Source organism: Phaenicophaeus curvirostris, chromosome Z (assembly GCF_032191515.1).
Source record: "Phaenicophaeus curvirostris isolate KB17595 chromosome Z, BPBGC_Pcur_1.0, whole genome shotgun sequence".
Taxonomy (NCBI): domain Eukaryota; kingdom Metazoa; phylum Chordata; class Aves; order Cuculiformes; family Cuculidae; genus Phaenicophaeus; species Phaenicophaeus curvirostris.
Genome location: NC_091431.1, coordinates 22412022 through 22472969, shown reverse-complemented (window position 1 = coordinate 22472969; position 60948 = coordinate 22412022). Strand labels below are relative to the sequence as shown.

General features: G+C 37.9%; 1 protein-coding gene across 4 annotated transcripts; it reads right to left on the bottom strand.

Moving 5' to 3' along the window:
- Positions 1-966: 966 nt before the first annotated feature.
- Positions 967-60145, bottom strand: SLC12A2 (solute carrier family 12 member 2). 4 transcript variants are annotated; one of them, XM_069880318.1, is made up of 28 exons: positions 59695-59932; positions 40876-40995; positions 40524-40599; positions 39814-39909; positions 37922-38061; positions 36275-36385; positions 33133-33241; positions 32588-32715; positions 32416-32500; positions 27829-27977; positions 23803-23910; positions 22691-22814; positions 21314-21415; positions 19938-20093; positions 19190-19289; positions 16813-16924; positions 14634-14774; positions 14138-14244; positions 13474-13553; positions 11989-12129; positions 11171-11218; positions 9521-9643; positions 9243-9354; positions 8705-8791; positions 6383-6518; positions 4787-4854; positions 3705-3872; positions 967-1758 (listed from the first exon to the last, which is right to left on the bottom strand). In XM_069880318.1, exons 1-27 carry the CDS (start codon positions 59797-59799, stop codon positions 3737-3739), a joined length of 3000 nt encoding a protein of 999 aa, XP_069736419.1. In that variant the 5' UTR covers positions 59800-59932; the 3' UTR covers positions 967-1758; positions 3705-3736. The 4 variants fall into 4 exon arrangements, with proteins under 4 accessions (XP_069736419.1, XP_069736421.1, XP_069736420.1 ...); XM_069880320.1 differs by having other exon boundaries at positions 967-3872; positions 59695-60145; XM_069880319.1 differs by having other exon boundaries at positions 967-3872; positions 11989-12126.
- Positions 60146-60948: the final 803 nt, after the last annotated feature.

Genomic DNA, 60948 nt, shown 5'->3' with positions numbered 1-60948 from the left:
CCCTGTTACACTGTGACATGCAGACGAACATGGCTATGCAGCCTGTTATTGCAGCTCAGTGCTCTTGGCCTGTGCAGGGAAGGCAGATGAGCTGGCAGGGTACAGGGTAGAAAGCAGATTCCTGAAGCTACGAAGCTAACCTCTTCTGCAAGAGATAGAACAGATCAAGGGCAACACCAGCAAAGAAACTCTTCTCAGGTTCCCTTTTCTGCATGCAATTTTGAGCCTACTGCCACCAGTAAGTATAGGTAAGCAAGCAGCCAGCCATTCCTTGCCTTATGCCAGGTCACGCTCTGGTTGTGCCGTAAGGTTTGCTGTATACTGCCCAAAGGACAGAGTGCCATTTCTTTGATGTTGTGTGACGGACCCCTGTGCATATGAGGCACCTTATATTTAAAGAGAAAGATCTTCCCTGCTACTTCTTGGAGAATGTGCGTGTTACTGCTTCAACATTTGCTCTTGCTGTTTAAAAAGTTAACAAAGTGGTGATTTCCACCAGCTACTTTACCAACATGTTTCCTCATATCCCAGTGGATTGCTGTTTAAAGGGAGAAAAAGAGCTCACAATCCTTCACTGTATTCAGAAGCATTGTAACAGGAAAAACAATTCAGATACTGATGTTCCAGCTTAAAGCACCATATACTGCAGATTGATCTGCATTGTCTAAGTTACAACAAATTTTACAGAGTGAAACAAGATTTATTTTAATTATGCAACCACCACTGTTAGTAGCCCAGTAGTGGCAAACATACCCCTGAAGAACAAGACACTTGTCCCCTTAAAACCAGCCACTTCAATGGCTTCAAATCTATTCAAGGTACTATGCAAATTCAATAAATGTAAGTATCAGATGGGGGCAATAAGCATATTCACATATCAGAAACTATTTTCAGCATTAATCCATTCAACTACGAACATTATTCCTTATCACCCAGCAACTAAAAGGGCTTTTTAAGACAAGACAGTTGTATTGAATTCACTTCCTTTTATTGCAGCGACATCCCCCAGTACAAAGTATTTACTGTAATAATTACGTTAAAACATTAGAAAAGCATTTGTGTGTGACAGTTACAGTACAGTATCAAATCTTACATTTTCAAACCAAGTGGGTCATTACCCACTAACGCTCAAATCTTTAAATTATTTTCAGTTGTTTTTAAATATGTAATGTCAGAAAAAGCATATAAAAAGAATATGTAAAATGAAACCTAAATACAAATATAGATGAACAAATAAATAATTGATTTCATCCACTTTTTGTCTTTCTAAACCCATACAAAGAAACCTAATCTACAGAAGGTATGAATTGCCATGTGTAAGTGATTTCATTTTTCAAGTAATTGATTGGAACATACCTAAGTTTGGCGTCATAATCAAAGCAGAAGTTGGAGTGACTGCCACTAAATTATATCTGTTGCAAACAATTACCATTAACTTTTTGAAAGTTTAGCGTAGCAAATGATCTTGAAACTTGATCTCATGCCTAGTGTTAGTGGACTTCTGAGAGGGCATGTGAAAAGCATTCTATGTTATTTCACAAACATTACCTTAACTATCCCCATATGCATATTTAGATATATTTTATATAATTTTATACACATATATGCATGTATACACACACTTCATTTGGTTTCTGTGTTACAGATCACAAGCAATGGTTTCCTGAATGGGCAAAAAACCTTTTAAGTAAGTGTACCTGTGCACATTTTTTACTTTGTTTTAAGATAGCAGCACTAAGTCCATGCCTTACTGTCCATCTGCAAAACGAAAAGAAACATGGCAATGATTCCATATGCACAATGGGACATCCTTAATCCCTAAAACCCACTGTAACATCTGTACTATATAAGTTGATAAATTTGATCCCTGCCCCCTTACCTGAAGGAAACAGCACTTTTACTGCAAACTGGCTTGTCTTGCAATGTTTATCATAACAAGCTGGGTTTATGCTGGCATCAATTACCTTACACTTAGCAGCAAAACATTCTTTTTTTTTTTTTAAAGTAAAATGATTCAATACTCAAATCCAATTGACAGAAACAGCAAAAAGATTTCTTGCAGTTTACCAGGAACTTGACAACAGTGTATGCTGCACTGTGTAGAACATTTTTCTCTTTAATCACAATGACTTGAGGTTCCATCTTGCCACACAATGATTATGCTTTGTCCTTCAAAAGGAACAGTTACATTTCAATTTGAGCTTGTATAGAGCATAAAAAGACATCTCTTCTGTGCACCCTTACATGAAAGTCACTCAACCACTGGTAAACTGATCCAGTAGCACATCCAATGCTAATATCAAAAGCTTGTGAAATGTTTTTAGTCAATCCTTTCTATCCAAAATATATTAGGAATTTAAAAAACAGTTCACATTACTAACCTTTATACAAAGGCTCAAGTGAAATTTCTTGTGTAGGTGTTCATAGTAGATTAAATTATGAAGTCTTCAAAATATACAATGAAAGGGCATAAAAGATTGGCAGTTTCTTTATTGAACATAAAAAAATGTATAAAGTAGGATGTATGGAATACACCTAAATTCCTAAATGATCAAACCTGAGTATTATACAACACGACTAAATGTATTTTCTGACAACTGAATGAATTGACCTAAAAACATCTCCGCAAGTAGCTAGTGGTCCTTTTAACCATTTGTCAAAAAATGCAAGAGAACTGTAGCTTTTACTTTACCTACTGGATAGCAAGATTCCACATAGTGTTTACTGTTTTCTGTTAGATAGCATCACATTGCTTATATTATCCCCATTAAAGCCTTAAGTTGAGTTTTGTTTCAAAGTAAGTTGAAAGTGACACCTAAACATAACAGGCCAAGAACTAGGACAGGTCTTCTGCTTTTCTTCTAATTTGTTGTACGATAAAAAGCCTCTGCCAGTAAGATAAGATCAGTTTCCTACTAGCGCTACAGGGCAAAGACTGACCAGTATTCTTCACCAAGGTAGCTAAAAATGCTAGCTGTGCAACTCAAACTAGTGCTAAAGTATTATACATTGTCAAACTTGAGAAAAGGATCCTCTCCGCTAGTAGAATTAGTTCATTATAACTGTTACAAAATAAAGTTGCACAAAGCGTCAACAATACCATCAGAAATGTTTTAGTTCAACAGACCTGCCCCAATTCTCACCTTCACATCTAACAGATATAATAATAAAAAAACCAAAACCTTTCTGACAATAGAAAACATACAGTACTAAAAACTAATAGCTCAATGGAAGACTGAAAAGCAGCATTCATTTTTATTGTAATATGGAAGAGACTAGAAACTAACGAAAGTCTGGTCTAAACTCTTAGTTGAAGGCAGATTTTGACATTCTATATAAATTTATAAAATAGGATGTATTGATGAGATTTGGTTAATTTCAGAAGGCACCTCAAGGCTAAAAGGCTTTTATAAATCTATAATCCTTTCATTGATCAAAAATAAAACATTTTATTGCTGCTATTCAAATAGCAAAAAAAGAAAGCTTGTCTCATTCTTCAGACTAGCAAGGAATCCTTCTCCATTAAGCAAGATTAAATTACAGAAAATATAGAATAAAACAGAAGATGTCACAACTTTAGAAATACAGTGACTTTCCTTGTGTGCTTTCAAGTCAGTGAAATAGTGAAAGAAGAGTCACTTTTTGCCTTTGTGATGTTAATAAACTATAGACCATCAGTCACTCCTCTCTGGGCACTCAAGTACCATTCATCGTAGCTGTCCCATGCGCAGTACTCTTAGGAATAGAAGGTAAGAACGCTCTGATGATTCCCACGAACAAGTAGAATCGGCGGCAGATCTTTAGAAAGAGCTTCCAGCCAGGCCATGTACAGTGCACTAGAAACTGCACCTTTTCGTGCAACTGGCAAACTCCTACAAATGATAAGAAAAAAAAAAAGCTTTCAACAATTAGAAAACCCTGGTGGAGTACTAGTCATATAAGTATGAAAACATGATTCTGCAAAGATATATATATATATATTAAGTAAAATTTCCTAACCTTTCAGTTTGGTTTTTTTGTCCTCAGCACTCAGCTAATGAGTTGAGAGTTTGTATCTTAAGCACCACAGACCTTTACACCTATCTTCCCCCTCACTTTTGGCTACTTAACAGCATTTTGTATTCAGGTAGCTTCATGGAGAGTTCTCCCCAGTTCAAGACACTTTCGGGAATGACTTTAAATTACATCTTTTTCTTACAATGTCAGGTTGATGCAGTCTAGTATTCCTTCTCACAATCCTTCCAAAACATGCCATCCTCTTGTTTTGAAAAAAAACAACTGTGTATTTGCTCTAGACACACTTCACTTGTAACACTACTTCATGGAGCTCTGAAGTGGGCTCCTGAAGAAAAAAACAGGAGGAGGAAATCTACGACCTGTATTCTGTCTGTTTACCCTGAAACTAATTCCATGGAAATTCAGCAGTGGGATGATCATCTAATTTCATCTAAGGAGACTTCACAGGAAAAGAACTGAAAGGAAAGAGATTGGAACAGCTGGGATGCAGGAGTGGAAGAAATACTGGAATCCAGTGCCACACTATAAAATTGGAGGTACTCACCTAAAGCAGCATATCAAAGCACAGAACTACACAGGTCACCTTTCATTCATCAGTATAGCAGCTCCATACTTGTAATAAATACTTCAGCACTGAAACCTCCTCGACTATTTCTCTATTTTAGTGCCAAGACACAGGTTTTTTTTTCCTAGCCTGTATTTACATATATTTAGATTTCAAATCACAGTTCTAAATCTATTACGGCAAAAGTACAAATCACGTACTTACATGACAATTACATTAGCTGTACTTGAATGTTCTTTCAGCAACTCATTTAACCTAATCTGGCGATAAGTCTGTAATCAAAACAAAACTTGTTAGGAAGATTTTTTTATAAAACTACAAGTTTATTTATTCAAGAAAAATAAAAAAACCAGTTATTAAGTTATTATCAACTGGTGTGAGTCATTTATAGAATGCAGGTACTTCCACCTCAGTTTTCCAAACACCTACGGTTGTAAGGTTGGGAGAGAAAAAAGCAGTAATCTTTAAATGTGCAGATAAATAAGTACTATGAAAGCTAAATTTAAGCTCATTCTTCTAATTCCTCCACAGCTCCAGGAAGCAAAAGCCCTTATGCTCTCTTCAAGGTTCTTTAAACTATGCCCTAAAAGCTTATAGTGAGCAAGTCTTAACAGAAGTGATGTCTCATCTTCATTCGGTAAGCCTGTCTCCACAATGCCCCTCCCTTTTTATTCCCTACACTATCTTAACATTTGCGGTAGCTTTCTCAGTAATTTTCAGTTCTTTTACATCAACTAACATTTCTGCAACATTTTAAGTTAACCACCTCTTATAGTTCTGTTGTTCAGAGATGAGCTAAAGTCTGATTAGCCTGAAGGCTAGTGCCTGCAGAAATAATTAAGGTCTCAGCAGGCAGAATAACAGAATGCTTCATTATCTCACTGAGTTTTGGTGGTATTTGTACACATGAGGAAAAGCAAGGCATCATGCAGCATATTAACTATAAAGTAACTGTGATTTACAAAATCTTCCCTCTCCCAGCTGTTACTTAAGAGCAAAAGTTAAAAAATATATATATAAATATATCCAACATTCATATCTTAGACAAATGCACAATCCTTTCTCAGTTGTAACAGATCTCAGCAGCAGCTATCAGTCAATCTGTACTCACCCATTAAATAAATTCCTGTTTGTTTTTTTTTTTTTAACTCTTAACAATGCAGAATGACCTAATATTCCCTCTTCTCCACTGCAAATCCTCACAGAAGTTGTAAAAACCCAAACAGGATAAAGAAGATAAAGGTGAAATATACTGAGGACCATCTTGACGAACTTTATCACTGAGACTTTAGTCAGTCTTACTCTAGATACTTGTATGTATCTTCATCCTGTTAAAGCATACCACCTGAGCCTCCTCCACAGGAATGCCAGGGAAGGAATACCTGTGCTGTCTCTATAGTGCAGAACTGCTTGGAAAAAAATGTCAACCCTTTAATTACTCTTCAGAAGCACAATTAGATATGGTGGGGTTTTTTTTAGAAAAGAAGGAAGAAAATTTTAGGTTGGTTCCCCAAAAGTGAACAAACAGCTGAATTTAGACTACATTATTCTAAAGTAACTGCTGAAATAATGTAGAAAATCAGTTCAAGACCCTCTGCACTCTTCTGAATGCAGAAATATTTCTTTCTTTTTTTTGGTGAACTACCTAAATGGTTTTAGATACTGCTTTCCATAAGGTTTCATAAAAATACATACAGAAGAGAGACAATAACAAGAACGAACTCACTGATATCACGAACACAAATGCCACAGGAGAAAAAAGTTTACCAACATCTAACATAACATTCAAGAATACAGAACCTTTGTTTTGTAAAGCTCAAGTTCATTATCTGTTATCCTCCATGGTTCATCTTCCTTCATTTTATCTGCAACTTCCTGTTCTTTATCATCTTCATGAAGTCGGAAGGGCTCTATCATTTCTTCAAAAGCTGCAATACTGGAATGATTAATAAGTCATTGTATTAGAACAGATACAAGCACATCAGCAATGACTATTATAGTATCAGAAAGTAAGCTTTATTACATGTAAAAATAAACCAATTTAATTTTTTTCACAGTCAGTTGCAGTCAGAATATCGAATTAGCTATTTGCATTTACAGACATTATAATTCATTGATTAGTGACACGTATAGTTTTCATTGCTCATCATGCACCTAGAATACAAAGTTTTATACCCAGTTTAAGAAAAAAAAACAAACAAATTTTGTTAGGTTTTCTCTAACTGCTTGGAAGCTGAAGAGTGCCACCTTACAGAATATAATGTAACTAACAGTCACTTCTTCAGAATTAGATTTGAAAGAGAACAAGTTTATATGTCACATTAAAAAGAACAGCTATCAAGTCTCATACTACCACCATTGCAATTTTGACTTTACTGCTTTATTTTGCTTCTCTTTAATCGTTCCAGTATAACCTGAGAGCCATATTAAATTAAAAATAACCACAGCGATTTTGTTTGGGCTTCCTGCTGCACTTAGAATCATAAAATAGTTTGGGTTCGAAGGGACTTTAAAGATCACTTAGTTCCAACCACCCTGCCATGGGCAGGGACATAACCACTGGAATCATAGTGTAGTTGGCCTCAAAGATCATCTAGCACTTGTAAGACTATACTTTGAATTTAATTTAACTTTAGCAAGAACCTCAAATGAAAACAAAGAGACCAAGAAGCATTCATTTCTACTATTACCTTACTATCACCTTACTCCCTCTACCCACACTAGGATACAAAATAGCAAACAAAGGCTGCCACAAGTTATGAGAGTAACTTGTCTTTGAATAACCCCAGCATGCAAGATGTGAAAAAAATTGTTAGGATAACATCCTGAAATGTATGCTTTACATCTAATGAAATACCTGCATTTTGATGTTATTTGAATGGGCTTTTTATAAAGATAACATATTATTGGCAATTTTCCATGATTGTGAATCACAGAGTAGAAAGTTTAACAAACACTAAGGAATATCTCTTTGATATACAGCAACACTATCATGTGTAACATGTAAGCTTCCACCATATACTTAAACACCCCTCCATACTCATTTTCTAACTGAGGTGTTCCTATTCCTCTAGAAAACACCCACATTACTCCAAAAAAACATTTTCTTCCTGCCTTTGGAGGCCTTTACTGAAATAAGGTGATACAACAGCTTCATCTTCATCAAAAGGGAAAACACAGAAATGATATGCTAATTTTCGGCTCAAGAAGAAGGAGAAGTATTAAAAATGTTCTATTACACAGCACAACAACTGTTAAAAATAATCAGTCTTCCTCCACTTAGTTTACAGCTCTTGTTAATGCCAAGTGGTATCTTAGAAAGTTTTTCAACACATTGTAGGAAATGTAACCACAGAGACAGAAAAAATGCTTTCATAAGAAGTAACTCATGGACCCCTTCTATAAAATAAAAATAATTCTGTGTAATTCTACAATCTCAACTTTTTATGCATAAATACATGTTATCTTTAAGTTTACACATTTTAAAACAGCAGGCTTCCAAGAGCAAAGACCTCCAGAAGTATCATAGTACCAGAAGTAGTCTACCATTCCTTGATATATTCTATGTATTTAAGAAAAGGTCATTAAAAAGCAGGGTATAAATAATACATGTTAGCATTCACATAGTTGTAAAACAGTATTTCCTAATTTGTATGACACGTCAGATTATTTACATACATGCATATCCATGGTATTTTTGCAACTTCAACATACTAAAGAAGACTTGACGAGAAATAAGGATAATATTTTTAGATCTTATATTCTGTTATACATTTGCACTGAAAACCACCTACAATTAGGTTTTTTTAAACTTCAAAATGAGAAATATCACATCTATGATCACCCTTGTGTAAATTATAAAGTCCAAGTAATTTTAAAAAAAAGAAGAAAAAATTAGAATTGGCTATTTGAAAAGGGATAGAGAGACTTTAAAAATACAAAATTCTTTTTTTGTGGTTGTGGAACTTGCTGCTTACTTTACTTCTTTCATTTTCATGAAACACTGGATGTCATAGGAACTACTCAGTCAAAATTGTTATGTAGAAAAGAATGAACTATTCCAGATTCATGAAAGACATCAAGAATTCAAATAACAAACAAATTGGGTCTTTTGAAACTTACTTTTCTTTCTTTGGCTTAGTATTAATATCTCCAAGAACCATAATGTCTGAGAAGTCTATCCGAAATTTGCTGAGCAAAGTAGCCATCCTGTAATCAAAAAAACAAGCCTTTATGTGTGATCAGATTTGTAATTATTTCACAGTGTAAACAGATAGGTGTTTGATAATAAAACCAGTAGTTCAAGGAAGAAGAAAAAGCAGCTTAAAAGTGACAGGAGAAAAAAAATCAAATTGATCCTGCATACTGCTATAAATCAACAACATGCTTCAGAAATAAAAAACTTTTTAAACCTATAAAACTAAGAGAAGTCCTCTCCCTCAAAGACAACCTCAGAAAATGTTTGAAAAGGAAAACGGAATGTTAGTGTCAGATAATCCAAAACAATCTGAGGGAAACAGAGCTTGTTTTGGAGAAAGGGCATACAATATGCTTACATCTCAATCAAATAAACGAAAGAAGGCTACTAGGAAAAGTAAGTTATATACTGTGTAATGTGCTCTATCAGCATTTGGAATTAAATATTTAAAGGTAAACTTACGCTCTTCGGTCATGATCAATCCTGTTTATTTTTCCACCAATGAACACTCTGATCTTACAGTCTTTCCACTTCTTCTTGGTTGTAAGAAGATACGGAATCAACAGTGTCAAGCCTGCATTTTGTTCAGAATGGGGGAGTGATTCAGAAAACACAGCATCATGTTAGAGTTTAACAGTACAAACTTGTAATCTATATATGAACTGAGACACACTTACTAATTCAAAATAATTTCAATAATTTTTTTTCAACATTTGTTTTTGAAGTATAAAGCACATTACCTCCATCATCAAAGAGCCACCAGACATCAATATTGCTTTTGCCTTGTTTCTTCTGAAACTGAGTACTTGCATCAAGAAGTCTTTGGTCAGCCAAGTTTAAAGGAGCAGATGGGCTCTTTGAATCTGGAACAAAGTATTAGATATGAGAAAATTTCATTTCTTAAGTTTTTCGCTTAATCACTCTGAAATTCATCAAATGCAACTTGTTGATATTTTTGTGATATCTCTAAATAAGATTGTTTCTTTGTCCCAAATTCAATTCTAAATTTTGATAGAATGGATATAAGATGAACTATGTTTAGGGAGTCTGCCAACTCTTAACTTCAGCAGTTAAAGATTTTAATTTCAAAGTAATTTAGCAGACATGTGACAAATAAAGGAACTGTAAGACCTTTGTACAGTCATTTGCCGGGACAATTTAATTAACCTTGCATATGTACTTCAGAGCATTAGATCATGTACTGTTGCTATGTCTTGTATATAACAAAATTTCAGTAAAAACATGCAGATGCTAATCTATAAGTAAATACCACGTCCTAAGTGCTTTTCTTCTTTTCCTAAAATTCATTTTTTTCTTTAAGCATGTGGTGAAAATAAAAGCTAGTTCTGTGTATTGGAATTCTGTCTTTGCAACAAGTACTGTCTTGCATGTGCAAAGCTCTGAAGCACAACAGACCATTTTGCATAACAAAAGTTACTGGATGTAACCGAGAACAAGACAAGAATGACATTTTCAATTAGATTCATACCAGCAAATATAGGTTTTTAAAACTTAAAAAAACCCCTAGCCCCTTTCCCTTAATTAAAGCCTCAGTGTGAACAAGAGTCAGAAGTTGGATAGTCATCTCAGTCCTTACATTAGGAATTTTAAAATTCAGAGTACATCTGTGACTGATTTACACTAATATACTACTTTATTGCATACTGGGACTTCTTCCAAACTGCCATCTTGTGCTTCAAGATGTAATCTCCCTTTCCATTATTAAAACACAACAGCTATTAAAATTATGGAAAAAATATCAAAGAAAAGCTACATTAATCTCAGTTACGGCAAAAATAATTGCTTAACTAAAAAAAAAGTCCGAAATAAACCAGGAAATGAAAACTGCTCAATTACTCTCCCAAAATGCTGCTTATTTGAATGACTACTTCACATTATTTTAGATGTTAGTATCACCGAGTGGCTATATTATGCATTAATTCACACGCTACTGAGCAATTCAAAATGACAGAGTGACAACTATGGCTTTAAAAGGTCTACTGAATAGACTGACAAAGCATTTGCACTACAGCACTACATATTTCCCTTACTGCTAAATCTAGCAAGAATCCAGATAGATACCTGAGAACTAAGAAAGATCTTTAATACATTCAGAATGTTACTTAAGAGCAAAAGTTAAAATATATATATATAAATATATCCAACATTCATATCTTAGACAAATGCACAATCCTTTCTCAGTAGCAGCTTGTTATTTTTCCATAGCCTAATCTTTAATGATGAAGCATATTTCAAAGCCTAAGAAAAAAATTAACATTGCATGGTTGGTATTTTCCTCTCTCATATACGTGTAGAAAAGAGAAGAAAAGGAAAAGTAAAATTAACAATGTGAAAGAATGATTTAACACAAAAAGATGGAAAATGCCTGCCTTTTTTCAACAGTGGTTGTGCGGGAGTCTTTCCATCCTCGTCCTCCTCTGGAAGATTTTTAAAGATACAAAATAAAAAGGTTAATTTCCTTTATGTTGCTAATGAAAATGTTACTAGTGTATATAAAAAAATCAGAAAATAAAGACGTAGAATGAAATGGATTTTCATACAAAGAAAAGCACATAAATGCAGTCTACCAGACCCTAACATTTATTTGTATTCTAAAAAACCAAAATTAATTGCATTGCTTATTTAACTATTAAGTCGCTCCAAGCTTTTACTTTAAAAAGAAGAGAAAAGCTGGTTATTGTGAAAGTTACCTGAATGTTTTGTGTCTGTTAAGATGCATATAATATTCTAGATGAGGTGAAAAATGTTCGTAAATTTAGCAGCCCTGAAGTCCCTTTATATATATATATAAAAATATTTTATATTTACATATTTTACATACAGATATTATTTTTATATTTATATAACTATATATTTTATATCTATATATATGTCTGTGTGGGTGTGCATTTGGCATGATTCTCTAGCGATTTTTAATGCTTGTTAAACTCATTAACAAAGAAAATCCACTGTCTACCACCTGTTTTATTGAGGTGACTAGACGTGAAAGGTTTATTTACATATTTGTAAGCTCTAAACCAAAGTACTTAAGTGGCTAGACATGTTATGCCAGAAAAGCATGACACACTTGTGTTCCACAGACACAAAAATCCCTTAAATAATTCCTTAGTAAGTGGAGAGGAACTGAAGAGAGAATGAGAGAGAGGAAGAGTGAGAAATCACATTTCATTGTTAACTAGCAAGTTACCTTTATGTAAAGCAGGAGTTCTTTCACTAGATGATGGAGCAAAAGCTATAGAAGTGTCTGTCTCAGCCTTCTTGCTATAATCCACTTTTACTATGACATCCTTGGCACATGGAGATTTTTCTTGGGATGACAGTAACTCTTCTTTGAGAAAGCAAGGAAACACATTATAAAGCATTTAATTGGTGCAAATTGTATCAACAGAGGGATGTGACTATACTGAGATGGTTCAGGGTTTGTTAAACTTTTCTGTAACTGTTATGCTGTGGCAAAGGGTGGACAAGCTGGAAGGCAGAAAACAAGAACAAGATCTTGTATGAACTGCTTCAGAGTACAAAGAAGCTACTTCTCTGAGCAGACATGAAATTTCCTGCTACTTCCTTCTCAGATTTTGGGTGTTATTCTTTTACCATAAGGTAAACATAAACCAAAACTAGCTAATATGAAGAAGAACAACCTCTAGGAAAAAAAATTACTTGGCAAAACATTTTCCATTTCCTTCTAACTCCAAGAGGAAGATGTGCTTTAGACAAGGCCCAGACCAAGTATGTCTCACAGACAAGTTTTGTTTTTTCCAGATTTGGCTTCAATGGAGCCATCTGGCAGCTGTCAGAGTTAAAACAAACTCCCAGTCTCCAGTCTATACTAGGATTCTTTTGACACCTTGGTGATATATTTCCCAGTCTTCTCAGTAGTGTCGTTCTCACACCTCCTGTCACTCCTTGCCCTTTCTCATACTCCTCTGACCTCTTGCACACAGTGACAGGCTCTCTGCCTCTCTCCAAATCCTTAGATTTTCATGTTTCCAGTGAACGAATAAGCCTTCCCCTCTTTCAGCAGCATGTAACCCTACAGAGCTTGTGTCAAAAGCATTCTTCCTCACTGTAGCAACACTGTATGCAGCAAGCTACAAACAAATTAAGACATCAATCCAGTAGACAGTCGCCAATAAAGCTCACAGGCTTCCTTCATATTCTGCTTAAGATTTAATTAAAATTACATCATTCAGCTTTAAGCAAGTCTTCCACACTGATAACAGAAAACTTTTCCAAACTTGAGACAGACTACTACTGACGTTTCTAAACCTGTGCGTGCATACATAGGGGTTGGCAACCCACACCAGATCCATAACATTCTTCAAGTGTGCAACATTTGTTATTATTTTCATTATTTCAAGTCTTGGTTCCCAAATAATGCATACCAATTTGGAATCCTCTTTAATTTGTTTCAGTAAAACAGGAAATCCTTCTGAAGCGATTATATACAGCTTACAAACTGAAACATAGAAAAGCCAATCTGTTGCTGAACATGGGCTACTCTTATTTTACATTTCAGACTTGCTAATTTCAGTGATTTTTGTTCTGAGAAGAGTGGTGTTTTGATTTCTTGCATTTTTCTAATAACTCAACTTAATTTAGTATTTGAAGAAAGCAGTATTAAAAGGGAATTGAAACAGCTATTCATCAGATAAAACAAAATAAAACTTACCTTGGCCCTGAAGGTGAGAAACATCCAGGCCTTCCTTTAGGCGGATGACAACAACACCATATTGAACATCAAATGCATCACTGCACAAAAGGAAAAGAAATAAAATAATTTACAACTTTTTCTTTCCCAAAGCATCTACTTTCTACACCCTCTTTGAACAAACTATAGTGATTAGGCACTGCCATTTAACCTTGAAATCATAAATTTCAATTCAAATACCAAACTATTAACTGCATCAGTAAACTCAGCATCACATACAGAAAAGCAACACATAGGAAGGATATCTACTACCTGAGCTCCTGCCCTCCTCTAGGTAAACAATGATTAAATAAAAGCAACATGAACAGCTCAGTCAAGTACTGCACAAATGGTGACAGGATAGGCTGAGAAATCTATATTTTCACCTCCCCCTGTCAATAAAAGGATTGGTTATGAAGACATCTCCTTGATCTGAGAAATAAAAATTTCTGATGTCTTTCCAAAATGTTTGGGTATTAAAAAATCCCTCATCAGAAAAAAAACAAGGTAATGAAGACTGTGGGATCCACAATATAGAAAATCTCTGTCTACCTAAGGAGACATCATGCAACTAAAATCTTCTTTCCGTATTGTCACACGTACTGAAATGGAACATAAAAGCTACACCTCCACATCTTCTACTTACTGGAATAAATTGATATAGGTTTCAACGTCCCTCATGTCTCCTTGTTTCCAGTTTTTCTTAAATCCAACAACAAGGGTGTTAGGTCTCATTCTACCCAGACCAGCAGCCTAAGAACAACAAAAAATTTTTCAAAATACAAGTTATTGAAACAACTAAAGCTTCTATTATTTTCTTAAGCAGAAAATCAAGTTTTTTCATCAAAGTTTTAAAAAATTTTTCACAGAAAGGGTCATTGGGCACTGGAACAGGCTGCCCAGGGAGGCGGTTGAATCACCTTCCCTGGAGGTGCTTAAGGCATGGATGGATGAGGTGCTAAGGGGTATGGTTTAGCGTTTGATAGGAATGGTTGGACTCAATGATCCGGTGGGTCTCTTCCAACCTGGTTATTCTATGATTCTATCAAAATGAAAATACTTCAAAGCATGAAAACATTTCCAATTTCTATGCCCATCTCCACGACTTTCATAAAAAAAAAAAATATTTGAGAGAGGTGTACCTGCATTAAGTATTGTCCTCCATCCCTCAAGTCCTCTGCATGCACAGGTGCATAGAAAGCCTTCATCTTGTTTTTAATTAGCCATCGCTGATATTTAGCCAAGTCAGTTGACAGTTCCTTCATGGCTTGCCTCCGAGGACCCTTTCAAAATAAGGAAATAAAAAGAGGAGAGGAAACAAGAATTATGAGTAGTGAGTTTTTTAAAATCACACTCTCAGAATCCAGCTCAAACTTGAAGAACCTCAAAATAAGCTTCTACACAAAGAAAACAAACAAAATAACAGGCATTATCAGTTCAGTCAAAATTCCTGGAGGTATTTAAAAGATATGATGATGTGGCAAGTAGGGACATGGTTTAGTCGTGGGCTTATAAGTGTTAGGGTTATGTGTGTACTTGATCTTACAGGTCTTCTGCAACCTGAACGATCCTTTGATTCTGTGACCAGATTCCCATTTTTAGGAAGAGGGCTGCTCAAACTTCAGCAATCTTATTCTTGAAGAGCACAGCCCACTTCTCCAGCAGGTGGCACAAGCTTGTTCTCCAAAGGGTAACATACTTCTAAAACAAAAGGGCTTTGTAATCAAACATACAGAGATATATGATGACTTAGTATTAGGTTTTATGGGAATACTTGTTTCAAGCTTTACAAGTGTGCCTCTATGTGTACATAATCCTAATCATAAAGCCTTTGTCACAGTAGTGTAACTTCTGCAGTTCTACGTTCCATTCAAAGTCATCTCCTATTCAAATACTTGTGTTCCTCAAACAGCAAAATGCAGAATATAGGTGAAGTGTAATCAAGAACACAGCAGTTATTGCAAAACAATAGTCTGCAAAAAGATACAGATTCTGATCAATCATCACAGTTAGTGAGGAATAAGATTGTGTCATTCTTCTTGTAGGAAAGCAATTTTTAACAGAGAGAGGATATGCTCCTGGAAAATCTCTAATCAGAATTGCTCACCTACAAGAAGGATAACACTATCTTACTCTTTTCAGTACAGTCCTACTTTAAAAGACAGTAATTCCATCTGTAATATCTTGAGACATCATTGCTCTCTACAACTACCTGAAAGGAAGTTGTGGAGAGGAGGGTGCTGGCCTCTTCTCCCAAGTGACAGGGGACAGGACAAGAGGGAATGGCCTCAAGCTCCACCAGGGGAGGTTTAGGCTGGACATTAGGAAAAAATTCTTCACAGAAAGGGTCATTGGGAACTGGAACAGACTGCCCAGGGAGGTGGTTGAGTCACCTTCCCTGGAGGTGTTTAAGGCACGGGTGACGAGGTGCTAAGGGGAACGGTTTAGTGTTTGATAGGAACGGTTGGACTCGATGATCCGGTGGGTCTCTTCCAACCTGGTTATTCTATGATTCTATGATCTTACCTATCTAGCATTACTAAGTTTCTGCCCTTTTCACTCACTGAAATTTTAGGTTTGTATAGACAAGAATTAAAAGAATTAATATTTCTGAAGACACAATTGGCTAATATTTGCTTTAAAATGTTATGTTTTGTGGAAGGAGTTAACTTGATTTGCTCTTTTCTCTTTGTAGGCAACTGAAGTTTTGGTACAGATTGTAGAACAACAGCCACCTTCTATCACAGTTAAGACAACTCATGACGAGTGATTTTGAAGAGTAGTTACTTGAATCTTGCTTCTTCCCCCCTCCTCTGCCCAGTCCTTTGCAGATCTGCTGTAAAATATACAACTTTAAAAAAATAAAAATAAATAAATAAAAAAAAACCCGCTGAGGTCATGTCTTGCAGATCATTTTGACCAACTGCTCTGTCCAAAGCATGAGAGAATACCTAAGACTATATGACACAATGACAAAAAGAGACCCAGTCAGTAATTCAATGTTCACTTTACTCTGCAAAGCTTCCTCAGCACAACCAAAGATATTAACTTTGCAAAGTTTTCCCTGTAATGTATCTAACTGGAATAGTGAAGACACACAGATAAGTGGATCCTACCAGTAAATCTGTCTTTTTGGGCTTCTCATGTCTAATGATGCTTTCATTTGAAAAACAAAACCCAAAACCAAATCAAACCAAAAGAAAACTCCTAACCCTAAATCCATCCAAAAATACAAACACCCAACCACACACTAAATCAAACAGGTTAAAAAACAAAACCAAAACCTAAGGTAACTTTAAATTAAAGACAGAACAGACTTACCATATGTACATGGCCACAGATCATCAAGCCCACATTCTTGGTGAAAGCATGGACAAGGTGAAGCAAAGCTGGACGTGCATTTGGAGGACCAGTCATAATTAAGCACTGAGGTCTAGAATTATGAATAGATAAGTAGAAGAAAAAAAAAAAGGCTGGAATTAATTTCATTTGGAGTTACAGGGTTTTTTTAACTAACAGAAAGAAGTTTCTCCACAATGGCCATAAAAACATAATCACTACTGGAGAGGTAGTAACCTCAATTACTTTTACAAGACTATGTGAAATTAAGTAATTTTTTCCACAAGTGCCAGTAGACCTATGATTAATTGGTTCCAAACTTAGTAATCCCCACTAAATCTGAAAATTTACACATTTAAAAAGATCAGAAGTATATTTTAGACATGATGAGGTCAGAGGGATGAATTTCTTCCCCCATTTGTTAGTAACATCCCTTTGCATTTTCTAGGTTAGATTCTTCTATGCCCAACAGAAAAACTGGAAGTATATGCTTTTTTAAAAACTACTTTCATTCAGAAGACAGACCCAAACAATTCCAAGTTATACTGAACAACTTTCTAGACAATTATAAAAGATGAAGTGCCCAGACTTTAGATGCATTTCAGGAGGTAGTTTTTTATATCATCAGAACCACGTAAAGTCATCTGTCTTGATCTCTATAGCAGCTCCAGTTCATTTTCCATATTAAAATCACAGAGTAAAATGACAGAATTGTTTAATTTGGAAAAGACCTTTAAGATCATCAAGTCCAATCATTAACCTAACACTGCCAAGTCCACCACTAAACCATATCCCTAAGTGCCACATTTTCATGTCTTCTAAATAGCAGGGATGCAGTTTATTCTGGCGGTTGACAACCCTTTTAGTGAAGACATTTTTGCTAATATCCAATCTAAGCTTCCCCTGGTGCAACTAGAGGCAATTTCCCCTTTTTCTATCTGGGAATGAAGACTGACACACACCTTGCTACAGCCTCCTTTAGGGTAGTTGTAAAGAGCAATAAGGTCTCCCCTCAGCTTCCTTTTCTCCACACTGAACAAGCCCAGTTGCCTCAGCTGCTCCTCTTAAGTCTAGATACCAGACTCACCACCAGCTTCAGTGCTCTTACACAGACATGATCCAACGCCTCAATGTCTTTCTTGTAGTGAGGGCCCAAATTGAACACAGTATCTGACATGTGGCCTAACCAGTGTCAATTACCCAGGGACGATCACTTCCCTAGTCCTGCTGGCCACGCTGTTTCTGATAAAAGTCAGGACGCTATTTGGCCTTCTAGGCCATCTACACACACTGCTGGCTCACATTATTGTTGACCAAGACCCCCAGGTCCTTTACTGCTGCACAACTTTCTAGGCATGCTTTCCCAAGCCTGCGGAATTACATGGGCTTGTTGGGGCCCGGCTGCAGGACCCAACACTTAGCCTTGTTGAATCTCATACAACTGGTCTCACTGCATCAATCCAGCCTGTCCAAAGCCCTCTGTAGAGCCCTCCTACACCCAAGTACAACACCACTCCTGCCCAACCTGGTGCCATCTGCAAACCTGCATTATAAATAAATAAATATCGACCTGCTTTAGTTTTGAATGTATCTCTGGAACGCCACACATTTTTTGCTATAAATTGGCAACCAGTACCAGGCAAAAAACCAGTTCTCCTAAAGCCACGGTGCTTAAAACTGGCTTAAATCAAGATCTGTATCTCCTTAGGATAACAATGAAAGAAGTTGAAAACTCAGAAATCTATATACCAGGATCCCAAACAAAAGAGCTGAAGAACTTCCACTGCAAAGCTTTTTGTTAAAAATTTTTGAAGCATCTTTCTTCTACAAGATTTACTCCAGAAAAGTGGCATAAGTAGTACAGAAAACTGCCTCCCTTGACTAGGACCTTCCTGGGTACCCATGCTGGCAGACAATAAATGCCGGTTTGCCACTACTGAAGTGCAATGAGAGAATACGTCTATTGTGAAATAGCTGACACTGAGGACATCCACAGCATATACATCTTGGGGATTTTATGTTACATCAGTTTTATGCCAAGCATATAGACTGAATGCTGTTCAGAGCACATTTTCCAATTCAGTTTCAAAGAGGAAAGAAATTCACAGTTCATGATGCAAACCATGAGGCATCTAAAAATAAGCAGGCAGCACCCACAGAGCTGCTTCTAAAGTGCACTCTAAATCAGAAATAAAATGCTAAAGTAGATATGTCCAAAGTACGTCTACGGTGGTGAAATTCAAAGTTGTTATAACGCACAGAAGATGGACAGGCATTTAGTGGAAATGAGGGAAAACATCATGACAATACCCTACTGAATACATCAAGGAAATTTCCTGTCTTTAATATTAACTGTTACCTAAAGTTTTTCACATGATCTTCCACTCCTGAGAGACGAATAGAATGCTGTAGTGCATTCAAGTAAGTCAAAGCCTGTGTTGAGGATCCCCAGTTCACATCTGTTGGAAGATTTGAAGTTCCAATACTTTATTTAAATCTGTTCATTGTAAAACTACATTATCACAAATCACTGTTGAATACCAACTAAAACCACAGAAGATTTAAGCTACATCTTGGTAGATCCTGCACAATCTTAGTCAACATACCCTACAGCTAAATAGGCAATTCTATTTAAAGTTAGTATTTCTGTAGAAGTTCTAGTAAGAGAGTTAGAGTTTGACATTCTACAATTACAGGAAAAAAGAACTGAGGTTTTTTTCCCCCAACACTTCAAAGATTGTGACAACTTCAGAGTCAAAAAAAATAAGACTTCAAGAAAATATGCTGCACTTAGATATTTTATATTTCAGCAAAGGAAAAAGTAATCTCAAAACATTGTCTGAACAAAGTTAAATACTTTCAGTGAAAAATGCTAGCATAAGCAGTTCTTTTTAGATTATTATTTTTATAAGGAAACAAAAGAAAAGATGCCAGTATCCTCTCTATCTGTCCCCATACACATCTTTCCATAGCTACAATGAATTTATTTTCCAAGTACTTTATAATCTTCATAGCCCAGGATGTAGGGTTTTTGAAACAGAAGTTTGAACTAGTCAGCAAAACAGGAATAATTTCTACACCGCAACCTAAAAAAGCCAGATACATACCTGGTTTCTTGTAAGTGACATAAATGTAGAGTCCAAGTACTATGACATACGTTAGAAGCGCTGCCCACCAATTAATGACAAACATCACAATGCAGCACAGAACAGCACCAACAAGAGAAATCCACATATTATAGTATTTGAAAGCTGGGCGCCAACCTAGTCAAAAAATAATTTGTAGGACAGAAAAGAGAAATTCATTTAGTCACTACCCCAAAAGAAGGAAGGCACTATTCCTCTTCTGCTTCCCTAGTCTTCTGTGTCACATTTCATGTGAATGTGTGACAGTTTAAGTCACGCACAAAATAAAGTCTTGGGAAATTTATGCTTTAAATTTTTGACATCTTTCAAATGAATCTGCGTCTTACATAGATTTATAAGATATTTAAGTTCCTAATTTTAGCCCTCTAAAAGCATATCTCCAAAGGGAAGTTTGAAGATGTTTGTGCCAGTATGCCCACTGAATTAGGCCACAGACACCTTTGGCAATAGCTTGCCTGACAACTGATTTTTACTTTCAAAGGTAGCATAACATGAATCATCAGCTCATGATTCACTCTCTCACATATTACTAACTGTTTCTAGTTGCGTATTTTCACATGGCCGGGAAGTTTTACCACATGAAAAGGAAAGTGACAGATACATTTAAGTACAACTTGAACATGTCAAAATAGTACACCGTCACTGTTTAAAATCCTTATTTGTCACAAACTCATCCAAAGTCAGGTCAATTCATACGCACAGCCCCGGTAACATACTCAAGATTAACAAATGTATTAGACAAATAATTGTTGTGTAGACAGTTACGCACATAGTGTGGTAAAAGAATTGGATATACCAGTCCAGCAGCTTAAGAAGCTTTTAGGGGCATTATTTCACTACAAATGTTTACCAGACTGGGTATGACATGCACCTATTCAGCAACTAATGGGTTTTGGCTTTTTCCTAACATCTAACTAGCCTCCCATACAAAAGGCTAAAAAAAATATGCAACACCACCTGCAATTCTAGTTTCTTCTGAACTGGAAGATGAAACATTAACAAAGAAATCCAAAGAAGAAAAAATAGTAGTTCTTGAATGCCAGATATCGAATTAGCAAGAAAATTTTATTCAAGAGTTTCTGAATAAACACTGAACTATCTCGTGTTCCCTCAGCAAAGATGACAAAATTAGTACCTGTCAAGCTCTACTGTCTCACTTAGCCCTCAAAATTTCAGAAGATCCAAGTATATACCATATTACACTTGTAACTCAGATGCACCATAAGAGTCAAATAGATATTCAGTAACTAGACTAGTTTATCATAATAACTTTTACATCGCACTTATGCATAAAGAAGTTGCAGACTGAACACTCACCCCTAAAATGTCATTCCTACCTGGAGATTTTGCAAGAGAAGCATGGAATACAGAGAAGTTAATCAAGGCATACGAGGCCAAGAAGAAATTAGAAATAATTGGAGCAATGACGTTCAGTTCAGCTGTAAAATCAAAACCAAAACAAACTGTTACAAAAGATATCATCCAATTTCTTTGTAGATTCCAGAGTAAAAGAATTTACAAACAACCTTATTTTCTGATGTACTCTAAGAAATAGTTTGTCCTTTCTATTCAACAAACAGAGCTGTTACCATAATTGTCTCTTATTTACTAAGTGTAACTTTCAGTTTCAAAAATTTAAACATTTTTCCACACTAACAAGTGTTCCAGGACCACCACTTTTGAAGTACTACATACTTTCTCAAAATAATTTACACAACAGTACACTCCCTTTAGTGAAAGACGTGGAGGAACCTGATACCAAACAGCACAATGTGCCGTGTTAATCTGTCATTTTCTACTTCTTGCAATACAGCTTCTAGTCAATATGCCGCAGTAGGGACATCACAGCTACACCTGGGCCTTAAGCAGATTTAGGGAAAGGATGAAAAGGGAAAGTGGGAAAAGAAGTTTAAAAGCATTGGTTTAGCACTCATGGATGGACACATCACAATTAGCTTGCCATCTATATAGAACACGTTAATCTGCTGAGACTACCTTTACCTTTTGCAACAGCAGCATCAATATTCATCTTTACTGTTTTTAACTTACCAGAAAAACGCTTTTTTCAAAAAGTACTGTTCATGCACTTTTTCCATTTACTGAAGTTGTTTGTAATTATTAAAAATCTAAAATAAACTTTCATATCTGTTAGACTGAGTCCAGAGGAGGGCCACAAAGATGATCAGAGGGCTGGAGCACCTCCCATATAGGAGAGGCTGGGAGAGTTCAGCTAGTTTAGCCTAGAGAAAAGAAGGCCGTGGGGAGACTTTACAGCAGCCTTCCAGTACTTAAAGAGGGCCTACAAGAAAGTTGAGGAGGAACTCTTTTATCAGGGAGTATAGCGATAGGATGAGGGATAACAGTTTTAAGCTGAAAGAGATGAGATATTTACAAAGAAATTTTTTTACTGTGAGGGTGGTGAGGCACTAGAATAGGTTACCCAGAGAAGTCATGGAAGCCCCACCCTGGGAGGTGTTTAAGGTTGGATATCAGTCTGGATGAGGCTCTGGATAAGGCTTTGAGCAACCTGATCTAGTGGTAGGTGTCCCTGCTCAGGGCCTGGGGGCTGGAACATCTAGCAGACAGGAGAAAGTAATCCTCAAAATAAACAGCTTTAAAATGCTTCCTTAGAATTAAACTGCGCATTAGACCTCTTCTGACACTGTCACCAGGTCATGATATGAAATATAATGCTTTGTAAAAGACAAACTAACCTATTAATATGAATCCAAGAGCAATTAAAAACGTCAGAAGATACCCTCTCAGTGGTTCATTGTTCTTCCCATAGCCTTTAGCAAACATCTGAAATCCTGGATAAATGTTGTCTTTGCATAAAGCCTAAGAAATAATAAAATTCAAGAGTCAGCATGCATTTTGTTCAAAATGTATCCTTACTAATGCTGTTTTCCAATACATTTTATCATCCTGAAAGGTTTATAGCCACCATGTACTAATACTATTTTTGATTGTCTTTGAATCTTGACATTTTGCATTTCAAATATTCTACCTTTCAGTAATAGCTACTTATAAAAACAAGCTTTGCTTTTTTCAAGTAATTGACTATTGTACTTTACTTGTGTCTTAGAATCACAGAGTCTCTAGAGACAATGTTTTCTCATAAAGTAGAAAGTTTGTCCAATATATACACTATTTCTCTGCATCAATACTTGTGCCTCTATTTTGCAACAAAATCCTTCCGACTGTTACAGAATCACAGAATTATCTGGTAGGAAAAGAGTCTCTCCCTCCGCAGAGCCTTCTTTAGTTCAAGCAGATCAACCTTCCCACCCAACTTGGTGTCATCTGCAAATTTACTGAGGGTACATTCAATCGCCTCATTCATGTGACTAATGAAGATATTAAACAGAACTGGTCCCAACACTGAGCCCTGAGGAACACCACTTGTGAGTGGCTGCCAACTGGATTCACCACACCATTCACCACCACTCTCTGGACCCAGCCATCCAGCCAGTTTTTCACCCAGTAAAGATTACACTCATCAAGCCATGAGCTGCCAGCTTCTCCAGGAAAATGCTGTGGTAAATGGTGCCAAAGGCTTTACTAAAGTCTAGGTAGACAACATCAACAGGCTTTCCCTCATCTACTCAGTGGGTCGTCATATTAGAGAAGGAGACAGGCAGTTAGCTTTAGTAAGAGTAACATGCTGTTTTCCCATTCCAAACAACAGGCAAACATTAGATCAATGTACTGACATCAACTGTAAGAATCATGATGACAGTATGCCAAGGGTTCGCTCCCAAAAATTCTGACTCAAACATTAATTCAATTTGTTTTTAAAAGATTACGGCTTTGCTTCCATACTTACCTGGAAGATCTTAGGTGCACTCACAAGAGACGCTAATGCAGAAGAGAGAGTGGCTGAAAAAATACCTGCAGAAATCAGTGGTGCAAATCCTGATACCATGCTCATCACCTGAAAGCAAATATCATTTTTTTAAAAACAATACAAAAAAGTATACTCTATGAATGGATAATAACATAAACAACAAACAGTAAAATACTATGTAACCTCCACTTAAAAGCTGTTTGAATATCACATATGCATATCAATGAATGAGACATGGACAAATCTGGGGATATAAATGAATCCAAATTTCAAAACAAGGTGGCTTTTGATACAATTTATAGTCCAATCATGTAATTCTCAAGTCAAAACAATTAATAATGAAAGTTTCTATGGGTTTATAAGAGGATTAGAAATAAGTCATGGAAGAAAAATACATTGGAATTTGTGACTTTATTTTGACACTGTTGCTTCAAGACCTTCACTTTACTACACTTGCATCAACTTCTTGCTATTTAGTTCTTACTGTCTACTCAGATTCTACATTATCTTTCTAGGTTCTGTTCATTGTCTCCATTTATTTACATTATCTTTTTTTCAACATTACATCTGTTTTACAAATTTGAGAAGAATCTGGGCAACATGCATGCAGATAATGTTTGTCCATTTTAAAATCTAGAAGGTTACAATTTAGATTACTAACGTAAGAGACATTAGGAAGCTTTTTCTAAGCTAGGGGAGCAAAAGAGGAACCAGTTCCAGCAGAACCAGTACACTGTGGTGTAAAATATGTCTCCTCCCTGCTTCCCCAACACACAAGGCCTGACACAAAAACGAGACTGATCCTTTATCTTGGGAACCAGTGGTGGGAGGGGAGAGACAAAGAGATGGTTACAAAATATATTCTAACCGGTCACAGTGAGACAAGGCTCAACTTGATCGCTTCACTCAGTACAAGCGTACTAGTGTTCAAATACAGAAGCTCTCTCTGTTGGAAAACATCAGTGGCTGCCAGTCCACAACAGTTTCTATGGAAAGCAGTTTTTAGCTATTAACATCACTGTGCTGGAGCCTGGCTACCTGTGATTTCTGTCTCTTCCCAAAGATCAAGTCCATGCTCAAATGAACTCACTTCTCATTGGTAGATGTGAAAGCAAAAATCACCAGGATCCTCAACAACCTTACATAAAATGATCTGCAGAATTGCTTTGAACGTTGGCAACACCTTATGCAGCTGTGTGTCAACTCAGAAGGGAACTATTTTGGAGGTGATAGTTGTAGTTGATTTTCTTAATTTGTTAGATAAAAATAGTTACAGGCATAGTCTCTTTTTTTTTTATCAGATTTGGTATACTTCATAATCCAAACCTCATGACCACAAAATCAAGGAGTCCACACATGCAGCTAGAAACATTTATCCCTGAAACACTGAAACTTTTATCCTTGAAAGAACACACAGATTCAGAAGGACAGCTATCCAGTAAGAATTGCTGTTATCACTGGTGTGTGGTGAGACAGTTACATAGTTATTGCTGATAAGGAAGTCATTAGGTTTGCTTGGCAGTTTCTTAAATTTCAAACATTTGGGATAATGGAATACCATATTTTGACTACAATTTCAGTCCTTCGGTAAAGCCATTGTAAAGCAGAAAAAATCACCACAGGAAAATGAACAGCAGCTTCCTTAAAGTTAGATTTTCATAATGAATATGGACAAAGCGTTGTTCAATTCCCCTATCTCTTAACCTTTTTAAATGTTCTATGGCTGCCTTCCTTTATAGGAGGAATACTTTAGCAAAACTTTTACACTGTTTCTGGAAAGGAGTTTCATGCTACTTTCAACTTTTATCCAAAGTTGACCAAATTCTGCATTGCAATTACCCAAAGCAATAACTCATTCTAGGGAAGTTCCAGGCTGAGGCTACAAAGCCTGAAACAATTTTCTGAAGTTATACTTCTGCCAGGTGACAGCCTGGGCACAGATATACCACTGACATTGAGCAGAGAAATGTCTGAAGCCTGAGAGGACCTGCAATTCATTTGCGAAGATGGTCTTTCCATGCAAGTCTGTTAAGACTGTATCACCAACTGTTCTCATTTTAAATTTCATAGCATCATCTAAGCTTTCCACAGGTAAAACATACTACAAGTCACCCATTTGCTGCCCAAACACATTTAAAACCTGAACTGTCTAAGCATTAACTTCAAATCAATTCTTTGCCAAAATAACTGAAGGCAGCATAAAAGTTGAATAAGTTGGTACTTTCAACCTCAGAACCTGCATGCTTACAAACTGTAAGAAAAATACAACTACCTTCACTCACTTTAGTGATTAATTTATATTTGGGAAGTATTTCTTCTCAGCTATGAAATCTAAAAAAAGAAATTAATAGTTTTATGAAGAGCATGAGAGGTACACAAGCTTGGAACTCCTCCCCTCCCCCGACCGTGACTTCGATTTTTTTTAAAAAAAATCTCTCCTTAAAGCTACTATTCAGAGCTACTAAGTTGAGGGTACTTCAGTTAGAAAATGGACAACAGTTTATCTACAGGTAGAGAGTCTCCCACGTAAACAATTTGCTTCTGACATCCTCTGAGAAGACAGAAACAGAATTCTCAGAGGTGCACAGCAAAAGCTGCGAGGATGAAAGAAAAAACCAATAGCAAGGTCAGGTTCAACTGGGTACTGTAAAGAACAGATTCTACAGAGAAGGCAGCTAAGTACTGCAGCAGATTGTCCAAATATTCTGTGCAGTCTCCATGACGAAGTTTTCAGAACCCAAACAAAAGAGAGGTGGTAAAGGCCAATGAATTCTGTACACAGCCCCTGGCCTTGAAAGTGACTTTTCTTATTCAGAAGCCGCTAGTTTTTCCACAAAGAGAAGCAGGAACAATATGGGAGACACACGTACTCTTTAGACGAAATGGTAATTAATGACTAACTTCTTGGAAGTACAAGGAACATTTATGATAAGCAATTTTACTGAATTTACAACTTAAGTAAAAATACATAATCAGAGGAAACCTATTCTCAGCTCTACACTTGATTACACATTTCTTATAGTCTTTAAAAAATGAGGAAGGTCATCACATTTTGAACAAGAGCAATTCTGAAGTGTTTTTAAATACAGACATTTTCCAAACCAGAACAAAGTATCGCCACACAAATACTCAAATTATTCCTCTACAAAGACGTATATTACTCTCAATGTTCTGCACTGCAACATTATTTCAGCATGTACAAAACCAGGTCTTCCACTAAGCTTTGCAGGTAGACTGTCAGCCTAACATGTAAGGAGTACTTCTAAGAGGCACATCTACCACACGTACTTCTGATCAAATCCAACAAGCCAGACACCTTTTCACAGTGACTTTCAGCTTAATCTCTAGCCAACTTTTTTTATACCTATTAGAAAAATTTAGGACAAAGATGGACTACCACAATTCAAGTTTAAGTCAACAGGCAACAGGTAAGTTTTCCTTGGTTTCCCTCAAACCTTTACCAACTGACATTCCAATTACCTGTGAAGTATAACTTGAAGACTAAGATTTCTAGAGGATTTTTAGAAACATCAGGTTTTATTAAAATTCACAACATTCTTACCATTAAAGAGGATACTGTGACAAATAACTAAAGCATTCTTCAAGTGTCAGCACTTTCTAAGCTTATAAAGTTAAAAGAACCAACTACTGAACGATGCTCCCTATGATTACTATGCATTGCTACTGAACAACGAGTACTTCTGTGCACATCACTGAATGATGACATTCAGGTATCTAGAAAGGAAGGTGCAATCCCACCACCTAACCCAAACAGTTTACTCAGAAGAAGAGTAAATATTTGTACTACCTATGTATAAACACCTAAAGCTTTTAACATGGTTATATTTTTCCTCTAGATCTTACCTAGAGGGTACTACTTAATTATCCCACACAAACCTTATATTTATAGCGACAAGCATTTTTAGCCTATGATTTTTCCTAATATGCAATACGAAAAAAGAACAAACTTAAAAGCCAGAAGAGGTTTAGGAAAAAGTTTTATACCTGGAAATTGTTCATCAGTCCATACTGACACCCTGCCTCACAGGATGAGAAATCATAGTTTAATTTGCAAGCTGCTGTAGTGCAATTTGTCAGCTCGGTGACAATCGTGTTATTAACATTCCCTGTGGCATCTCGAACAACACAGGAACCTACAGTAAACACAACCAGAAAACAATTCATTAGCAGACTGAACCTGAACTTAAGGACATGAGCTAAGCTCAATACCGTTTTTATGTAAGCATATTCTCACAGAGCAAAATTAAAATATAGCATTTACATTTTTAATGCATTTCAATATTAAACACATCTTCAATACAAAGAACAAATAAAAGCAAGCAAACTCATTGCTTTTGTCTGAGATCTTCAGTTTTTTAAAGAACCTGCATCTAATAAGAAAAGTAAAGGTTTACACAGAGGAAAACAATGTCAATAGAAGTGCAAATGTTTAACAGTACAATTTTAGCTCAACATACAATTTCACTGAATGCTTTTATACACAGTGCTCTAACTGGTTAGTATTATGCAATATCACTTGATTTTACAGTTTCTCTTTCTGTCAGTTTTCCTAGAGTAATGCATTTTTGTAGTGGATGTACAGATGCATGTTGACAGGTGTGCACAGTGTTGCAGTTACTACTTTTCCAGTCAATATAACCTAGACATTCTAAAGAAATTACGTAGTTTGTCATGAAACTGTTGTAAGAAATTTCCCAATGCTTAAACAACCCATCTCCTATGTGACAGTGGTATTTTAAGTTGGTTTGTTGTTCACAAAGACACACAGTCACATTCCCACAACGTCTTCTATAATTAAGTTTGATTACTTAAAACTGTTGTCTTCAATTTGTCTGTGACTATTTGTAATTTCACTGCTCAAGAAAACACAGAAAACAAAGCATTTCAGCTCTTAAGCACCAACAAAAACTAAAAATACTAAAAGGCCACTAGTCTTCTACTTAAAGGTTTGGTTTTGCACTTTATGAGACAAAAAAAACCAAACTAGAGCAGAATAAGTATTACTTAACATTCTGTGCTTTAATATTTGAGGAAGCCATGCTATTTGGACACTAGCAAATATTTCCACAAACAGGAATTAAATCAGGAGAAGATAAGAGGGAAGCCTACAAAGCAATAGTCAACAGAATTCCCTTAATTTGATCTTTTAGGAACCTGAATGACAAGGTGGTCCTGGAAACAGAACCATGCAACTATTGAGGACCTAAATAACTTAGCTGCAAAATAAGAAGGAGGGCACAGTTGTGCTGCAAGCTTAAGTTGGAAGTGTCTCAAATAACAATCCTTGTTATCTATTTAATTTGCCTCTTTCACTGGGAGTATGAATTTCTAGATATTTATACCGTGTTTAGACTGCTTTTGAGCCATTAGAATGTGATTAACAGTTCACAATAACACCTGGTCCTGGTAGATGGACATTACTTAATCCTTCCACTGCTTAGATTTACTTTTGATTTACTTATTAGGTCCAGTTGGTTAAATTTCAGTAAGAGCTGTAACGATCACCTGTTATGTGCTTTTCCTGGGGGCTGGAGAACAGGCCTTATGAGGAATGGCTGAGAGAGCTGGGGTTGTTTAGCCTGGAGAAGAGGAGGCTGAGCAGAGACCTCATTGCTCTCTACAACTACCTGAAAGGAGGTTGTGGAGAGGAGGGTGCTGGCCTCTTCTCCCAGGTGACAGGGGACAGGACAAGAGGGAATGGCCTCAAGCTCTGCCAGGGGGGGTTTAGGCTGGACATCAGGAAAAAAAATTTCACAGAAAGGGTCATTGGGCACTGGAACAGGCTGCCCAGGGAGGTGGTTGATTCACCTTCCCTGGAGGTGTTTAAAGGACGGGTGGATGAGGCGCTGAGGAGCATGGTTTAGTGTTTGATAAGAATGGTTGGATTCGATGATCCGGTGGGTCTTTTCCAACCTGGTGATTCTATGACTCTATATGGAGGGGCTGGGGTTTTTTTTGTTGTTGCTGTTGATTTTAAATAGGATTAAAAGAGCTATACAAGGAAGGGTCTCTTCTCTTCAACTATGCAAGTAATTGCACCAATCATTCAAGCACTATATAGTGCACGTGACAATATACTTAGTTGAACTATTTGTAGATAACACTTTTTTGGTAACAGAGTGCAGTGGCAGATATATAAGGTTGAGCAACCCACTAAACAGTTACAGTGCACTATCATGACCCTCTTGCACATTCCCTTTCTCATAGCTCAGGTCCAACTACTTGGCATGAGTCTCACACATGGAGTCAAAGTACAACAGAAAAGGCACTATGAGCAAACTTAGCGTGAGCCTTACTATGACAGAATGCAGAACAGAAGCAAGCTGGGCAGGCTCCATTCTCAGCAGAAAACACTTAGGTATAAGTAAGAGTCCAAATATTTTATTTCATCCTCATTCAGAAAAGTTTTATTTGTTTACAAGATTCTGGCTACATTCTCCTCAAGAACCTCTAGCCCTTCTTCCCTGTAAAAAAGGGGTTTCACCTTTACATAGGTGTTTTAGGGAAGTTCCTGCTGAAGTTTTGCTGCATATTAAGCCTAAGAAGGCTAACAGACCATCTGTATCAAGTTATCTCCTAAGTATATGCAACCAGCAAGCATTTCAGAGATACTACTTCGAGTCCTTCAGGCTGCAGTGCTTAACTTCTCTAGTATTACAAGCAGCTACAGTTAGGGTATCAGTAATTAGTTTTACAACCCTGTGTACAGAATGCATGTCTGAACCCTACTTAAAACTCTGTTTTTTATTAGAGCTTCTTTTGTTTTTAAAGCAATTGTTCTGCAATACGTATTTCAATAATTTTGATATAAAATTTACTTATGCAAACTTCATTCTATCACCTGCACATGTGCCTTAGTCCCTTGCTAAATACAAAACTGCACACTTCGTCCTCACAGCTACTGTCTTCTTGAAATACGCTGCCTAGCTTTAGCAACAGGACTAGCAATTTTCATCTTCTAAACCTTCTCTATTCACTCTCTTAATCTTCTTTCTTACTACAGAGCATCCAGATACTGAGCTAAATTCAGAACACCATCTTCCCCTTCAGACTACTCAGTGACATTTACTAGCCCCTTCAAAATTTTAACGATTTGCTTATAACTATGCTGGAAACCTGCAGTGCGGAATAGTGTGTGGACAAAGGAATATAAGTATTTTTTCAATTCCTGATCCAGTGCCTAAAAAAACCCTAAAATTTACTCATGTCATAATCTCCAAATTCTGCAATAGCACTGGCCTTTTCTAACTAGCATAATTCTAAGTTTAAGTTATAGCAGGCAACTAAGGCGTAAAACTTGTGATGCATCAAACAATTTCACGTTCAGTTAGTTTTGCAAACTATCCCTTTCACAATACAAAACATGAGGTTTTTCACGTTGGAAAGATGATCAAAGTATTCCATTAGTAAATGAGCATTAATGAGCAATTTGCTGTCATGTGGGTTCATGGTCTAAAGTATTCAAATTTGGCAGCAGAGGTCTACGCGGTCAATTTAATTAGGAAATAAGTGTAGGTGATTATGCTGCATAAAACACAATCACTACAGAGCAACTATTTGGCAGAGCAACAGTACAACGTTAGCCAACAGAGGCAGACTAGCTAGACTGGTATCTTTGAAAAGGAAGTATCATTAGTGGTAGGATCAATAGCACTCTCATTTATAAGAGAACTTCATTCAAAAGGCAGCACAGCTAAAATAAGAAGTTTTTCATATAAGACAAATTAGTTTCTGGCAGCAGTAATCAGTTATGTGACACAAATAAAAACATTTCTAACTATGGGCAAGAAGTATGTGAGATGTGATTACAATCTTATGTTCTTAAAGCTACTAGAATAGAATTATTTCATGAGTATGAAAAACCTGGTTGGGCATTGGTGCTCTAGAGTAAAACTAATATAGAGCATCTAACCAGTTGCAAGGCAACTTCTACAGAGAATTTCAAACCACTGTAGGGTGAGGAAGACTGGGAAGAGAGGTTATACAAGACTCGGATGAGTCTATGACTGCTTTTCCTCTTTCCATGTAAAAATAAAAATACAGACTGTTTCTGAACATGCCAATACTTCTGAAAGTGAGCTGGCCAGGTGAAGGTACTACTCAATCTCTACTGAGGAATTCCCGCTCATGTATCCTCATCAAAGAGTTGTTTCATCATCCCACAATTAATTTCAGTTAAGTATCTGACTATCATCATATTCAAATCAATACAGGTGTTCATTCAGTGAGTATCTTCTGAAAACACATTTTTCTAATCCAGGGATTATCCCACTGCTAAACTGTAAATCTTTTAACATAAATAACTGCAATAAATGCGGAAACATCCATATGAAGTCTTTTGACATCTTTAGCCTGAAGCAGTCACTAATCTTAGAAAACTATCACTCATTTTAGGAGGTTAGAAAACTATCTGAAAATCAAACCTCCAATGATAAAAATCAGAAACATCTGGCTATTACTTCACATGCATGGAAGTCAATTATATAATGACTTTACATAACAAATTACACAAAACATATCAAAACACACCCTCAGAATAAAAGGATAAAGTTAAAAACATTCTCTATTTACCTACAGATACTGCAATTCCTACGTAAACCAATGTAGTAATTAGGATGGCCAAGAGCGTTCCTTTAGGTATGGCTGACTGAGGATCCTGAAAGAAAAATGTCAGTAGACAGTGATGACAGAGGGAAATGTACACTCAGTGTTTGTGAACAGTATTTGTTAATTCACTACTCACCGCAAGATCACCTGAGATATTTGCCCCAGCAAGAATGCCAGTTGCAGCAGGGAAGAAAATAGCAAACACAGAAAAGAAAGTTTCTTCATGTCGGAAATCCGGTCCAAAATTCTCCATAAATATTTCAGCTGTAGAAAAAGATTTAAGTCTATCAATATTCACATGGAAGCTATAGCATTAGCCCACTTCATCCACTAGTGGCTCCATAAAAAAGCTGGAAGTCACACCTGGACGACCACCTCAGGACTTAAATTTTTAGTGCCTAAGTTTAATTCATCGTTTTGACTCAAAATAAAAGTCAACACAGTAAACTTACGCAGGCTCTAAAACCAGAAAAATTACTTACAGTATTAACCAGCTTTTAAAAATTTAATAGAATCAATATTAATCAGGAAGGAACAAGTTTTGGCCCAGTAGCTTTAAGGAACAAGACTGCAGAAGTTACAAAGAATCAGGAAAAGGGTCTCTACAGTTAAATAGCACTATCAGCCATTTCAGATTAAGACAGTATGTCTCCTCTTCAAAGCGATATTGTTCCAACATACCTTTATAACCAAAGAAACCTTTAGGCTTCTTGCTATCCAAAGGAATAAATGTTCCTATGACAAAGTCTCCAATAGCAACTATGAGGATCACCAGTAAGACTATCTGTGCCTGAAACATAATGATTGCGGTCAGTCAGAAGAATTTGCTCATTTTCACCATTTCAAGATTCAATATTGTGTTCTAAAATGTAAATATTTTTTTGATTTGAAATTCAGCTTAGTCTTCTCAGTTTATTTTCCACATATAAATAATGCAAACTGAAGAGAATGTGGACCAGGATTTTTAAGAAAGAAATAGGAATTACTTCTAAGTTTAACATCCATTCAAAAGAATTTGTTCTCAAAATTATACACTTAAAGACAAAAAAGGGATTTTTTATTCTATATGCCATGGATTTGAGTAGATTGAAGAAACTCACAAGAAAAGAGCTAAATGCATACAAATGCTAGGAGTATTCTCTTATTAACCACGATCATAATACTTTACTTTTACTTTAGTACGTGATACTTACTTTATTACTTTATTTTATTGCACCATGAATCAAATGCTATTTTATGACGTATTAGAAAACTTTATTACGTTCTCACATTCTCAAGCCTTATTCACGACACTGAATTGCAGCCTACCACAACTATTTGTTAATATCTAGTTTTCTTGATACTTTTTCCATTACAAACTACATTTCTAGCCACTGTTAAATAAAACCACTGTAAGCTTCACACTAGGAACAAGAAGTACTTTAAAACATCCAACATCTCGAAAGTGTGAGTAAAGATAAATCTAGGCATTGAAGACATGATTCTGGTTTCACATTTAAATAAACAGTCCCACTGCCCTGTTATCCTTTGTTATTTGATTCCTTTATAAAGGCATATAGCAGTGGCTTGGGGGAAGCTACCTGTAGTTTGACTTTTTTTTCAGGACTAGAATCAGAACTTGCTATGCAGCAGCACTATGGCATTGCTGACTGTCACAAACCAAAGTTTTCAGTTCACACAGCCTCACAAGAAAAAACAGTAGTAGAGCAATAAACAATGCATGACAGCCAAGAGCAGAGTTAAAAGAAATCAGTTTGTGCATCGTATTTATTTATATGTCTCCTTTGCTAAGCCTAGAAAATAGGTGAGAGATGTACAGACGCCACTAGGTGCTCACATTAGACTTCAACGAGCCCAGAGAATTCAACACAAAGTTACAACAGAGCACCTGCCACAGGTGGATGCCTCCAGTAACAAACCTAGGCTTCTCCCTGAAGCTAAGAGCATTTTCTAAATTTCTTCCTTACATTCAGAAGTCTCACACAAAGACTGCGCTTCTAAGATTTCAACACAAGAAGTTGAATTGTAAAAGATCACAAACAATGAAAAGCCACATTTTAAGCAGGCTTCCCTAGAATCCCAGTCTCTCTCATATTTTAGATGTATTGCAGAAGCATTACTGTAAATTCAACTTGTCCCATTTTCCAATGAATTCTCTAAGTCATGGGGAAGACGTAAGACTACATTATACATACTTTACTACATGTATACATACGTATACTACACTGTAGATACTTTAATCAACAGGTAAGCATTAGTGCTTTGCTATGTTAACCTGTAAGTTAACCTACATTAAGTGCTTGTTTGACAGATTCAGTTGCTTGCCATTGCTCCCATTTGATTCTTCCATAAGGCAGAAACCAAGTCAACAAGCCTTGATTATTGTAGTGAGCACAGAATTTTTGAAAACTACCTATTTCCTAATGAAGGTGAAACTGCAGTGATATCACAGTCCAGTTTTGACATAGAAATATTAGACACAGCTGTATTTCTGTGCAAGCTATTGTTACAGAATCATTCAAGCTATAAAGCAAAGGCAGGATAGTTCTTTTCACTTTAAGTGATAGTGGCCAGAGGGTTAATAACAACTAATTCATTCAAAGGAAAAACTAAATGGTTAAGATTAAAGAGGACAGTATTGTTCGAAGTCAGGTGCATAAAGATATCAAATTCAAGTAACAGATAGCAAAGGACTACCTCAGAAAGGTAAACATTTTTTAAGGAAGTGTGCTGTTAGATTTAGAAGTACATGCCAAAGTCAATTTCTGTAGATTCTTTTCTCCCTGTGGTAGATTCAACGAATACACTTGATTTTCACTTTTTTTCTACAATCCCTATTTCTAGGGCTGGATGCAACAATGAGGGAAAACAAAAACTTCTCTCATTTCAGATATGAACAACATCACCATCTTGACACAGGAGCATACCAAACCATTAGAACACTTACAAGAAGTTCCTCCCATTGTCTCTCACTGCAGAAAATAGGAGCTACTGTGAACCAAATAGCAAATGGGAAGGGAGATCAAGTGAGGCTCTTAATTACTTTTGAGCACATTATGAATGGATGTTCAGAAAAAGCCTCCCATGTGTAGGAAGCAGTGAGGAAACTAAACTGCCTGGTAATGCAGAGCAGATTATTAGTAAGGCACCCTCTCTATTAAGGTATCCTAAAATCTGTACTTGTTTGTTCCCACAATCAGAGTTGACCTAAGACTAGGTAGCTACAACAACATGAGGGAAGTAGGCACTCTCTCCTACACATTCAACACCATCAATGTTCACAACCCTCTGCAATGCTGGGCCTGGCAACATGACAGTGCATCAGACTGTCTGGCTGTTTCCAAGTCAAAACAAAGCCAGAAAAAATGTGGAAGGGAAGGTTAAGAACACTGGGTTTGAGTTGACAGAAATTACACAACCTTAGACTGAGTTCAGCTCCAGCCCTGTATTTTCCAACCACAAAGCTCATTTGAAGTTTCCAGTGAGTGAAAAGTTCCATGCTAATGCTCTTACCTTTTCTTATGGTGCTGCAGTTGCCCCGAACAGGGTAATACTATTCACCTACTTGACAGTGTCATTAAGAAGAGATTATGCCAGTTTTTAGGTTCTTGTAGATGCTAAAGCTTTCAGCTGAGCGAAGTGGTCTAAGGTCAAATGCTGTCCAGACCTGCACATGCCAATCCACTGCCCACTGACTGACTTCAAACATACCATGTATGCAATACCGAATGCATCAAATGTACCAAAAATAAATAAAATTGCTGAAGTCAAAACCAGAATCAAAACTATGAAGAAAACAAAAGAAAAAGTGGTAGTTCCTTACTTTTGCTTCCCATTCCATTCCAGCAACAGAAATACCGAGCAGTATTACCACTGTGATAGCCCCTATGATTCTGATATCATTCATTTCATCAATCATCAACGTTCCATTTTCCTAAAAAAAAAAAAAAACACAACTTTATCAAGTACTTACCTTCTCGACTGCAGAATAGTATTTTATTGATTGTTATTTAATAATAGAGCTAACTTCTGTGCCACGAATTTACTAATTTTGAATTCCCTGTATGGATAAAAGAAATTTGTTTTTCCCTTGTTTTAAACCACCGAATCTTCTAAACGAACATTATCATTCCTATTCATAACCCATCCCCAAAGAGAATAGCCTGTCTTCAGCTTCCAGAGAATTAGATTAATCAGCAAGGCAACTGCTACCATCTTGCACCTACACATCTACTTTACTTGTTCCATATTACTCTTAATTCTTTAAATGTACTCCAAACTTCTTCCTACCTACAGAAAGTATGGTTGAGCTCTTCTCGGTATTACATTTAGTCAAAAAATACAACAGAAATATAACTTGGTTGTGTTTAAATTAAGGAATTGCTTTTAACAAGCAGGACTCCTTTGAAAACAAGCTTAACACTAATAACTATCACTTACAAGGAACAGTTCACCAATAAGAATCTCAGCATTAACAATTTATGATTCTGTGTCATGTATGTAACTGCCGCCCTTCTCAACAACTACCTTGGACCTCACCACAATTTTACACTGTATTTTTTCAGGGAGGTAAACCGTGTCAGAAGTTTCCATTTGACACCAATGCCAATTTTAGTTTTGCTGTAAGGCTTCTGATTTACATTGTATTTTACCAATATATCAGTAGTAACCTTGTATCTCATTCCATGTCTTTGAACTTGTCAGGGCAACCCAGAGTATCAATACATGCTAGGGGATGAAGGGATTGAGAGAAGCCATGTTGAGAAGGAGTCTGGGGTACTAGTGGGTGAAAAGCTGGACATGAACTGACAGCATGTGCTCATAAAGGCAACTGTATCTTGGACTATATCAAAAGAAACACGGACAGCAGGTCAAAGGAGTTGATTCTGCTCCTCTACTCTGCTCTGGTGAGCTCCCACCTGGAGTACTGCATCCAGCTCTGGATCCCTCAGTACAAGACAGATATGGACCTGTTGAAGCAGGTCCAGAGGAGAGCCACAAAAATGGTCAGGATGGAACACCTCTCCTATGAAGGTAGGTTGAGAAAGTTGCGGTTGTTCAGTCTGAAGAAGAGAATGGTCTGGGGAGGCCTTTCAGTACTTAAAGGAGACTTAGAAGAAAGATGGTGAAAGACTTTTTAGCAGGGCATGTAGCAGTAGGACAACGGGTAATGGTTTTAAACAAAAAGGTTGATTTGGACTACACATAAGGAGGAAAATTTTTATGATGAGGAACGTGAAACACGGGGACAGGTTGCCCAGGGAAGCTGTAGATATGCATTCCTGGAAAATTCAAAGTCTGGTTGGACAGGGCTCTGAGCAAACTGATCTGGTTGACCTACGCATTGCAGGGTGACTGTACTTGATGACCTTTGGATGTCAGTTCCAACCTAAACCATTCTATGATTAGATGACCACTCACACTTGCATAAAGGACAGTTTAATCAATATAAACACTATCATCCATCTACCTTGAGCAGCTCCACAACTGTCTCTGCAAAGCCAACAACATACATTGCTACTGCAACAGCATTGGCAAATGCAAAAATCAGACCTATGGCACCACCAAACTCTGGCCCCAGACTTCGGGAAATTAAGTAATATGCTCCCCCTGAAAGGAAAAAAGAAAAAAACAAAAACAAAACCAAAAAACACAGCATGAAACAGCCTAAGAATAAACAGTCATCAGTAACTTAATGTTTACATTAAGATGATGTTACTTATTATTGCATCTGCCCTGATGTATTACAAAATAACCCAAAAGTCAGTGTTTTAGGGACAGGCTTGCTTAAGTTTCAAGAATATATTTCAGGCTTTTATGAGGCACCAGTTTGAAATAATTACCTAACTCAAGTAGCACAGTTATTATTCTGCTACACAAATAGTTCTGTGGTTAAAAAACAAATTGTAAAATATAAGCAACTGTATTACCAGGCTTTTCATTTCAAACTACTCAAAGCATTTGTGCATGGTTCTACTATCACACATTTTCATTAGCTATAGCTCAAGCAACTGGAAAAGTAGTCAGTAGTAAACCCACTCACATTCCAAACCTCCATGAGCTGTTTCTTAAAGCTCTTTTGTTAATGAAATTTTCTGCCCTCCACTGAGGCTCTCAAAACACTCACATGACTACTCAATTTTTCAGAAACTACACTTTGGACTTTAAAGCACAACAAATACAACATCTTAAACCCCACCTGACAAAGTATCTACAGAGTATCTACAGCACTAGAGAAGAGTAAAAATTTTTAAGCAGAAGTACATTCCTGCAATTTAAGCTTTCTAGAAGCAACAAAAATTTACAATAGGAAAACCTAAATTTCACTGCATTACAGTTCTTGTGCAAAGCATATGTAGGTATCCAGACTTGACATACTTTCCAAAATGAGAATGTTAACCTAAGCAAAATATTAGTGTAATGTAAAATTTTCATAGGAACAATTGCGATTTTATTCTACAGTTCTTCCTATTTGGCATTTCAAGTTTTCTAATTAAGTAATATAAAAAAGCTCTCATAAGAATAAGAAAAATCCACTATGCATAAAGCAATTTAAGAAACATACAGGGCATTTAAAAACTATGCTTAGCATATAGCTGACCCTTCTGGTTGGGTCTGTTTACTTAGTGATAGTGAGGTTTTCTTTCCTCATTCTTAGTGAAGAGAATTTTATTAGCTTTTAATTTAATTCCACTACATTTTCTACTAGCAGCAGTCTTGTAACATCATAATGCAGTCTGAGTGTGTCAGAGGCACCAGCCACTTATAAAACCATTTTGTAGGAATTTCTGACAATAGCATACAAACTATTAAACAGAAAAAGTCATCAACTTCAGGAAACCTGAAAATACTCAAGAGTTTCAAAAATTCTGTATATTAAAAAAAAAAAAAATCACAATAGAACAGGTCCTTTTGTATATTCTCATGTAGATACAGCATATCTTCTTATACAATGTATTTTTTCACTAGTGAGTTTCAAGACACACACAAGCACACTCTTAATCAGCCAGTGCAGAACTACGAGAACGTTAAGACATTATTCATTCCTTAGATGTGTGTCTCTAAAATGTTTGTATTCCAAAAAGTACAAATAATGTTTCTTCCACAGTGGAAAAACAAGCCACTGGGAATCAAATCTGTACACTAATTAATGACTTTCCATTAATTACATGACTGCTTAATCAAATATAAAACATAAGAAAGGCTCTGCTTATCAGAAAACTAACTCTTCCCTACATTTCATCCATACTGTTTTGTCCCTGATGCTAAAAAAAAAAAAGGAAAATAAATTAGACGTTACATCCTTAAGTTGTATACTTCAGGGTCATGAAAGCTTTAAAAGCTTTATGAAAGTAGGTTTACCTCCTCTTACAAATCCATTGGTGGCTATTGCTGAAGTAGACAGTCCCGTGATAGTTGTTACAACAGTGGCCATTCCAATAACCAAGACAGACAGCCCTATTGGAAAAAGCAGAAAGGAAGGATCTAAGTCTAGCGGTATTAAAATGTACAAATCTTCAACTTAACCTGGTTTAAAGAATTAAGTCTTGCAAATACAACAAAATTTAATGTGTGGTCCCACACATTCAAGCAAAAGGCTTCTTCCACTACCCTTTTGTACAGAGAGAGTTCCAGGATATAAACAAAACTGGAAAATGTTCTACTTATTCAGGAGAGTAAAAGCTGTATCCTAGACCTTCAAGAAAACACATGAATTTTTTGGATAGATACTTTCCGCAGTTCAATACTAACTTAAGCCTTGAAAGAAAATGGTTTATATACTAGAGTCTACAGACAGATTTTAACAACCGGCGACCAGAAACATATCTCTACAGTTCACTGAAGACTTTTAACTTATAACTTTCAATTTTAAATTACATACCATATAGCTAAATGAAAAAGTCTAAGTAACTTCACACTGCTTAAAGTCTTCCTAAGAGTAAATTACTTTGAAAAGTGTCAATATGAAAGTCATTTGCTATCCCTATTTGAAGTGTAAGTTCAGGATCAATACCGCTTTTGGATCACATTTGAAAGTCACAGAAATACAGTTCTACCATTAGTACCCATACCTATCCCAGCTTGTCCTACAATCCATGACAGTCTGATGAAGAGCATCACACCCCAGATATTTAACATACATCGTACCTAGGACAAAACAGAAATTTTACATAGTTTAGATCTTAGATCAGCAGTCATTTTCACCAATTATTCATTTCAATTTTTAACATTGTCAAAATTATCTCACTGTGTTTCCTCACCACTTTTCAGATTATTCACAAGAATACATTTTTTAATTAGACAAGTTTAAATTTGATTGAAAGAAAAAAGGGAACCTATCAAAACATATCCAAAAAAGAAAGAAAAGAAGGTTATTAAAAAGATTTAACTGTAAGAAACTGAAGAACTATAGACCAAACTTACCAATACACCTTTTATCCAGCCAAATTTGACCACTCCTTTGCTATCAGGTGCATAAGTGGCAGCTGCTTCCTCGGCTGCTGTGCCTTCTTCACCATTTGCGTAGCCATCTTCAAAGGGCTCCTTTGGGGAGGGAAAAAAAAATTTCTTTTATGTTATTAAAAGAGCAGAGAGGACATTTAATACTTGAATTGTATAAAAAAACCTATCTACTTGTGCAAACAGAAAAATTAGAAAATAGCATGGCAGATGTTTTAAGCTTTTCCTTTATCCTCCTTGCATAAGACACATCTCACAGATTTTTAGGAATATAAAACAATCTTTTACAGACAACTTGGGTATTCTGCTTCAGTTAGTGCAGACTGTTAGCAGTCAGAGTAATTAGTATTTTTAAGAACCAGTTCTACAGCTCTAAGAAACAAACACCTGGCCTTTTCAAAGAGCTACAAGGTTTCAAATACGGCAACAGCTACAGCACAGGAAGTTTTCTTTCTTAATCTTTAAGTGTACAGTGCTCTACCACAAGTTACCAGTCTCAGCCATAGCATTTCCTATAGTGCAGACTTAGCTGTCATTTGATCGGTTTTTCAGGAAATAAATTATTCACTTCCCTGCAAACTATTCCACTATTCATTGTAAGGTGATGCAGCTACAAAGGAGAATGGGAGAGTGGCATTTAAGGGAGAAGGAAGGAAGAGAAGTCACTTCCCAAACACACTTCCCTGTTTTAAAAGCAAGGCATGGGAGACGCAAAAAACATCAGTCCCATACAAAGACCAACTTGTGGATTTTTTTTTTTTTTACAATTCAGCTCTCAGCCTTACAATTAAAAAATCTTAACTGTATTATAAGCATTAAAAAATATATGAGTATATGCACATGCTTTTCAAGACAGTTTTGCTCTGCCAAGCCTGCACCTAAACATTTAAACTCTTCTTTCCTACACTTGCTATAAGAAATCTACAAGAAGCACTCTAAGCAAAGTACGTTAGTTATCCAAGGCAACAAGTATAAAGAATTAATATACTAGGAAGACCCTGAATACCATTGAGACTACTACTCAACAAATCAGCTCAAGCAGCATTTGTGAGGGGCTTACAAAACATTTAAGCAAGTAGAGGTACAATCCCATTGAGGTAAAGGGTAAACTCCCATTCACAAAATAACACACAAAATAGACCAGAGTCAAATTATCTTTGGAGAATGAGTAGCATGTGGAAGGGACACAATAAGAAGGTTTAATGTGAGACAGTATTAAATTCCTCCTCCTCTTGATACATTAACACCAAAAAACCAATCATCACAGAGTCCAAACAAAATATTTACAGAACTGTTGCTTATGAAGACTGTTATCTACTTCCCCTTACAATCAGCAGTAAACATACATAGAGATTTAAAAAAAAATAAAATATATCAGATTCTGTCAACCTTATCCAAAGGTTATTAGCACAGATTCATGTCAGTGTTTCTCTCACTGACTCTCCATTATGGAATTCTTATAAAAACAGGTGTACCTGCAACACATCTGAAGATCCTGTATGGCATAAACTTCCCACCAGTAGGAAGAATCAAGATCAATATGCAGATCATTACCTTTAACTGACAGCTTGCTTAAAGAGTAGGTTTTCTTGATTCCAGAAGGATTAGAAAAAACAGTAGACAGTTATATCTGTGTTATATACATATATATTTTTATGTGTGTGTGCACATAATGTATATAATGTGTTATGCACACTAAACAGAGGCAAAAAAGAAATGTAACTAGCAATTACCCAGTTTGCTGAACTGCGTTTCTTCTGGATAGAAGAGGAATCTAATGGCTGTAACTTCTTGAGAGATCAGCATAGCCTTTGACCAGATGGATCTATTTATACTCTGACTATTTGCATTCAGGCACTCAAACCAAATCAAGCAAGAAGTGGCATGTGATCCATTTAGAGTAGCAAGAAGAACAGAGAGGACCAAAAAAAAAAGAGAGAATTACTATGCTGCTACATCTTTTACATAAAATGAACTCTAGCATCACTGTGTCAAGAAGTAGAATAATAACTAACTAGCTTTAACTTAATACATACAGTAACAAGCCACCTATTTGCTGAGCCTATACTGACCTGTCTAAAGCAAACTAAGGCTACGGAAAGACCTTTCATCAGCCTTTCCACTTAACTCAGGCATACCTGAAGCTCACAACAGAAAAGAATGAGTCTACAGACTGCCCTGCTCTGTACCCCTAAGTACTAGTCCTTCAGATTTTCCTAGAAATGCAGAAATAAACCTCATAAGATTCTGCTGTTTCCAACAACACCTGCTAGGATTTTCTTCTCGCTTCTCCCCCACCCACCTTCAGAAGGGCAGAGGAAACAAGAAAAAGAAGATCATAGAATCACAGAACCATAGAATGGTTTGGGTTGGAAGAGACCTTAAAGATCATCTAGCTCCAAACCCCCTACCATGGACAGGGACATCTCCCACCAGACCAGGCTGCTCAATGCCCCATCCAACTTGGCCTTGAGTGGCCTTGAACACTTCCAGGGATGGGGCATCCACAACTCCCCATGGCAACCTGTCCAGTGTCTCACCACCCTCACTGTGAACGATCTTTTCCTAATGTCTAATCTAAATCTTCACCCCTCCAATTTATAGCCATTCCCCCTCATCCTATCACTATATGCCCTCCCCAGCTTTCCTGTAGGCCTCTTTCAGGTACTAGAAGGCTGCCATAAGGTCTCCCCAGAGTCTTCTCTTCGCAGGCTGAACAACCCCAACTTTCTATGAGCCTGTCTTCATAGGAGAGGTGCTCCAGTCCTCTGATCATCTTCATGGTCCTTCTCTGGTCCTGTTCCAGCAGTTCCATTTCCTTCTTATGCTAGAGATTCCAGAAGTGTACACAATTCACCAGGTGAGGTCTCATGAGAGCCGAGTAGAAGGGCAGAATCACCTCCCTCGACCCGCTGGCTGCGCTTCTTTTGAAGTAGCCCAGGATACTGCTGGCCTTCTGGGCTGGAGGTGCATGTTACTGGCTCATGTCAATCTTCTCAACAGCTAGCACCCCCAAGTTCTTCTCCGCAGCGGTTGTCTTAACCACATCATCCCCTAGCCTGTACTAAAACCATGGACTGCCCTGACCCAGCTGTAGGACCTCACACTTGGTTCACATAGGCTCACTTCCCCAGCTTGTGCAGGTCCCTTTAGATGACATCCCATCCTTGCGGTGTGGCAACTGCACCACTCAGCTTGGTGTCATCTGCAAGCTTACTGAGGGTGCACACAATCTTGATGTCTATATCATTAATGAAAATATTAAACAAAAGACAGATATATAAACATGTTCACAATCATGACGACAAAACCTCCAATCAGGCATCCACAGCGTAACTGTACATTGTCATTTCTTCATATAAAATCTATTCCTATTTCTCATTATAAATTATTACATTATACCCACAAAAACCTAAATTTTGAAGTATTGCATGAAGACAGTCACATTTTTATTATCTAAGCAGTTTTATGCTTTGGCCAAGAAAACTGCCAAGATTTGATAACATCTTCTAGTACTGCAGAAAGGCGTGTCATATCTCTAACATGAAACAACAAAATTGTTCTTTGAAAAGAGTGGTCAGGGAGGATATCAAGGATGGACCAGAAGAAATGTCTATCTTCATGTCTTAAAATATTGAAATATTATATGCGACTCAAATTAATGCTGTAATATTGAGTCACTTCAAAAAAAGAAAACAGAACAAAAAAAAAAACAAAAAAAACCCAAAAAACCCCCAAACTAGGTGTTTTCATTTACTATTCATTTAAGTTTTAAGGGAAGATGGAGAATATTCTAGAACTTAAGTAACAGACAATTCAGTATTTCAGCATATCACCACAGTTGGCCACGTATTCATAAAACCTGTACACATCAACACAATGACTTTCCAGAGGTCACTTCCAACCTCAATCACCATGTACTAGCCATGCATTTTACTACAGTGCTCAAACAAGCCCATAGCTCAGTCTGTTGTACTCTGGGAAGGAGATAAGAGCTCAGAACTGATATTCTGAGTTATCAGTTACCAAATTGGCTTCAAGATATGCACACTATGAACACAATAAAGATTTGTTCTGTATGTCTTGTCTCTCCACACTAAGCAATATTTCTTAGGAAAATATTTTGAAACACGTGCAAAATCTAATAACTGAAAGGTTATTGCTGGTTATCAGTGCTAGTGGGTGCCTGATAAAGCACCAGTGAGAATAGATATTACAGGATGTGGGCACAAGAGAATTCAGCCCTTTAATGTAAGATCAAGAAAGCACCACTGTGGTCTCAGCTGTAAATAAGGCAGGCGTAGTATTTTCAGTGCTTGTGCTCATGAGGAAACAATGCTTCTACTCAAGTCACACAGTGAATGGAAAAAAATGCACCAGCAGTATTTTAGAACAGCAATACATGTGCGATAAGATCTTACTAAACAGTAAAAAACACTAACACAGTGTGAATCTGGAGGTGGTGTAACAAAAGGGGAAGAAAAGAGAGGGTTTTAGCATTTCAGAACAGAAATGCTCATATTAACACAACTTTTTAATCAAAATAATGTCTTATCTAATCTGTCTGACAATTCAGTTATGGCGTTCACTTGCACTGTTAAAGGAAAAATAAAGACACATTTACATGTTAACAATTATATCATGCATTGATAGGCATTTAGCCAAGAAATAGTTAAATTCTGTTCCTACACAGGAATTTCCATTGCTGTATCACAGTGCACTGTTCATTTCCAGTATTAGATCACAACAATAAGCTATTTGTGCCAATTGTGAATAGCCTCCACATTTATTAGAAGTGGATTAGTAAGGAGACGACTTGCAAGCCAGAAGAGATCTGAGATTTTTCACACACAGCCTGAAATACACTGGTGTATGGAAAAGTTTCTCAATAGTAAAAATTGATTTTATTTTCAGTGATAATTCTTTATAGTGGTGTATGTCATGCAGCACTTGTGACAAATTTACCTAAACTCCATCTTAATAGCAACATACTTGGGTTACGTTGAACTGTACAAGGTGGTACTAGAATAGATGCACATGAACTCTCCTATCCTTGGTTCATTTCATGTATGACCACTTGGAAGCCCCAAATAAAGGACAGGACAACCAGCAAGTTTGCACCTAAGACTATGTGTTTCTTCTTCAGGCAGACCACAAAGAAAGCAGTCTGACTTGGCATGTCCCAAGTAGTAATTAACTTCTTTAGCTAATCCTTCCTATTGACATCACTCTTGAGTGAAGAGTAATGCTAAAACAGCACCTGAGACTAGGGCACCTAACTGCTCTCCTTCCATCTCTCAACTTTGACCTGTTACAGGTTTAGCACATGCCATACAGTACGGGCTTCTTCTCACATAAATTTCTTAGAAAGAGTTCACAGTACCTTTTTCTTGGCTTAGGAGCACATTTTTTCATCAAAAGAGATACTGACAGAAAAATTCTGTACAGCAATAGGACTCTGGCCTCACCAGCTACAGTTAAAGCCTCAACAATGGGATCATGCTTTTACATGCTATGAGCTTTGTGGTTAGAGATGTTTGCAGCCATCATCATGGATAGTGGAACCCTCTTTCACAAGAGTGAGAGACTTGCACACATCTCCTGCACTCCCTCCCTGTAGCTTTCAGCATTATTGCCAAGCTGTTCACTACGCTTTACCATAACCATTTGTTTCCATCGCCCAAATATTACTTTGAGGAATTCCTTTTTGTGGAAGGAAGCAACCAGTAAAATGTAGCATCATCTAAAACATCTACATATCTGGAGGTAGTATGCCAGCTGTCTCAGTGGAAGAATTGTTACTTGTAGAGATTATACTACTAAATAGCCCAACTCTATAGCTGTACACACTTTGGACTATGGCTACTCAAGTATAGATTTTCAGAGTTACACAGCACAAAACACACGTGGAAAACAGCTTATGAACACTTGGGTTTACTTTTCTGATTCAAACATATTTCATCCAGAGTGTGAAATTAAAATGAAAGATTCAATAAAGTAATCAAACATCAGCAGAATAACTGTAGGTTTTGCCCCAGAAGATGCCAATAGTTCCAATGATTTTTAAAGACTACAAATCTTTTCTTGGATGAGCAAGCCTTCTACTTCCCCTCTGTAATGGACTTTTGGATTCTTCCTCCCACCTCACCTATGACATTTCTAATGATCTGAGTGAAATATTTTGAAAGTGCTACATGTATTGTATGCATAGAACAACTGCCTAGAATAACCCTGTGGAAACAGGTGTTTACTCTGATGCATCAGTGGCAATTTTTGCAAACAGTTTGCCCTGGCACAAATAGATTTAAGTGTGATACTATACTACCAAATAATAAGACAGATATTAAATATTGACAGTTAGGAAGCCAAACTGTAACAAACACATCGATTCTTTAAACACTGCTTTTTGAAACTTGCTTATATTTGTGGTCATAGAACTCCCAGTTTGTGCCTAAAGGTCTCTGTTAAGTTGTTCTTATGTTTTAATGTTTTTATCTAACCAGTGGTAAAAGAAATCAAGACCACTAAGTTTCCTTCAGTAAACCTCTATGGAATGGTTTTAAGTACATTGTCATCCAGGGACACAAGAGAGTCCTGTTTGTAACACTTTATCTAGAAAAGTCTCAAATTTGAGTGTATGACTGAAAATACAAAGTTTTCAGTACCCAAACATGTCCGAAGAAAAATAAATTCTCACCAGTCTAACTGGACCTTGTGACACTGGCTATTGTTTGTAACAATATTTTCAACCAACCACTGAGATACTGTTTGTTTTGCAGACCAAAGCAAATCACAGAGTTTTTAAAGCTAAGTTTGAAAAACACCTCTGCCAGGTCTGACAGTTTACAAGTGTTTTCTTGTATGGGAAATAAACAGCTCTTATTATAAGTAACACAGTCTTAAGGAACAGTCATACAGTCTACTTTGTAAACTATGAACACTAGAAAAACTGTTGTTGACAGTTATTTTCTTCTCTACACCAATCCGTTTCAGAAGTCCTAGCCGTAAAGCTTTGTTAGGTATTCTCACTCCTTTAATTTATGCCAAAATGAATTTACCTAAGCCTCCTTCCCATTAAACCCCCAGTACTATACAGTAAATATCAATATCCAAACCTGACTCAAAATGTTACTTATCACGAAATGCAATTTGCTATTTAGACCTATCAATCAATGCAGAAGAACCCTGTTAAAACTAGGAATTGGAAATCTAAAATAAATGAAACTCTATGCCTTTGAAAGCAAAGTAACAAACAGAAAAAAATACATTCCATCTACATAGCTCACTGTCCTTGAAAGAATTCTTCTGCTCTACCCTAAACTTTCAGAAAACTACCACCTTGTTACACAGTAGCAGTTGAACAGAAAGTAATATGAAAACAAAAACAACCTGTAATACGGAAATCAAGAGATCTGTGGTATTCCTGAACTTTAAATATTACATGCAGTTCTAGTTCTTCCTTGCCAGTCCTCCATTGGGATAAGCATGGTGATACAGTTAACGTGTTAGTATGGAAAAGAATTAGCATGCCCAGCTTTCGATTAAAGGTTCATAATAGCCCTCATTCTGATGAAAGCAGTGAAAGTGCAGATTCTAAAACTGAAAGTAGGTTATCACTTCCTATATCTAAATTACATCAATAACTTATATCTTAAAACAGATGTAATAGTCTGAATCTTTGTTACTTCTAACAGGGTGATAATCCAAGTGAATCTTGTTACTCCTCATAAAGATAGTGGCTTCCATAAATACCTAGAACAGCTTACAGTAATTTGTTAGTAAAAAATAAACTTCCCAAATTAGCAGAATAGACTCAGGTGTCAAGGTTTTTCAGGAGTTAAATGGGAAGCTTGAGGGATTAGTATTGTTACCAGCAGGAAAAATGCAGTCAGGCGGCACATGCAAAATAAAACACAGCAGAAGAAACACTGAAGACATCTCAAGTCTGCCTAAACACTTTCTTAACATTTTCTTTAAAAAACAAACTGAAAAAACCCACACACTTTCAAGAAATGTTGCTAGTTATTGTGCAATGACTAGCCCTTGACAGCGGTTTAGCAAATCCAGCAGTCATACTAGGTCGTTCACTGATTGGTTTTAAATCAGGAATGCATTACAGCAAATTTGCTAATAGAACACTCCTTGTTTAAAGTACATGTAAAATGCTGCTACTACAGTACCTTTACAGCCACAGCAAAAAAAAAAAAGCCTACTAACCCATGAAATGGCACCAGGCAGTTACCTACAGCAACAGGAGATAAATTACTTAGATAAAACATGATCTATTCTTAAAACTCAGGATTCCTTGGAATTAAATGCAAACAGCTTCAACCATTGGTTTCTTGCCTCAATCAAAGGAAATCCCTTTCAGATTTGCAGCCAAGAGACCAAAACTTAAGTGCTTTCGCCATATTATCTTCTCCACAAACTTAAAATAAAGCAGCAAATGCTTTCAGTACCCACTCCCAGAGATTCTAAAAGAGATTGTATCAAACACAAAATGTTATCTTAAACTGAAACTAGTCTGTTGTACTTTGATTACAGCAGAACAATTTTAAACAGAAGAAATTGTAGTAGGCTTGTAGTGATAGCACTAGGGGCAATGGATATAAACTGGAGAAGGGCAGATTTAGACTAAACATAAGGAAGAATTACTCCACGATGAGCGTGGTGAGGCACTGCTCATGTTGCCCAGGGAAGCTGTGGCTGCCCCAGCCCTGGGGGTGTTCAAGGCAAAGTTGGATGGGGCACTGAGCAGCCTGATCTACTGAGAGGTATCACTGCCCATGGCAGGGGGTTGGAACTGGATGATCTTTAAGGTGCATTTCAACCCAAACTATTCAACAATTCTATAGCTAAAATTAACATGTCAGCTGAAGAATTAGCCAGATACATCTATGCCATCAGCTTACATTTCAGCATCTTACACTCGATACTGCTCTTAACAGAGAAGCTTTGGGCAACGGGCTGGGTTGTTTTTTTCGTTTGCTTGGTGCGGGTGTACATATATACACACACATATACTCTGATTTTTAAAGCCATTTTTACTTTAATTCTTCAAAAGGGATAGAGAATCATCCATTCTCCCTCCCAACTCTCACAAGTAGCATGATGTGTAAATGAGGCTAGCAAGACTGTTAATCAAGAAACTTAGTCAGTCAATTAATCTCAGCTTAGGTGTAAATCATTGTTTTTTCAAGCTGGTAAACTTAGAAGGGATAGACAGCCTTCTTTACAAAGCTCATCAGCACTTAATGTCTTACATGCATGGAATTCTTCTGACTTATCTCTAAGCATACTGGAAGGCTATGGACTTCTCTTTCTAAGGAGGCAATTATGATCCTGCCCTCCTAATATTGGATGGATACAAATTGCAATCTGGTAGACTCCTGCTTGCAGGGAAAGGTCTGGAAGCAATCGAGAAATGAAGCAGCAGGAAAACTGCCTGCACATAAGAGTACTTTATTTAATGAAAATAGGAAGAATCTAGTCCTTCACTGATTCTGATGAACTTGTATGTCATAGCGGTACGACACAATCACTAATTTGTCACATCACTTAAGTAATCCAGGCACTGCATAATATTTCAAGGGCGATCTCATCCTTTACCCGCTTTCTCTACTGCATCACCAGGAATTTTGAGTTTTGAACCCTTCATTAGTAAATAAAAATGTCAATGCTTTCCCAAGCACTGCATCAAAATAAAGTCCTCTCTCAAGGTAGGTTACTAATCAGTGCCTCTGTAATATGACAGTGGCAACATTATTTGATCTAATTCTTACAATATCAGCATAGAAATTTCACATTCAAATCTCTGCATTCCTAACACAGAGGAACTAGCAATATTTACACAAGAAAAATTCCAGAGACAAGCACTGAAGAGTTCAGAGAGCTGTGTGAAGGCTGAGACTTGAGAGCCTGCAGACAGTATGGAGTGACAAAATGGAATCCTTTGAAGTAGTTTTCGCACATGAAATGGTAGCAAAGTTTTGTTGACTTCTGCAGGTATGCAAGAGTCTTATCTCATCTGAAATATGAGGGGTTTTTTTCCATATTAAAAAAATTACTTAAAAGCATTTTGCAAAAGCATCAAGATAAAAAAAATTCTCTGCATCATTATTCATACATCTCTCCGCAAGCATGAGATGATACAAATACTCTGGGCAAGCTGCTCGTGAGAATCAGAGACAAACGAGAAAAGGTCTCTGTTTAGTAGCTATGCAGTGTGACCACCCCATGGTAGACTCACCATGCTTATGTTCTGCACTCTCAGAAATACTGTAGGCAAAGTCAGGTCATCCTGACTGCGAGGAAAAAAAATAAAAAAATCCAACCAAACAAAACTGCTTCCTTAGCCAGTTTCTCTACTCCTTCTGGTTAAGAGGAATGGCAACATTAATAGCTATCTAGTCACAGAAAAAAGAGGCATGACTTCTTGCTAAAGTTTAAGGGCAACTAACTCACCTGGCTTAAGAGGAGGAAATACATGCAGCCTACTTCACACCTCAAGCACACACCTCAGTTAAGGGCTTAACGGATGGCTCCTTTCTTGCCCTCTCCATAACCAAACTACTAGTCTCCTTATTGCAGCTATGTATTTGACCCTTGCCAGAAGAATCACTGTATTGGGAGTGACCATCAAAATAATTATTCATGTGCGCTGGCCATCATACTCCTGGCATGAAAAGAGTAATCGCACTTCTCTAAAAAAACAGATCCAGGCTCTGAACAGAAGCAGTTTTCATTTGATTATTTGAAAAACCTAACCCAGATAAAAGCTCTTCAACCATTAGAGATGTTGTGTTTCACATAATTTCCTTGTTCTCCAGAATGAAGCAGATGCAGCATTTGATTACACAAAAGCTGAATTAAATCCTATAAGTCTCTCACATAGCAGCTTTGCATATTCAAGTACAGTCCGAGAAATACAATGCTCTCCAAGTAAGAACAAAAAGAATGTTTTAATCTCAAGACTTCATTTTCAACACGGCAAATTCCCAAGCTACCTTCTATACTCTTCCCTCAAAAAGCTCACTTGAAGCATCTTAGCTCCTAATATTCTTCAGTTTTCATTCACTTTTGCAGAACAGAATGATGCATTTCCCCCTCAAGAGCTGGGAGGTGAGTATCAGGCATAAGACACTAAGCAGCAGTAACCTTAACAAAACTCCCCATTTTAATGGGAACTCTAGTTCTAACTATGGTAAACTCATGAAAAAAACATTTTGACTATTGTCTTACAACAGACTAAGCAGCCCATCGCAACAATCTTAAAAATCAATTAAACTGTCTGAATTTTTAATACTGTGCCATGAAGTGGTGGATACAGCTAAGGGCACAGTCCTTGAGTGAGCACTGAGGAGAGCTGGTACCTTCATGTAGTGGAGCACTTAACTGTATTGGCACAGCACTACATTCAAGCCAAAGATGCCAAAAAGCCTACAGCTCAAGAGCACAATAACTCCTAATAGTCTTAGGAATTCCCCTACCATGCAAACCCTCAAATTCAGTTGAAATATTAACCTAGTATCACCACTTATTTACGGTTGAAATAGGCCTTGCTGTTTTCTTTGAATTAAAAAAAAACAAAACTAAAAAAACCCCCAAAACTGAATACTCTGAAATAGATCATTCGAAGAAGGGAAGCTCACAAGCAAAATGAAGATGCAAGAGATAAGCTTCCTTGTTAGAATGGAATTTCAGGACTTATAAACTTATTTTTAATCATAAAATCAACAGAATCTATAGGTTGGAAAAACCTTTGAGATCATGAAGTCCAATCATGCCCGTCCACTATTAAATTATATCCCTAACAACTTCATCTACCCATCTTTTAAATACCTTCAGGGACGGTGACTTAACCACCTCCGTGGGCAGCCTGTTCCAATGCCCAATAACCCTTTAAGTGAAGAAGTTTTTCCTAATGTCCAATTTGAACCTCCCCTGGCACAGCTTGAGGACCTTCTTGTCCTATCACCTAGGCGAAGGGAACAACACCCACCTCTCTATAACTTCTTTTCAGGTAGTTGTCAGTAATAACATCTCCCCTCAGCCTCTTCTCCAGACTAAATGACCCCAGCTCCCTCAGCCACTACTCATAAGATTAGGTCTCCAGACTCTTCACCAGTTTCATCGCTCTTCTCAGGACACACTGTGGTACCTCAATGTCTGTCTTGTAGCAAGTGGCCCGAAACCAAACATGGTATTTGAGGTGCTGCCTCACCAGTTATGAGTATAGGGGCAGAATAACTTTCTTGGTCCTGCTGGCCACACCATTTCCGATAGAAGCCAAGATGTTATCGGCTTTCTTGGTCACTTGGGCACACTGCTGGCTCATGTTCAGTCAGCTCTCCACCAACACTCCCAGGTCATTCTCCACCAGGCAGGGGCAGAGCATCATCTGCTTTAGTCAGTTACACTTACAGGGCACAGATAATGCCTTATAGCTAAGTTTTTATGCATAAAGAAACCTCAGTAACTTTATCAGGCCTAACTGGCATGCTGAAGTGTAGAAAGATATTCCATGAAGTTAAGCTGCACAAACCGGAGAGCTTCCACATTGCTGGAAACAAACTACTTTTGAAAATTCTTATTAGTGAACAAATGATCATATTGTAATTGTCGTTACCTGTACCAAAAGGGGAGTTTGTGATTACTCACATGTTTAACATGGGGCTTTGGGAAGAAAAATTTGAAGGATGCATTAGAACATGTACTACATTGACCTTGCAACCTCTTCCTCTGCAAGAATGTTCTTCAAGCATGGAAATCATCTGAGGTTTAATGGAATGCAGTTCCAAATGGGAAGAATGTTCATCTGAAGATGAAGACTAATTCCACGGCACTTTCCTCTTTAGCCAGTTCTGAAATAGATCATGCTGAAAGAAAAGCTGCCACAGCTAGAGAGAAGTTACTGCTACTTTTTCAGATTCAGGTCTTGAACTAGTCAGTCATTGTTTGTTATCTAAGACTGGTTTATAAAAAAAAACAAAACAAAAAAAAACCCACAAAACCAAGCTCCTCCAAACAGGCAGTCCCTCCTTTCTTCCTTCTTCAGTTGTACTCTTCTGGTAAATTACAATGTCTTTTCTTCTGACATGAATGCTGAAGGGACCAAGGGATTCATAGTGCATTGCAGCATCCTCCAAAGAGGGCAGCAGGAACCCCAAGACATACAGAGGACAGTCCCCTAGGAACATGGGAAGAAAGCATTTTCTGTAGTGTTAGTAAAGTACAAAAAAAAATTTCTGAAAGTGTTTATTTCTTCTTTATCTCATCCTTTAATTTTTATTTCGTACCATACACAATATTAGTACAGTAGAACATATTTATTTACTTATAAACTGGGTACATGTGTGTTAGGGTTGCATGCTCAAAAAATTTCATTGACAAAAGTGTGCAACTAAAACTTTGTTGGGCCCACCAGTGTACTGGATAAAGTAACTGACTCATCACATCCACTGCAAGATTTTGCAGCTGGAGGGGGAGGGAGTTGATGCCTTCCTTAAATCATATCATCTCCCAGATCCAATTGAAAAATACAAACATCAGGACAAGAGAGAGCACAAAAGTTTACCCCCTTCAGCAGCAGACCACACTTCTGCTGTCAAAGTATAACCTGCTAACAGCGCTCAGTTATTTTTGGCCTCTCTGAAACAAAACAAGAACAAAGTCGGAAAAACAACATTAGCAGCTTGCTGAAGTCATTTGAGTGTTTCAGTATTCCATAGGTGTTTTGGACTAAATATTTATCACAAAGATCAGATAAGAGAATCAAGCACCAAGCAACACAAAATTAAAAAACACATAGTGGCCTTAAATAATAAAATCCATGGAGGTCTAATACAATTTGCTGCTGCAAACAGAACAGTATATTAGGCTTTTTTCTCTTGATGAAGACAGCAGTAATTAACAATGGTATCAGGACAAGCAAAGCAAGGATTCTCCACACAGACTGAAAAAGCATCAGAACACCACTTTGCATGACGCTAGTAAAGCTCCACCTGAGTAGCAGTGCTTTGAGCTCACTCTTTTTCAAAAGTGATGAATGAGAACACTTAAAAATTAAAGGCTCCTAGGGCATCCAGGAGCACAGAGATCAAGACTAAAAGCTTCTCTTGTTTCAGTTTTATATAAATAAGTTCAGAAAGAAAATTCAAGTTTTGCTTACAGATATCAAAGACAGCAAGAAGGAAAAGAGACTACTGAAATCACACTGACTCAAGAGGTAAGATACCTACTGATTGTAAGCAAGATGTAGCAAGGTAGTACAATAAAAACTATCTTCAAGAGACTCTCAGTCTTCCAGCAGAGGCAGAGGGGAGGAAGACAAACCTTACGTAACATGGTCAGCTAACCTGATAGCCTAGAAATATCTAGAATCATCTTTTAGCCTGTTATGCATCTTTAGCTGAGCTCTGTTCTCTTTACATGCTAAGCAGACAACAACCAAGAACTGGAAAAAATAATACACAAATGTTAGAGGTGCAGCAGCTGTCTAACATTTTCAAGGGAGAACACTGTTAAAAAGCATTGCCATACACAGCCTTCTCCTGTGATCAAGTCAAACATTTTATGTTATCATTAAAGAGGGAAGACTGCCATGTTCAAGAAAAAAATAAAAGCTAGGAAGGAAGTTTAAAAAGTTGTAGTCATTCAAAAAAAAAAATAAAATCAATTCTGATTTGTCTCCTCAAAACTACAGACAATGCCTTCTTAGTTCTGTCTCCAAATTCAGAGAAGAGGTACATGAATTTCTGTATGCGAGAGAAAGCAGAGCACATTTGTGTTTTTAAATGCTTTTCAGGGTTTTATTGTCTCTTTCATTTCGGCTGGGGGGTGGGAGTGATTTCTTTGAGATCACTGCCTTCCAGCCTGTCAAGTATTCTCAGTATTTAGCAAACAGTAGAACAAAGCTACCAGTAGAGGGCTTGGTTCATACAACATCCCTTTACCATGGCTGTAAAATGACTGCACAAAGACATACCAAATCCGAATCACTCATGCACTGCAAAGTTTATTCTTCCAAAAAGTAAGCTCCCCAATTAAGGCAATGCTATACAGAAAAATTCTAAATAAAAGCACAGCAGTGGACTACTACACCACAGTACAATTCTTAACACTTCAGATTTCATTTTCCAGAAACATAAGGTCTATGACATTGTGGCATAATAATTTTTACACCAAGGCAGACAAACGCAGATGAAATCTTCTACGGGCTTTACTGACAGATGTAGCTGACCTACACAAAATTCATATTCCTAAACTGTAAGATAGGAGAGAAAAAAAAAAAAGAAAAAAAAAAGGAAAAAAAAAAAAGAAAAACTAGGACACTTCCCATCTCCATACCATCTGAAGGCAGATCCCCTGAAAAGGGCAAAGGACACTGCTGCAACTGCAACAAAAACCTACGGATGGTGGTATGCTGTTTTTCTGCCACTTCATTATTAATAACCATCCTCTCACCACTATGTCACTGGAGACACTAATGCTCCTGGAAAGCATCACCCTTATCCGAGACTACTGACTGTAACAGCCTCCCAAATTCCCTTTAAAGCAGAATAAGATTAATGTGCACAACTAGGTAAGCTACAGATTGATCCACCTTTGCTACGTGCAGTCAAAGATATGTGAAGTTGAGACCCCTTACTTGAAATCTAACATGATAGACCAAGATTGGTAGTAAGCAACCCTTTCACTTCAGACCACTGCAACATCATCCAGTTGTGTTTCCACAACCAGTTTCAAGAATAGCCCCTTTCTTTTCTAAGCCGCTGTTTTTGAATGACCACATGAAACCTGAGGTGGTCAGACATTTATCCTATCAAGACAGCAAGATAAACCTTTGTCACAAGGGACGCCTTCTGTATGTATATGTGCAGCTTCCTCCAGCTGTACACCTTCCTCCAACATTGCTTTACTGTGAGAACAGAATCAGTAAAACAATTGGACATATGAAGCATGTAAACAAAACTAAGGATGTGGGGGGAATTTGTTCTATAATTAGCACTAGCACCAACATGACTGTAACACTGCCTCACAACATTTCCTTACCTTTTAAATGAAAAAACAGCACCAACTTCAACTGCATGATGAAATTGATGCATTCCAAGTACTGAACTACATTGCAAATGAACATATTTTCAATCAGTCTTAAAAAATAACTGCCAATCTTGATGCACTGGGTCAAGAAGCAGAGGCATAACAATAAGTCTTTACGCAGCGCAAAAATTATGTAATGGTACTAGGATGTTTATACCAGCTGCTCTACTAAGTCTTTGACATACGAGTTGTTGCAAGTTAAGTTAGGACAAAAACAACTGCTAAAGAGCAAGCAAAATTTTTCAAGTTCTTAAAAGTCAATGAAGTATCTTCTGTAATGCATGGTATTATTCAACACCAGAAACCATTACTGTTAGTCAGCAGGAATTGAAGACACTTCTGAAATGGAGATAAGGCTTCCTGAAACACAGTGAAAGGATGCACAACACCTTCGTGAACATATTTTACATAAAAATACAGCACCACCATTATTTGAAAGTTACCAGCACTCTGTGGCCAGAAATCACAGACTTGGTATATTTTATTATCCAGAGATATTTCTACTCCAATGCTATTAATATGCATGACACATCCTCATTAAAATCTTGTGTTGTCAACTTTATCTTGCAAACTGCTTTGATAAGTCTGAAGCAAAAATAATTACTTCCCTTCTTTATGTAAGCCTAAATGCTTGCTAACATGTTAATTGCTTTGGAAATTAAACATCCTGTGACAAAACAGATTAATTACTACACTGAACATCAACTCAGCTTCTGAAGTTTATACCACAACAGGTTTTAAAAATCAATATTTGGAGTAAAATATCAAATGTAACTGAAATTGCACATTCCATCCCCCGCCTTTTGTGTTTGGTTTTTGGTTTTTTGGGTTTTTTTTGGCAGGTAGTGGCACAGCAGACTGGACATTACTTTAAAAAATAAAAAAAATCTTCATGTGAACACCTATAAATGCTGCAGAACAAATTTACGGTATTTGACAAATTAATAACTTGAGTTAATTAATGCTCATAAACTGTTCTCATGATGATCCTGCAATTAGGTCACCTACAGCTCCTCCATGCCACAATCTACCAAGAACACTGCTTGCCACGCTTTGTAACGAAATAGGAAGAAACTGCACTTCCTGAAGCTATAGTTTCAGAACAAGTTTGATTCTGCACTGAAAAGTCTTAATGGTGTCATAAAAAACTTGCCCAATTGTTGCAATATACATGTACCAAAACCCAGGCTTAGAAAATCAACAAACATTCTGCTTACAGAACAGAGTATTTGATAACTCAGTCACCCCACCACTGACAAGGAGTCAGAACTTGGAGGTGCAGGGGGGGAGATATGTGTGTTTTCAAATGTATCACTTTATTTATAGGGCATCTAACTCCATGATCAAGACAGTAACTGCCAACTTCAATTCCATGCTAACTTAGAAGCAGACTACAGAACATCATTTAACTTGATCAGGAAGGCACCTAAGGAGGCAAAAGTAACTTTCTTGTTAAGGTTAGTGATTATTTTGGTATCTAGTATCGTAAGTTTCAAGAAGTATCCCTACAGCACACCAAACAATTGCTTGTATCAGAACGGATAAACAGTCCGTTTCAAAAAGCACAAAGAATCACCAACACCACGAGAAAAACACACAGATCAGTGCAGAGACACTGATCTGTCCAACGGTCAGAAGCAGAACATTCAAACTAACATATATTTTCTCACAGAACTCCACCTATAAGGAGTGAAAGGAGGGATGAAAAATCAAAAGTGTTCTGGAAACAGAACATTCTTCATTTCATTAGGATGTGGCCCACACGTTCCTTTATTTCCTTAAACCCGAAAGAAAAAACCCACTACAACACAGATTTCTTGAAGCACAACCAAATACAAAGATGTAATTTTCAGACTGCAAGGAAACAGCATTGAAATAGTCTGACCTGGCTTTATTTTAGTCATAATAGTTTAATAGTGACCCAAGAAATACATCAAATTAATTCCAGGTTCAGATAAAGCTTGCCTTTTAATAAAGACAGCCTACAGCGCAAAAAAGCTTTCGCTGTAACTCATCTCAAATAACGTAGCGACTAGTACAAAACAGAAAAAGCTCGACATAAAGCTTCCAAATTTTTGACGCTTTGATCCTAACACTCTCAAACTCGGGGCTACTCAGCAGGACTGAAAAGGCTCCTTAAGGAGCGAAAGGAGCCTCAGCTGTATCTGTGCATCCTTCAGTGTCATGCCAGAAGGCGGTGCGGTTTGGCACTGCATGCACAGGGGAGAGAGGCATGCGCTTTCAGCCGGTTAGGAGACAGACCTCTCATGGCTAACAAGAGCGAACGCATCCTTCTTTTTTTAGCTTCTCTTCCAAAATTTCCATCCCCCTTCCCAGACTAATAACTCTCGCGGACCCCGAATTCCCCACCTGTTGAGGGCAACACGGACCAGAAGCAGGAAAAAACCCACTGTCTGCAACGGTTAAGGAAGAAACATTTGCCCCGCCGACCTACAGCTCTCAACCTCCGCTCACCACGGCGACCATCCCCCAAAAACACGGGGCAGGGGGAGGGGGGTGGGAAGGAGGGACTGCGTCATGAAAAAAACCAGAACCCACAAAACCCGGAGGCGAGACCCGATGCATCCGCACCGTTTGCGCCTCCTCGAGGCTGAGCCCCAGCCTTGTCGCTCCTTCCTCCTCCCGCTGCCTCCCGAGCCCCGCCGCAAGGCGACGGCTCACCTTATCCAGCTCATCGTGCAGCTCGGCCAGGCTGGGCCGGATGAGCTTCTCGCCCAGGTCGGCGGCGGTCTGGCGGTAGTGGTCGATACGGGGCACGGCGTCCATCGTGTTGTGGCCGAAGGTGCGCAGGTAGTAGGTGTTGGTGTGGGTGTCATAGTAGTAGTGGTGGTGCCCGCCGGAGTGCAGGCTGCCCTCGCTCAGCACCGTGTCGCCGCCGTTCTGGAAGCTGACGTTGCCACCCTCCGAGCTGCCGCCCCCCGGCTCGCCGGGGCTCTCGTCGCCGGCCGACGGGTCCACGAAGTTCACCCGAAACCGGCCCTTGGCTTCGCCTCCGCCCGCCTCGCGGGGCTCCTCGACCGGGCGCCCGGCGCCCTCGGCCACCAGGTCCACCTGGAAGCGGCTCTGACTCGGCGTGGGACCCAACGGGGGCCCCGGCGGTCTCGCCGCAGCCGCCGCATCGCCGCCGCCCTCTAAGCGCCGCCGCTCGCCCTCCATCGCCGCTCCACGCTCTGGGCGCCCCTCGCGGCGGCTCCGCGGCTTTAAGCCGCCCACCCGCGGCCCCCGCCCCCTCCGCGCCGCCAGGTGGTGATGGCGGGTTGCGGGACCGGCCCCCCGCCCCGCGCCGACCGCTACGCCGGGCGCGGAGACAGAGGGAGGGAGGGAGCGGCAGCGCCCCCGCGGGGCTCCGGCGGGAGGGAAGGAGGGCGCGGGGACGGGGCGGAAGGCTCGAGCGGCGCCGGGCGGGAGGCGGCGGCTCCTCCCGAACCAAATGATGGCCGCCCGGCCCTCGCCCGCCTGTCAAAGCCTGCTACGAGCCCGCCGGCTGCCGCCACATCTCGCGAGAGGAGCCGCGGCGGCGGGCGATGCGGGGTCCGCGCAGGCTCCGCGCGAGGCGGGGGCGGCTGCGCCCCCCGCTCACCCCTCCCCCCCGCCGCATCGCCGCCGCTGACACTTCCCCCGGCAGAGGCGGGGCCGGGGGCCGTGGATACCTTGGAGAAGGAATGGAGTCATTGAACCGTGGAATTATAGAACGGTTTGGGTTGGAAGGGACCTTAAAGGTCACAGAATGTCTAGGTTGGAAAAGACCCCCAGTCCAGCCATTCCTGTCAGCCACTAAACCATGCCCTTCAGCGCTTCATCCACCCGTCTTTCAGACACCTCCAGGGATGATGACTTAATCACCTCCCTGGGCAGCCTGTTCCAGTGCCCAATGACCCTTTCCGTGAAATGTTTATTCCTGATGTCAAGCCTGAA

What these genes read in the sequence shown, in the direction of transcription:
- SLC12A2 (XM_069880320.1), bottom strand. Translation starts at nt 59,799, where the DNA reads ATGGACGCCGTGCCCCGTATCGACCACTACCGCCAGACCGCCGCCGAC. An exon ending in TGTAGGACAAGCTGGGATAG is followed by an intron (nt 39,910 to 40,523) that starts GTATGGGTACTA and finishes TTTTTCCAATAG; the next exon opens with GGCTGTCTGTCTTGGTTATT. An exon ending in GAATGGAATGGGAAGCAAAA is followed by an intron (nt 33,242 to 36,274) that starts GTAAGGAACTAC and finishes ATTATGTTTCAG; the next exon opens with GCACAGATAGTCTTACTGGT.